This window comes from Halichoerus grypus, chromosome 5 (assembly GCF_964656455.1).
Source record: "Halichoerus grypus chromosome 5, mHalGry1.hap1.1, whole genome shotgun sequence".
Lineage (NCBI taxonomy): Eukaryota > Metazoa > Chordata > Mammalia > Carnivora > Phocidae > Halichoerus > Halichoerus grypus.
In genome coordinates, this window is record NC_135716.1 from 26,448,859 (window position 1) to 26,520,947 (window position 72,089).

Below are 72,089 nucleotides of genomic sequence, written 5' to 3' on the forward strand. Positions count from 1 at the left end.
ATTAGGGACATTTTCAGCTATAATTTCCTCAAATAAACCTTCTGCCCCTTCTTCCCTCTCTTCTTCTTTTGGAACTCCTATGATACAAATGTCATTACACTTTATGAGGTTGCTGTGTTCCCTAAGTCTATTTTCATGATCCAATATTTTTCTTTCCCCTCTTCTTTTCGGCTTCATTATTTTCCATAATTTTATCTTCGATATCACTTATTCATTCATCTACTTTTTCCATTCTTGACGTCATTACATTTAGTTGATTATGCATCTCAGTTATAGCATTTTTTATTTCAGCCTGACTGGTTTTCTGTAATAAGGGATTCCCTGGTGTCTTCTATGTTTTTCCTCAAGCCCAACTAATATCTTTATGATTATTGTTTTAAATTCTGGCTCAAGTACTTATTAATTATGGTACTTTTACTGTTTTGGTTAGATCCCTGGCCATGACCTTTTCTTGTTCTTTCTTTTGGGATGAATTTCTCTGTCTCGGTATTTTGTCTAGGTCTCTATCTTCTTCTCTGTATTAGGAAAGGCTGTTTTGTTTCCTGCTCCTGAGAGTAATGGCTTTATTAAGAAGAGGTCATATACTGTCCAAGGCCTGGTGCTTCAGGAAGTGTTTCTTGTGTAGGCTGTGTGCACTCTGCTACTATGTTTTGGTTGTTCTTTCCCTCAGGTCAGTCCTCTTTAAAGTTTCTCCTTACCTACAGTGGGGAGTGTTTGGACCTTTGCCAGAGTATGGTGAGTTTTAACTAGGTGTGCTCTGGTCTGCTTGTTAAAAGAGACTGATGTTGTTTCCACTAGAGCTGACATTTTGCAGCAGTCTGTGGTCAATAGGCTAGGTGTGTGCAGGGGTTGTGCTGGTCTTCTGTGGGAGGGGCCTGCTGCTCTGGTTCTCAGGCACACTTTTCCTAGTGAAGAGCATCTGCAGAGCATGGTTGGGGGGGTGTGGTAGGAGACTTGGTGTAAGTGGTTTATGCTGCCACTGTTGGCCTTGTGCTGCTTACTGAAGTTAGCTTATACCGGGGGATGAGGGAGGGAAATGGCACCAGCCCTCTCCCTCATCCCGGAGAGGGGAGTTCCCACCTTCGGTTGTCTGAGAAGCCCTCAGAGAAGAGCAAACAATCTCCCCTCATGTGTCCCAGGCATACCTCAGATCCCTGCCTTCAGCCTGTCTGTGTCGTGGCTGTCTTCCCACCCGGCAATGCAGTGCACCTGTGTTTTATCTCAGGCAGGCTGGATGAGTTTTATGACTCCAAACTCTAGGGACCTGGCATAGGGCAGACCTGCACTGGTCCTCTCCGGGAGAGTCTTGCCATGCTGGGGCTGATGCAGGTTTGTCCCAGGGGGACAGTTGCACCAATACACAGGAACTTTGAGTTTGGAGTAAAGCATAGCAGAAAGCCAGTGCCCAGGTTAGCTGCCCTTAGCTGGTGTCTCTGCAACTATGCTAAGGAGCAGGAGAGCATAATGGTACTCACCAGCTCTTTTGTCTCTAGAGAGGCAATGCCACTGCTCCCAGATGTGCTCTAGGAAGGGAGAACTGTCTCTACCAGTGCATCCCAGGAGACCCTCAGATCATGCTATCTGCCCCAGGCTTCTGTTTCCTTCTCCACAGGAGCACTGCAGTGCCCGCCGGGCTCCACACCTGACACTGCTTGGACCTCTAAAACCAGTCTTTTAGCTCCACTGGTTGTAAAAACTCATGATAATCAGTCCCTCTCATTTTCCCAGCAATGATTTTGGGTGTTTTCCTTGTGCTATCCTCTATGTGCTCCTCTCTATCTTTCTCTCTTTCTCCCACCTCACCTCTCTCGTGATCAGGGCTCCCTCACCTCCACAGCATCTGTGATCCTTTTGTCCCCCAAATCACATCTCCACACCTCCTACCTTCTACATTGTGACTTCTTCTCTCCCTTTAGTTGTGCAGTTTGTTCTGTCAGTCCTCACATCAATTTCTTGGGTATTCAGAATGATTTGATATTTATCTAGCTGTGTCAAGGGATAAGGAAAGTCTAGGGTCCTCATACTTCTCCACCATCTTAGTGCCCCCCCTTATCATATCCTAATGGTTGTTATCATATCCTAATGTGTAGCCACATATTTCATTGAGGAACCCATCATGATTACCTCCTAAAAGAATCAGTGAGTCTCCTTTCATTCTAAGTATACATAGGATCTTTCTTTAATTATTGTGTATATATTATTATTAGATGCATGTCTGATCAAAAATTGCAGCTGTTTTTTTATTTAGAGATATAGTTTAACTGTTAGGCATTTAAGTGTTATGTCTATAATATTTCAAAAGTCTCCCAAGAGCAAAATTAAACAGATTTTCAGTTTCCCTTTAACAAAAAAAGACCAATCTCAGCAGTATTAAAATTTCATAATACCTGGGTGGTTTTCACTAAAGATACTTTAGGGGGATGGGTAGATATGACATTGAGGGAAAATGTTGCATGTGGGGAAAATAGATCATTTGGATTTAGTAAACCTTACAAATAGGACCTATTAATTTCCCTTTTACAGCCATATGACTGCTTAATCATCTATATTGACTACTATGTACAATAAATGACAGTTAAGAATTCACTTTCTTCCTCTCCTTTTTCCCTTTCATTTGCTCCTGCTTATGCTCAGTATGGCAAATGTAGCTACTGTTGTGCCAGTCATCTTCCCTGTCCTGAATCATCCTCCTTGTTTTAAATGACACATTCTACCTATCTGTTAATCATTTATTATACTTTTATAAAATACCACTAGGCTGCTGTTAGTTTATACACTGTAGATTGCTTTGTCAAAGCAAACAAGTGGGGTCAGTAGCTATTTTTACAATCCTCTAGACTCCAGGAACTAAGAACTAAATGGCCTCCAAGATTAAACATTGACTAATATTTTCCAAATGAGAAATATTTTTTAAAACACGATAACCTTTTTGGATTTTTATTTCAAATTGTATGTTTTTTTACTATTTTAAGGTCTGTGTGAGATACTTCACAAATTATGATGTCACCCCACAAAAACTCTGTTGTAGAGGCTTGTATTTTCAACAGTACCATATATCATCCTCTAGATCCCACTGGCAGTGATCTCCAGCATTTATTTTTTCTTGACTTCTGAAAATAGATGGACCCAGCTCCTTGGGAAGGTATTGGAATGACTGTTCATTTTCTTATGTTTAGAACCAAAACCTTTTATTTTCTTTGAGACAGTTGTTGGCAAAGATAAATTGTATCAAAGTTCTCACCTTTAAACTGAGTATTTTTCCTTCTTCTTAGCATGTCTGCCAACCACATATAGCCTTAGAATCTAACTAAAAGGGTGCCTGGGTGGCTCAGTCAGAAGCAGCTGCCTTCAGCTCAGGTCATTATCCCAGTGTCCTGGGTTGGAGCCCCACGTCAGGCTCCCTGCTCAGCCGGAAGCCTGCTTCTCCCTCTCCTCCCCCCCGCTCATGCTCTCTTTCACTATCCCTCTCCCTTAGATAAATAAATAAAATCTTTTTTTTTTAAAGAATCTAAAAGTATATAAAATCTTTCATGGAGAACATCGTACATATTATCTCTCTGAGTTCAATTCAGTGAAATAAGTTGGAAAAACTCTACCTTAAGGATGATATTTTACTTGCCTTGATTTATAAGAAAAATTGATCCTACTGCTTAGTCATATGCAGTAAGCCATAAATAAATACAATAAAAAACAGGCCCATTTGCACAAAGATGTAATACAGAATCCAAAAAAACAGGCTCCTATGGAGAAACTTATAAAATATATTAGAACTTTTTGGAAATAGCTATCATTACCCTAGAGAAAAATTACCTATCATCAGAAGAGCATTTTAAGAACTCTCTTAAAAAAATCATTGAAAGTATGATTTTAACACCCTGATTTCCACATTCCCTAGTTAACATAATGACTAATTAGAAGAAAGATATTCATTTCTTTCCAGCAACAACTCCCCTAGCTCCTTATTTGTTTGGTTATTCATGTAGTCTTAATATCTCTCTTATTGTTATCTTGGGTTTTTATACTTCTACAAGATAAGGATCATAATGAACCTGTGATTTAACTGACTAAAGTAGAACCATGTGCAAATTGGCAGCCCATGAAGGAGTTTAATGCTGATAGCTCTATTTCACTATAGCAAGAGATATATATATAAGACCCTTGTATTTTACATGGAGCCATCTTGACAGATTTTTAAAAATTTCCATTTAATCCAAACCTCAAGTCCTCAAAATGAGTTGGAAAAGTTGGAGTTTTCAAATAATAGAACAAAGCAAGAATGAGAGTAAGCAGTTTTGTTTAGTATCAGTGAACGACTTTAGTCCTGTTTCTCTTTGGCTATGGATAACTGGAACTAGTCATTACCACACCTGTCAAAAGGAAGTAGCAAAATACATAGTTCCACCAGAAATATACATCAATTCAGAGTTTCTATGGATACTCAGGGAGTTTGAGATCCCATAGGAATGAATCAGAGAAGCATGAAGAATTGTCAAACTCAAGGATTTTTTTTTCCTGTGAAACTAAAGGAATAAACAGTATTAGTTTTCATTTCATGAAGCTACCCATATTTCTGTATGTCCTTTTAAAAAATTGAGAATATTTTAAAAATTGAAGGTTCAAATTATAGATCGTTGTCATAAGTTATGATATATTACATACATGCAATAGTCAGTGCAGCTCTAACTCAGATTTGAAAACCATAAAAGTTAATATTAAAGTGACTATAGCAGTTGATTGGATAAAAATTATTGAACAAATCAAAGTTAGTTAAATGAAGAACTGAGCCTGTGTCAGAATACAGATGAATGCACTAGAGGTGCTTACTAAATCCAAGAAATTATTATTTTTTTCAACTTTGAACTGTTTTTATGAAAAAAATTTCATTATCTGGGACAATACTAGTATTTAATCAACAAATAACATGTTACATCACACTTCCATTATAAAGTCTGTTAATTTAGTTACAAAAAGTAGTTGAAGAGGAAGAATAAATAAGGTCAAATCATTTTGTGTCTGTCATTGAAAACATCATGCTTAAGAAAATTATTATACAGCTTAAAAACATATTTAAAATAGTTGTGTAAGTACAGTGTACCTCCTTATAACCCCAAATTTCAAGATTTTGTTACATGTGATTTATATATACCTTTCTTTGCTCTAAAGCATTTAAACAAATTCCACACATCATTTTACAACTGAATCTCTGAAAAAAAGTTTATATTCTTATACAACAGTAAAACCAGTATTATTTCAAGCAAAATTATCAAGTGTTTCCTTGATATGAACTAATACTGGATCAATAATCAAATTTTTCTCATGTCATAAAAAATATACCATTTGTCTATGTGAATCAGGATCCATGAAAGTCCACATATTATATTTGTATTAGGTTGTGTCTCTTAAATTCTTTTTTTTTTTAAAGATTTTATTGGGAAAAGTTTTCTTATTTGACAGAGAGAGACACAGCGAGAGAGGGAACACAAGCAGGGGGAGTGGGAGAGGAAGAAGCAGGCTTCCCACTGAGCAGGGAGCCCGATGAGGGGCTCGATCCCAGGACCCTGGAATTATGACCTGAGCCTAAGGCAGACGCTTAACGACTGAGCCACCCAGGTGCCCCTGTGTCTCTTAAATTCTTGTATTTTAGTTCAACTTTGAACTTTTGAATGAACAAAAAAAAAAAATAGTAACTATAGAACTATCAACTGGATCATATATTTTATATAATAAAGTCACAAGTAATAAATACTACTTATTAAAATATAAAATCACTATTTATTCAGGACTGTTGAGAGGTAAAATAATTAAGGAGCAAAGGAAAGTGAAGACATGTATACCAGTAGAGTGGGAGAAGAAAGAGATACCAGTAGAGTTGGAGAAGAAATATAAAAGAAATTTTTCTGGTGGTTACAGGGAAAGGTGATTCAGTGAAGACCTTTCCAGGAGATCCAAGGTTTAGGAGAAGGAGTTTTGTGTGTGATTGTGGGTACAAGCATTTGTGGGCAAATGTGGGAGTAGAATTATAGAGTTCATTCAGTTCCATAAATTTTTATTAAGTGTTAGGCACTGTGATGTGTAGCAGAAAGATGATAATAGATGCAATATTACTGGAGTTAGAATCAATTTTCTTGATTATTATAATACATAAATGCTTTATTAATATACCAGTTCAATATTTTAGGGTTCAAGTTGAAATATATAAAACAAATTATTTTAAAATATAAGTATATTTATTAATCTGAAAATTTGGAATCCAAAGTGTTCCAAGCCTGGCTAATACAGCAAGATCGGTGATATTAGGGCTCTGGGTTGTCTTCTCTTGGATATTTTTGTCTTTCCCCACAGATCGCTATCACTGTATAAAATACCACATTACATGGTAAAGTACAAGATAATAAGTGATTGGGGAATATTATGGGCTGAATTGTGTCCCCCCAACCCAAATTTAAATGTTGAAGCCCTGAAATTCAGTACTTGAGAATGTGACTATATTTTGGAGATGCGTCATTAGCATGCGTTATTAGAGTGGGTCCTAATTCAACCTGACTGCTCTCCTTAGAAAAGATGGTATTTGGACACACAGACATCAGAGTACACATGCACAGAGGGACAATCATGTGAAATGACAGCAAGAGGGTAGCTATAAGCCTACATGAGAGGCCTCAGAGGACACCAACCCTGCTGGCATCTTGATCTTGAACTTCCAGCCTCCAGAAGAGCAACAAAATAAATTTTTGTTGTTGAAGCTACCCAGTCTTTGTGTATTGTTATGGCAGTACTACCAAACTAATACAGAGAGCATTTGGAGAAAGTGGGCTTTCCCTCTCCTTTTACTGAGAAGTAAAATCTTTTTCAGTTACTCTCAGCAGACATTCTCTCAAGTCCTTACAGCTAATACTAAGTCACATGCCTATTGCCTAGATGTAGCAAAAGAGACTGCATATGTACACATTTGGTATTAGGGCCCATAGAAAGTGAAATGGGATCTTTCTGACAGTTAGAAAGAGGCTAGACTTTGCAGTTGGGTTGACAACTAATTATTTATGTAAGTTAGTGGACTTACATAATTTAGGACATTTACCCAAATTTTAAAGTTTAAGTAGGCCAATTTGTAAGATTTTGTACAAATTAGGGGAAAAGTTATCTTTCTTAATTAAACTTAATTATACTTTTTGACCATCTGCTAACAGTTTGTTGCAACAACAAATCTACTCTAACTACAAGTGAATGTACCTTTTGGAGTTATGGTGGCTTTGGTTTCAGGAAAGCATATGTAGAGTGTAGAAAGCTTGAACAGAGTCATAAGGGATATTTGGGAATTAGATTAAAAGGGAGTGGGGTGTATTATGGCAAAACATACAAAATGAGCAAGGTCACAGAGAATTCAAATTCAAATAATGCAATGCTGAGGACATACAAGCTGTTTCACATTATTAGAGTTTGGAGCACATATTAGAGAGCCGTGGGAGCTGAAGTGGAGGAGATTGACAGAACCTGGTCATTATAGATCTGGAAGAATGCCAAGTTTTATGGCTTGAGTAGATGCAAATGCATCAATCTAATCAACATACACAGGAAGAGACAATACAGGAATAGAAGGTAGAAATGATTTGGACATGATGACTATGACATACTTGGAGAAGCAACTATTATATAGAATCTAGAACACTAACTTTGTTATGCATACATGAGTTCTCATCCTTTTCTGTTCTTTGTTGGCTGTAGGACCATGGGAATATTATCTAACAGCTCTAGGCCTTAGTATCCTCATATATGAGATTTGATATATATATATGTGCTTAAATCAAGGGTTTTGTGAGAAATATGGTAATGCATGTTAGACTAACCATTAAATAAAGCTTTATATGTTAATAAAGTTCAGCTATTTTTCTTTACTCTTCCTTCTATTCAGCCTTCTTTTCATCCTTCTCTTTATTGCAATAAAGATGCCTGCTGGGGTTTTGTGTCTAAAACCCATGAAGTAAGCCAATTTTAGAGATAAATAAGGTAGACATCATCATAAAGTGACTGTTAAAATTTTGAAAGTGGATGAGATTATCTGGAGAGCATATCTGAAAAGTCAGAAGAGCGGTGACATTTTACAGAGTGATGAAGAATACTAACTGCTAATAGGTTTGAGGATGCTCAAAAAGATAGTAGGAAACTCAAGAAAAAGTTCTTATGAGATCCAAAGATGTTAGGAATTTCATGAAGAAGGGAGTAGTTCTAAACACAATAGTTAGGTTCATATAAACCCTATATGTAGCAGAAAATCATATGCTACTCAAAATATTAAGAGAGCAAGAAAGATAGGAGCAAAAATTTTCCATTGAGTTTAACATCATGGAGTTCATTGCCAGAAAATTTTACCTGATAACTGGGGCAGAAGGGAAGTGGAAACTGAGAATGTCTACTCTTTTATACTAAAAAAAAAATAACAACTATGATAGTCATGAAACAGTGATACTGTACCAGACTTTAAAATATTTTTATCTTGTTTGGGAGAGTTTTAACATATTTACAGGGTGAGCAGAAGATGATATAAAAGGGACAGGAAAAGATCAAAGAACAATGGAGAATCACTTACAAAGTTTCAGTGTAAGCAAGATGATAGAATGAAGAGCAGAGTACTTGGCTTTTTACAGAAAATGGACAGTTCTTCAGAATCAACCAAAAAGAATGCCAAGAAGAATTTATAAGTTTATAGGTGAGATCAAATAGGTAAAGGATTATTTCTGTGGATTGCTGAGATAATATCTCACCATGTTGCTTTCATTTGTCACCTACTGGAACACCTCCAATCATAGACAAGATGGTAGAATTTACCATGAAAAGTTTACGTAAGAACCTCTTTATTGTCATTGAAAAAAAAAAGCTAGAAGTTGTAGCATTTTATTAGCATCTTGGGATTCGTATCTGAAGTAAATTATGCCTTCTAGAGGCCAGCAGTATTGTGTGGTAACTCAGCAAAATGGATGGCTCTTCTCCATCACAGTTCTTAACATGGGCTTTATTTGAGGAGGCAATTTGTGTTTTTTCCTCTGAGTATCTATCTATCTATCATCTATCTATCTATCTATCTATCATCTATCTATCTATCTATCATCTATCTAAGTTTTTGACTCATGTAAGTTTGCTATATATCATAGAGTTCATGTTAAAATAATGAAATTAATAATGGTCTCAGCTTCAAGTCATTTCCTATCTTCCACATACTGCTCATTTTCTTTCTCAGTTCTCTGTTTCACACAAGAACATTACTTTGGGACTAATTTTAATTAATTCTGATTAATATTCAAGAAGAATAAAGTTTTTGAGGAAAATAAATTTTGGTAATGAATAGAGACTGGTGTCCTGCTGGGAACCAGTCTGAAAGATTTTGGATGAAATTCATCAACCCAACTTGTGCCTTTGCTCTGTAAACTTACAGAACATTCTTCCTGAAAGGTCAGTCTCTGAAACTCTGAAACTCTATCCATCCCAGCCTTCATTACATTTATTTATAAAAGACAGAGTTTATAATGGCTTTCAAGCTCTATAAGAGCTGACACCTTCTGTCTTGCTGCCTTCACTTTCTACCGCTCTTTTCCCCACTAACTTCACTTCTATTACTGGCTCTCTTGAAGGTTCTGTACCCATCAAACTCACTTCTGACCCAGGCAATTTGCATTTGCAATTTTTCTGCCTCTGATGTTCCTTCTCCAGATATCCTCATGCCTGATTTCTTCACTTCCTTCAGTGCCTGCTTGTATGTCACCTTATGCTCAAGGCCTTCCCTTAAAGTATTCTGTACCTTTCCCCATATTCAGTACAACTTGTCATGTAGTGCTCCCCCTCATCTGTGGTTCCACCATCCATGGTTTCAGCTACCCACAGTCAACCAGGTCTGGAAAGAGATGATCCTCCTTCTGACATATCATCAAAGGGTCAGTAGTAGCCTAACCCTACATCACAATGCCTATGTCATTCACTTCACTTCATCTCATCACATGGGTATTTTATCATCTCACATTATCACTAGAAGAAAAAAAGTCAGCACAATGATTTGAGAGGAGACGATATTCACATAATTCTTATTATAGTATATTGTTATAATTATATTTAATTATTAGTTATTCCTGTTAATCTCTCACTGTGCCTAATTTATAAATTAAACTTTATCATAGGTATTTACATATAAGAAAAAACATGGTATATACAGGAATATATGGTATATATAGGCCTACCTGTGGTTTCAGGCATCCATTAGGAGTCTTGCAACATATCCCTCATGGATAAAGGATGGAGGGCCATTGGATTTGCCTTGATTTATTTTTCTCCATAGCACTTATTACTATTTGATATGTAGTAATGTAGAGAGAGTAAGGTCTTTTCTGTTTGTTTAGCATTATATGCTTAGCACTTAGTACAGACATGGAATGGTAAATTTTTATTGAATGAGTGAATGAAAATAACAATTGATAAATAAAATTATTATCATTTAAATATAAACCAGTTTATATATAAATTCTAATTATTAAGATTATTATTTGTGTCTTTGTAACATGAAAGAGAAGTGAAGGCAATATTTTTCTGCCAAATCACAGATTAGAAATATCCCACCATGAGCCCAAAAGAATTCTTGTGGATATCTGGATAAAACACCCTTTCCTCAAAACAACTGTCATCTGTAGGATGATTGCCATGCTGACTATACAAATCTGTTGCAACTGCATTAGGAAAGGTGTATGTTGCATTTGGGCAAAGCCTCATTACATATATGTGGTGGGGAGAGGGGGCTCTGGTTGAAAACTTTCAGCCACTTCTGAGCTAGACAATGGAAAGATAACATATATTGTCATATCCAAATTTAAGATTCTTGAGGTTTAAAACAAGTTTTGATAGGCAAAACAATGATTACTAGAAATAAACACTCTTTTTTAAATTTGTTTTGGTGTGTATGTGTGTGTTTCTGGGAGGGGAGATTTGTAAAAGAATAATCAAGATTCTGAAAGATGACGCATTTCTTTCTTTGGGAGTAAAGAATATATTTTTTTCCAAAATACAAAATTAAATGTATGCCAAAAATAATAGTTACATATATGTAATGCATGCATTAAAGTATTGTATTAAATAGTGAAGTATTCTAAGTTATTAAGACCATACAGATCTCAATATTCTTAATATGAGTTAAATCATGCCTATCATAGAATTTATTCTGCCTTAGTATTATGTAAAATCTCTGCACTTTCTACAATATGACATGATCTTATAAAATTTTATATTAACTTCTTTCAGAAGGAAATAAATACATATATTTTCAGGTAAAATAGTGGCATGGTAGGACAGGTCCAAAAGTAATGAATAAGTGATTTTAAAACTTGCCTGTATTTCTCACATATTGAGAGTGACAAAGTCCTAAATTTGGAAGAGGTCTCTAGAGACACATATATTCTGCATAGTAACTTGAACTGAGAGTCTCTTAGATCAGAGGAAATTGAAATATCATTAGTAGAGAAAAACATCTTCCAGGAGTATGCATCAATTCAACACTTCAGTTCCCAATCCAGCAATAAAAGCAGATTGCTCCATTTATCACTGATCTTATTATTTAGGGTCTTTCAATCCAAGGGAATGCATGTACTTCTTCTATATTTGTTACTAAAGTAGTTGTTACAGAATTGTTTTGTAAGCTCCAAAATCTCATTTAAACCAAGCAATAGTGTGCAAGGTGTGTAAGTGGATAGATAAGGAAATCTTAGGGGTTCCCAGTGCCATATTAAATTCTGAAATGGGACATGACTCTTGCCACTTACGTGAGAGGAAAAAAGTCATCCAAACTTTTGTATAGTTTTTCAAGGTAAGAGAAATTGACATAAGATACAGAACATTAGAATACCCAGGAACTGATATTAATTTCCTATTAATATTGTTACAACATTAGTCATTTATAATGTAATTATTGTAGCTCTTGATGAATAATAAGATCCAATCTCTCTAATATTTCATGCATTACTTTTTAGTTTATGTAGGATTGCATAGTAGATGTAGAGTTAGAGGACTATGAATTGAAAGATATTCCTGGGAAGTATAAACTTAAGTATAGACTCTCTGGACAATAAAATGAAAAGCAAAACATAAACTGGGTTACATTTTGTGAAATAAGGTAAGTAATTCTTCCAAGATGTATATACACATATATGTAAAATTGTGAGTGTAAGGGAGTGCTTTTTCCAGTTATTTACCAATAAAAATATTTACTTATTTCACCTAGCAAATGCCATATTGGGAGTGCAGCTAACAATGTTATTGAAGACCTAGGCTCTTCTTTTCTTTCTGCTCCAATATCTGAACAGTTTTGGCAATGCCATCTCTATAATATGACCACTAGAGCTCTGTATTAATATTGTTTTTCAAAGAAACAGAACCAATAAGATATAAAAGAGGAATTTATTATATGAATTGACTTACACAGTGAGAGAGGCCAATAAGTTACATGATCAAACTGGAGAACAAGGAGTGCTGGTAATATACTTCAGACCAAGTCCAAAGGCCTGAGAATTGGTGCAGAGGAGGGAAGGCCAATGGTATTAAGTCCCTGTCTGAGCACAGATGTGTAAGTGCAGGAGAAGATGGATATCTCAGTTTAAGCAAAGAGAGTGAATTTATTCTTGCTTTGCCTTTTTGCCCTGTGTAGGTCCTAACAGATTGGATGTTACCCACCCATACTGGTGAGGGGGATCTTCTATACTCAATGTGTTGACTCAAGTGCTAATATCTTCCAGTAACAGCCACTGCCCCCTCACACACACAGCCAAGAAATATCTTACCACCTATATGGGTAACCCTTAGCCCAGCTGAAGGTGACACAAAATTAACCATCACAAGTTCCAAGCACTTTGTTCTTACACAGAAGTGTACCAAGAAAGAGAGAAGTGATGGGCCACTCTGTTATTGAGCAAAAAAAATTTCTCAGACTGACTTATCTCACTTAGCACAATACTCTCTGGCTCCATCAATGTCATTTCAAATGGCAGGATTTCATTCTTTTTTATGGTTGAGTAAGATTCCATTGTCTGTATATGCCACATCTTCTTTATCTGTTCATTAGTGGATGGACATGAGCTGTTTCCATAATTTGACTACTGTAGATAATGCTGTTATAAACATCAGGGTGCATGTATCCCTTTAAATTAGTATTTTTGTATTCTTTGGGTAAATACCTAGTAGGGCAATTTCTGGATCATGGGGTAGTTCTATTTTTAACTTTTTGAGGAACCTCCATACTGTTTCCAGAGCAGCTGCACCAATATCATATGATTTCATTCATATGTGGAATTTAAGAAACAAACTAACGAAGAAAAAGAGAGAGAGAGAGAGAAAGGCAAATCAAGAAGCAGATTGTTAACTCTAGAGAATAAACTGATGGTTACGGAGTGGGGAGTGGGTTAAATAGGTGATGGGGATTAAGGAGTGCACTGGTTGTGTTGAGCACTAGGTGTTGTATGAAGTGTTGAATTACTATATTGTACACCTGAAACTAAAATAACACTGTGTGTTAATTAACTGGAATTTAAATAAAAACTTAAAAAATTTTTCTCAGAAGCTCCCAGTAGGCTCTCCTTTACATTTTATTGCTGAGAACTGAGATAAATGACCACATGTAGACCAATTAACTGAAGAGGGAAGGAATTTCCATGAAAGACTAATCCTTAATTTAGTTGTTCTCTGGGCACATTGACATGCACTCAAAAATGGGGTTCTCCTGGCAAGGAAGAACATGAGGAAAAGGTTGTTGGGTATGCAACCAATAATGCCATGCAGAGAAAGGCTAAAAACAACTGTGTCTGTAATATGCCTTAAATATCACTTTTATTCCTATATATAAAAACAATGTTTATATATTTTTTTCAGGGTTCTATAAGCTAAGTGTATGTCATTGTCATGAGTAAATTAGCTATGACTTTATGCTATTTGGAATGTTCCTATAGTCTAAGAGGTTCTTGATGAACACACACATATATACATATATATATATATACACACAATATATGTATATATCTAACTATCTTTTCATTAGGGTTGGTGAATTGCGAATTATGCATCAGAATGTAGATCTTTACTGACATAAAAAAATATTATAGAAGTGATAAGGGAATGCTAGTCTTAATTTTCACACAGACTATGTACTTGAATAGTATTTTCCCATTATGCTCCTCAAAATATCCTCAAATTTTGCAACAATTATATGGAAATATTTGAAATGTTTTGGTGTTATTGTCCATCAATAAAGTCAGCAGGAAATAGTTATGATATTAAGGTAACTATACAATATCCTTTCTTTTTTTTTTTTTAAAGAATAAAGGCAGATTCACTGAAAGGCTGTTTGTCACAGTATTCTCATTTTTATCTGTTTTCTTTAGGGTTCTCCAACCCAAATGTTACTGACTGTATGCATGATGAAATATATTAAGTAGATATCATAAGGATGTGTTTAGTAAACTTTCCAATCTAAATAGACCAGATCATAGTCACAGAATAATTGTCAACAAGTTTATAAAAATCTATATGTCTTCAAATTTTAACTGAGCCTCATGTTTTCACAGAGGATAACATTTTAAATCGAATTTTCACTATGCCTTCATGAGTATTGCTATTTTAAAATTGTAATCCTATAAAAGCTTAAAATTTTATATAAATTTACTTTGCTTAGATGTACACAATTTTGCAAGTTTCATAAATATAGAAGTGATAAGGGCACATAAAATATTTAATAATGATATCTGGGCAAGTTGCAAAGAAGGACTTCTATTTACCCAACACTTTGCTGCAACTATTAAAGATACTACACTTATTTATATATTTAATATTTATATATTAATTTACTCACTAATTGAACATTTATTGTTAGGGATCAACAATACTGAGGTTGAGTTTATGAGAATTATAAAAACATAAAAAAGTTATTTCTACAGAGTTTTTATTCTGATGGGGGGAGAAAAGCAAGTATACAAATATATGAATATAAAGTATGTGAGTTGTTAATAAGGGTAATGGAAATGCAGAATGTGGACTAAGTTAACAGATATTAATGGGAGTTTTTATTTTACCTTTATCTTTCCTTTTTGCTGTTATCATTTTATTTTGAATCATAGCATTCATAAAACAAAATTTTGGAAATACATATGTATAGTATAGAAGACAATAATAATACAAGCTCATATACCCATTACAACTAGGTGAAAGGTTAATTCAAATTACCCCAGAATCCCCAAACATACCTCTTCTTAAATACATTCCCCTCTGCCCTCTAAAGAGGAAACCATAATCCTGAATTCCCCTAAAGAGTAAAACATACTACTTAAATGTTTTTTCTATAAATGGAACCATACTGCTTGTGGTTTTCTATGAATGACCCTCGTATTTTATTCAATATCATATTTTGGGGCGCCTGGATGGCTCAGTCGTTAAGTGTCTGCCGTTGGCTCAGGTCATGATCCCAGGGTCCTGGGATCGAGTCCCGCATCGGGCTCCCTGCTCCGTGGGAAGCCTTCTTCTCCCTCTCCCACTCCCCCTGCTTGTGTTCCCTCTCTCGCTGTGTCTCTCTGTCAAATAAATAAATAAAACCTTTAAAAAAAATAAATAATTTCTTAAAAAAATATATCATATTTTGAGATTCAGTCATGTTAACGTGTATAGCAGTAGTACATTCATTCTCATAACTGTATAGTATTCCATTACATGACTATTCAATAATTCATTCCTAATGAATCTGGCAGTTTTTAGGTTTTTTTTTTCTTGTATCATAAACAAGACCTGTAATATTCTCTTAGCACTGCTTCTTGTTCATTCATATGTGAAATTTTGAAGAGTATATACATATTTGTACAATGGTACTTGTAGTTCAATATGTTGAATATTTGTAAATAATGCTAAGCTGTTTTCCCAAGGAATTGTACCAATTTATTCTGCCTTTGGTAGTGAGGAACATTTCCGTATGCTTTTTTCACAGATTTTTGGTGTTGAATAACACTTTTAAAAATGTTTTTTTGTGAAATGCTACTCCATGTTGGATATATTTTAAATTTCACTAAATTAGAAAGATAATATTATTTTCATATGTTCGAGTATATGGTTATCATATTATTTATCACCCACACTAGGACACATTTAAGAGTAAAAGGGAATGATAAAATAATAGAAACATAAAAATTATCAGGTATTTACTTATAAGCACATTGATTTATAAAATTGTTCTATTCAAAAACTATTTTCAAAATATTTTTCTAAAAAATATAAAATAAAATTTTAAAATATTCATTTAAATAACATAAAATCTAACTTTTATATTAATGATGTCATGTTACAAAAATAGTATAAACAAAAATAAATATTTTTGTTACATGCATATTTGACTATCAGATTTTAGCCATACAAGGCCCTTGATTATAAAAATAGTAATGCAAGGAGAGTAGAACTGGGAAAAACATTTTTTGCCATCTCTGTAATAAATTGTTTCCATATAAGACTGAATATTTATGAGTTCTCTATTTTACGGTCAATATATCCTTCTCTAAGACAAAAATCATATGTTGGTAATGTTAGCTTTTTGGTAATTCTTGATCATTTGTCAAGTAAGTCAGGGTATGCTATTTTATATATCATGGTCAAGAATGGTTAAAAATGAGGGACGCCTGGGTGGCTCAGTCGGTTAAGCAGCTGCCTTCGGCCCAGGTCATGATCCCAGGGTCCTGGGATCGAGTCCCACATCTGGCTCCTTGCTCAGCAGGGAGCCTGCTTCTCTCTTTCTCTCCCTCTGCTTGTGCTCTCTCTGTCAAATAAATAAAATCTTAAAAAAAAAAGGAAAGATTAAAAATGATAAATGGTCTTTAAAAAGTGGTCTGGATTTCTGCTTCTGACATTTCCAACAGCTTCTGTTAGACCAACCCTCAAAGATAACTGGATGATTTACAAAATACCAATGGCATGAGAACATTGGAGACCAAAAACAAAACAAAACAAAAAAGGTAGTTATTTAGTGGAGGGGAGTGGACACTTAGAACAAGGGAATGACACTGAATACTTTTCTTGTTTTTGCATCTTTTAGTTTGACGGCTGACCCAGGAAGGGCTATGGTGGATAGATAAAACTGTAAGAGAAAGTCTGCAACTTTCTAGTCTAAGATTTAGACAACAGAGTTCAGGACAACCATGGGCACTGACAAAGTGACATGGGGGTGGGGAATCCTGAATAAGAGAAGTCCAGAAAGATGAACTCAAAATTCCTGTGAATAACTTTGCCTAAATCTCTAACGGGTCCCTGAATCATACATGCATGGAACAGAACCCATGGAGAACAGCTAGATTAAAATAAGTGAATGGGGGATGCCTGGGTAGCTCAGTTGATTAAGTGTCTGTCTTCAGCTCAGCTCATGACCCCAGGTCCTGGGATCGAGCACCACATCAGGCTCCTTGTTCAGCAGGGAGCCTGCTTCTCCCTCTGCCTGCCACTACCCCTGCTTGTGCGCTCTCTCTCTCTGACAAATAAATAAATAAAATCTTTAAATAAATTAAATAAATAAATAAATAAATAAAATAAGTGAATGGAAATTCAGCTGCCACATACTACAGAGGAGAGTTCGTAGTTTGAGTCAGTTAAGTTCCTGCTAAATTAAAACAAAAAAGAATCTATATTCTTCACAAGAATATAACAAAACTCAGAATTTCTAATACATGTCACTTACATTGTCCAGGCCCCAATTCAAAATTACTTATTACATGAAAAAACAGGAAAACTACTACTTCTTAAGAGAAAATAAAATCAACAGAATTCCAAGAGGCACCTGGGTGGCTCAGTTGGTTAAGCAACCAACTCTTGATTTCAGCTCAGGTCATGATCTCAGGGTTGTGAGATAAAGCCCGGCATCAAGCTTGCACTGGGTATGGAGGCTGCCTAAGATTCTCTCTCTCCCAACTCTTAACCATAGGAAACAAAAAAAACATCTAAACAAAACTGACGGTTGCTGGAGGGGAGGTAAATAGGGGGATGGGGTAATTGGGTGATGAGAATTAAGGAGGACATGTGATGTGATGAGCACTGAATGTTGTATGCAACTGATGAATTATTGAACTCTATATCTGAAACTAATGAAGTACTATTTTTTGGCTAATTGAATTTAAATAATAAAAAAATTATTCTCTCTCTCCCTTTCCCTCTGACTCACCCCCTCTCCTTCTCTAAAAACAACAACAACAGTAACAACAAAAACAGATATCTGAGATGAATGACCCCAATGTTTGGATTAGCATACCAATATTTAAAAGAAGACAGAGGGGGCACCTGGAAGGCTCAGTCATTAAGCATCTGCCTTCAGCTCAGGTAATGATCCCCAGCTTCTGGAATGGAGCCCCACATCAGGCTCCCTGCTCAGCAGGAAGTCTTCTTCTCCCTCTCCCACTCTCCCTGCTTATGTTCCCTCTCTTGCTGTGTCTCTTTCTGTCAAATAAATAAATAAAATCTTTAAAAAAAATTTTTAAATAAAAGAAGACAGAGACATAAATGGAAAAAAAAAGCATCATGAATTAACAAATAGAAAACTTTTAGCTCAGAAATAAAAACTATAAAATGAACTATTAAAAATTCTAGACTTGTAAAGAAATAATTGACATACAAAATTCACTGGATAAGCTTAAAAAGCAGAATGGTAAAAAAAGATCAATGAAAAAGTGAATGGGATTATAAATACCCATTTTGAAAAAAAAAATTTTTTTAAATGAAGAGCTTTGGGTATCTATGCAACAATAATAAAAAATTCTAACATGTGGGGTGCCTGCATGGCTCAGTCAGTTGAACATCTGACTCTTGATTTTGGATCAGCTCATGATCTCAGGGTTGTGGGACCGAGCCCCACATCAGGTTCTGTGCTCAGCACAGAGTCTGCATTTCCCTTTCCCTCTGCTCTTCCCCCTGCTCACTCTCTATCCCTCTCTCAAATAAATAAATAAAATATTTTTTAAAAGTTCTAACATGCAAGTATTTGGAACACCATAAGATTTGAATAGCTATTTCACAAATTAAGATATACAAACAATATGGACATGAAAAAGAGATTAACATTAGTAGCCATAATGGAAATCCAAATTATTACCTCAATGACTTATCACTTCACACTAAAAAAAATGACTAAAATTAACAAGAGTAATCACACCAAATATTTTGAGAATATGAAGCAAGTAGAGTTCCTAATTTGATCCACATGTAAAAGTGTACAATCCAAATTGTACAACTGATGAGAATTCATAACATTCATAAAATTTGTTCACATAAAGAAAATTCATAGCAGCTTTCTTCAGTATAGCTAAAACTAAAAGGTTTTCAGTTGTTTATCAACAGGAAAATGGAAAAACAAAAGAACTCCACAATACAAAAGAAATAAACCACTGATAGATGCAACCACATAGATTGGTCTCAAAAATATTTTGCTTAGTGAAAAAATACAATAATAAATGAAGAAAATATACTATGATTCAAATTATATGAAGTTTTAGAGAAACAAAACTAATCTGTGGTAGAAAGAAGTCAGTTTGCTGTTTGATTTAAAGGCAATTGTACAGGCAGTATTGACTGGTCAAGCGTTACGTGGGGACTTTCTGCAGTGATGGCAATATACTGTATCTTGATTGATATATGGTTTCCATGGGAGTTGTAGGTGATTATCAAACTCTTGTAATAACCTACTTAGCATATGAACATTTCATTGTATGAAAAATTTATCTCCAAGGAAAAAATAAGCATAAAATAATATTGAATTCTAGTTAATCTTAATGCCTTCTAAACTCTTTAGGAGAAAGTACACTGATATCTACAACTTAATTCAAAATGCAAGTAAAGTAAGATGGATTGATGACTGGATAGTTATCCTGTGGTTTGAAAATCATCCTATGGTTTGAAAATTTTCAGAATAAGATGTTAGAAAAAAAAAGGACTGAATGAATGGAGAAAGTGATGCTTTGTGGCTATTTGTGGGGGAAAAAAACCCAAAAAACAAAAAACATTCAGTTAGAGCAAAGAGAAATCAAAGTCCTTAAGGCTGAAGCATGCATATACTCATATGAGAGCAGACTGAAACTTTTGAAGCCACCTATGGAACTGCTGGAAAGTAATTTATATTCAATATGCTTGATATGGAGAAAAAATGCAGATATGTTAAACAAAATTAACCATTTATACTTAAAGTTATGCATACTATATATTCATTCATTATATAAATGGTGCAGGTCAGACTATTTGCCAGATGCCTAGATGCCTAGGATAAAATAATGAGATGAATTGTTGCTAGCTCTGCCCTCATGAAATTTGTAGCCTCAAGCTCTATTATATTTGGCTCAGTTTCAAGGGACATAACAAAAACATAAATCACATGGCATACTTATTGATAGTCACATGGTATAATACAGCACTTCTCAAAATGTGATTCAATTCTTAATGAAAATTAATATTTATGTCCCCCACCCATACTATGAGTTACAACCTCTGAGTGACCAAGGTAATCTCCATTTTAACAAGCTCTAGGGTGATTTTTATGCACATCAATGTTTGAGAACAACTGCTATGTTATAAACATTTGGAGTCAGGAATTGGGTTGAAAGGCTAATGGCTCTATTCCTAACTACGTAACCTCAGGTAAAAATGTAATGATGTTGCATCTCAATTTAACATCTAAAAAGTGAGGAATAAAATAGTTTCCCTAATTATCTCACAAGGTCATTATGAACACAGGATCATTGGAAATATAAATTATAGATAGCGTTCATCAAGGTATTCATAAAGTTAAAAGAAGTATAAAAAAGTATGGCATTATTTGCCTACAAGACAAATTGACTTCCAAGTTTTTGTTTATGGCTGTGTGAATCTACAAGTATATACTCTAGATAATCTCAAAAAGCCTACACTTACAAACATATAATTAGAGGTCTTTGAACAACAGGTGCAGTTAACATTTGGGTCTTAATCTAGTAAAAATTTATCATTGAAATTTAAACTCTTAAAATTGTTTTGAAATGGGATTATTCCCTCATTTGGCTCATATCATGTCCCCAGGAATAAGTAAGTGGGTTTAAACCTCCTACTCAGCTCTGTTAAAAGAGGAGACAGACACACCTGGATTTTATAAACATGTCATCTAAGACAGCCTTTAGGGAAATATGCTCAGCAATGAGTGCATTTTGTTACAGAAAAGCATTTGGCTTCTCTGGAGTTTTGGAATAGGCAAATGAGAGTATAATAATAAGCCATTTTGAAATCTGCCAAAATTAAATATGCCACTTTTCCTTAGACTAGGTCTTGATTTGATCTTTTTAAATGTAATGAAAATTTTAGGACAATAATTTTCTAATCATTTTGCTCTCTTCCTTCTTGCATTCATTAATTAATGCAACAAATATTCACTGAGTTTCTAATATGTCTTGGGCTTTATTGAGAATATTCAGGAGAACAAAGAAAGCAAGAAAAAACAAATGTAAACACATTTATTTTTTTAGTTTCTACATAGGTCAGCAGCAGGGGATCCCTGGACATTACTGTATGGCTTTTCTCTCTACCTAATGATGGGAATCATTGGTTATCTTCGTGATGCTGAGGTCAGAAATGGCTCAGCTCACTCAGAATTTGCAAGGGATGGGAAATGTTGACTTTTACCTGTAGTAAAAGAGCATAAGTGTTCTGGCTATTTTTATTTCTTTTCTCACAGTGGACATTGTCAGCCACAAATTTCTTGTCTTTTGGAGGACAGCATGGAACATTATATTTTCCCTCTCTATTCTTTTTTTTTTAATTTTCATTTAAATTCAATTTAGTTAACATATAGTGTATTATTAGTTTCAGGGGTAGAATTTGGTGATTCATTAGTTTCATATAAAACCCAGTGTTCATTACATCACATGCCCTCCTTAGGTCCATCACCCAAACCCAATTACCCCACCCCCCACCAACCTCCCCTCCAGCAACCCTCAGTTTGTTTCCTATAGTTGAGTCTCTTTTATGCTTTGCCTCTCTTTTTTCCCCCTATGTTCATCTGTTTGATTTCTTGAATTCCACATGTAAGTGAAATCATACTGTATTTGTCTTTCACTGACTTATTTTACTTATCATAATACCCTCTAGTTCCATCTACATCATTGCAAATGGCAAGATTTCTTTTTTTTGATGGCTGGGTAATATTCCAGTGTGTGTGTGTGTGTGTGTGTGTGTGTGTGTGTGTGTGTACCACTTTTTCTATATCCATTCATCTGTTGAAGGACATCTGGGCTCTTTCCATAGTTTGGCTATTGTTGACATTGCTGCTATAAACATTGGGGTGTATGTGTCCCTTCAAATCACTATTTTTGTATCCTTTGGATAAATACCTAGTAGTGTAATTGCTGGGTCATAGGGTAGTTCTACTTTTAACTTTTTGAGGAACCTCCATACTGTTTTCCAGAGTGGTTGCATCAGTTTGCATTCCCACCAACAGTGTAAGAGTGTTCCCCATTCTCCTCATCCACACCAACATCTTTTGTTTCCTGAGTTAATTCTAGCCATTCAGACCATGTGAGGTGGTATCTCTTGTGGTTTTGATTTGCATTTCCCTGATGCTGAGTGATGTTGAGCATTTTTTGATGTGTCTGTTGGCCATTTGTACGTCTTCTTTGGAGAAATGTCTGTTCATGTCTTCTGCCCATTTCTTGATTATTTTTGTTTGTTTGTTTGTTTGTTTGTTTTATTGGTGTTGAGTTTGATAAGTTCTTTATAGATTTTGGATACTAGCCCTTTATCTGATATGTCATTTATGAATATCTTCTGCAATTCTATAGATTGCCTTTTAGTTTTGTTGTTTCCTTTCCTGTGCAAAAGTTTTTTATCCTGATGAAGTCCCCAATAGTTCATTTTGCTTTTGTTTCCCTTGCCTTTGGAGACGTGTCTAGCAAGAGTTGCTGCAGCTGAGGTCACAAAGGTTGCTGCCTGTGTTCTCCTCTAAGATTTTGATGGATTCCTGTCTCACATTTAGGTCTTTCATCCATCCTGAATTTATTTTTGTGTATGGTATATGAGAGTGGTCCAGTTTCATCTTACTGCATGTTGCTGTCCAGTATTCCCAGCACCATTTGTTGAAGAGACTGTTTTTTTTTTTTTTAATCCATTTGATATTCTTTCCTGCTTTGTTGAAGATTAGTTGACCATATAGTTGTGGGTTCATTTCTGGGATTTCTAATCTGTGTCATTGATCTATGTGTCTGTTTTGTGCCAGTACCATACTGTCTTGATTACTAAAGCTTTGTAATGTAGCATGAAGTCCAGAATTGTGATGCCTCCAAGTTTGCTTTTCTTTTTCAAGATTGCTTTGGCTATTCGGGATCCTTTGTGATTCTATACAAATTTTAGGATTGTGTGTTCTAGCTCTGTGAAAAGTGCTGTTGGTACTTGGATAGGGATTGCATTAAATGTGTATATTGCTTTGGGTACTATGGATGTTTTAATAATATTTGTTCTTCCAATCCATGAGCATGGGATACTTTTCCATTTCTTTGTATCATCTTCAATTTCTTACATTCATTTTCTATAGTTTTCAGAGTACTGGTCTTTCACCTCTTTGGTTAGGTTTATTCTTAGATATCTTATGGGTTTTGGTGCAATTGCAAATGGTATCAATTCCTTGATTTCTTTTTCTGTTGTTTCATTATTGGTGTATAGAAATGCAATAGATTTTTGATTGCTGATTCAATTTCCTCGCTTGTTATGGGTCTGTTTAGGTTTTCAATTGCTTCTTGTTTCAGTTTTGGTAGACTATATGTTTCTAGGAATTTATCCATTTCTTCCAGATAGCCTAATTTGTTGGCATATAATTGTTCATAATATTCTCTTATAATTGTATTTCTTCAGTGTTGGTTGTGATCTCTCCTCTTTTATTCATGATTTTATTTATGTAGGTCTTTTCTCTTTTCTTTTTGATAAGTCTGACTAGGGGTTTATCAATCTTGTTAATTCTTTCAAAGAACCAGCTCCTAGTTTCCTTGATCTGTTCTACTGTTTTTCTTTTATTTCTATATCATTGATATCCACTCTAATCTTTATTGTTTCTCTTCTCCTGCTGGATTTAGGCTTTATTTGCTGTTCTTTTTCTAGTTCCTTTTGGTGAAAGGTTAGGTTGTGTTTTTGAGATTTTTCTCGCTTCCTTTTTTTTTTTTTAAGATTTTTTTTTTAAAGATTTTATTTTATTTATTTGACAGACACAGCGAGAGAGGGAACACAAGCAGGGGGGAGTGAGAGAGGGAGAAGCAGGCTTCCCACCAAGCAGGGAGCCCGATATGGGGCTTGATCCCAGGACCCCGGGATCATGACCCGAGCTGAAGGCAGACGCTTAATGACTGAGCCACCCAGGCGCCCCCCTTTTTTAAGATTTTTATTTATTTATTTGAGTGAGAGAGTGAGAGAACAGAACACAAGTAGGGGGAGGGGCAGAGGGAGAGGGAGAAGCAGACTCCCTGCTGAGAAGGGAGCCCAATGCAGGGCTGGCTCCCAGGACCCTAGGGATTATGACCTGAGCCAAAGGCAGACACCTAACCAACTGAGCCACCCAGACACCCCACTTTTCTTGCTTCTTGCTATATACTTCCCTTTTAGGACTGCCTTTGTTGCATCCCAAAGATTTTGAACTGTCGTGCTTTCATTTTCATTTGCTTCCATGTATTTTTTAAAATTCTTCTTTAATTTCCTGGTTGACTCATTCATTCTTTAGTAGGATGTACTTTAACCTCCATGTATTTGTGGTCCTTCCAAATTTATTCTGTTGTTGACTTCAAGCTTCATAACGTTGTGGTCTGAAAATATGCATGGTATGATCTCAATCTTTTTGTACCATTTGAGAACTGATTTGTATGTGATCTATTCTGGATAATGTTCCGTGTGCACTCAAAAAGAATGTGTATTCTGCTGCTTTAGGATGAAATGTTCTGAATATATCTGTTAGTCTATCTGGTCCAGTGTGTCATTCAAGGCCCTTGTTTCTTGTTGATCTTCTGCTTAGATGATCTGTCCCTTGCTGTGAATGAGGAGTTAAAGTCTCCTACTATTTGTGTTATATTATCAATGAGTTATTTTTATTTTATTATTAATTGATTTATATATTTGGGTGCTCCCAAGTTATGGGTATAAATATTTACAATTATTAGATATTCTTGTTGGATAGCCCCTTTTATTATTATATAGTGTCCTTCATCTCTTATTACAGTCTTTGGTTTAAAATCTAGTTCATCTGATATAAGGATGGCTACTCCAGCTTTCTTTTGATGTCCACTAGCAATGATGAATGGTTCTCCACCCTCTCACTTTCAATCTAGAGATGACTTTGTATCTAAAATGAGTCTCTTGTAAACAGCATATTAATGGGTCTTATATTTTTCTCCATCCTGATATCCTATGTCTTTTCATTAGAGCACTTAGTCCATTTATATTCAGAGTAATTATTGAAAGATATTAATTTAGTGCCATAGTGCCATTATCTGTAAAGTCACTGTTCCTATAGATTGTCTCTGGTCCTTTCTGGTCTTTGCTACTTTTGGTCTCTCTTTCTGCTCAGAGTGTCCCCTTTTTTATTTTATTTTCTCCCCTTTTTAAAAAAAAATTTTAATTTTTTTAATTTAAAAAAATTTTTAATTTAAAAAAATTTTTTAATATTTTTTTAATATTTCTTGCAGGGCTGGTTTAGTGTTCACAAATTCCTTTAGTTTTTGTTTGTTTGGGAAACTTTTTATTTCTCCTAGTCTTTTTTTTAAGATTTTATTTATTTATTTGAGAGAAAGAGAGAGAAAAAGAGAGCATGAGTGGGGGGAGAGGCAGAAGGAGAGGGAGAAGCAGACTCCCTGCTGAGCAGAGAAGCCCAACATGGGGCTTGATCCCAGGACCTGGGATCATGACCTGAGCCAAAGGCAGCAGTTTAACTGACTGAGCCACACAGGCGCCCCCTCCTTCTATTCTGAATGACAGCCTTGCTATATAAAGTATTCTTGGCTGCATATTTTTCTCATTTAGCACATTGAATATATCATGCCAGTCCTTTCTGGCCTGCCAGGTCTCTGTGAACAGGTCTGCTCCTAGCTTTATGCATCTACTCTTGTAGGTTAAGGACCTCTTGTCTTAAGCTGCTTTTAGGATTTTCTCTTTATCTTTGTAATTTGCAAGCTTACTATAATATGTCTAGGTGTTGGCCTATTTTTGTTGATTTTGAGGGGCATTCTCTGTGCCCATTGGATGAATGCCTGTTTCCTTCCCCAGATTAGGGAAGGAAGAAGGAAACATCTATAAGTTGTTCAAATAAGCCTTCTGCCCCTTTTTTCTGATCTTCATCTTCTGGGACTCCTATAATATGGATTTGTTTCACTTTATGGAATCTCTGAGTTCCCTAAGTCTACCTTTGTGATCTAATAGTTTTCTTTCCCTCTTCTTTTCAGCTTCTTTATTTTCCATAATTTTATCTTCTATATCACTGATTCGCTCTTCTGATTTGTTCATCCTTATTTTTATGGCTTCCATTGGGACTGTATCTTGGTAATAGCATTTTTAATTTTAGCCTGAGTAGATTTTAGTTCTTCTATCTCTACAGTAAGGGATTCTCTAGTCTCTTCTATGCTTTTTTTAAGCCCAGCTAGTATCTTTATAATTGTTGTTTTAAAAAATCCCTGGATGTGAGTACTGCCTCCTGTTCTTTCTTTGGGATGAATTTCTCTATCTCATCATTTTGTCAAGTAAAGAAAAGAAGAAAGAAAAAGGAAAAAAACAACAACAACAGGAAAAACATTAACAACAACAACAGCAACAAACTTAGATCCTTGGTGTGTTTTGATTTGCTTGTTAAAAGAAATAGATCCCAAAATAAGAAAGAAAGAATATATATATTACAATGAAAGAAAACAACAAATACAAAAATATATATAAAGTATATATAAAAATAAAAATTTAAAAAGAATTGAAAAATAAGAAAATAACTGAAAAATAATACTAAAAGACTAAAGAATAAAAATACAAAGAATGCTATATACTGTTTTCCCCAAGAGCTGAAGCTTTACAGCTCTTTATGATCAGTAAACTTGGTGAGAGTAAGTTGTGTGGGTCTTCTGGGGAAGGGGCCTGTTGTGCTGATTCTCAGGTGGACTTGCCCTATTGTAAATATGCTTCCAGTGCACAGGGAGTAGGACTCAGTGTAAGTGGTTTCTGACTCCAGTAGGTGGTGCTGTTTTGCTTGCCGAAGGCTTTCAGCACTGATGGGTGGGATGAATATGGCTGTGCCCAGCTCTCTATCTCCACAGCTGAAAATTCATGCCCTGCCCTCTTCAGTGAGCCCTCACAGAAAAACAGTCAATCACTCTTGTCTCCCAGGTTTACCCACCTGTGACAGAACATTTTTTATCTCAGGCACATGACCGATTTCAAACTCCAAATTTTAGGGACTCCCGCAACATGGACCCAGGCAATTCTGGGGGGTGGGGGGGAGGGCGGGTCTTGACACACTTCTGCTTTTTGCTGGACTCATCCCAGGAAAGCAGTGGCATTACTGTGGAGTGATTCACAGTTTATGTCAACACAGAGCAGAAAGCTGGCACCTAGACTTGCTGTTCTCAGCTGGCTTCCCTGCTCCTATGCCTAGGAACTCTGCTGCAGTTAGGCACCACCTGTTATTCTTGGGACCCCAGGGATCCTCAGACCACACTGTCATACCTGGGATTCCATCCCATTTCACTGCCTGAGCACCTTTAAGCCAGGCATGTCCCCCATTGTAGCAGACTTCAAGAAGGACAAAAAAACTTCATATTAAATTAGGTGAAAAATATGAAATAACTACTTGAGAAATAAAAATTTGTCACACACAGCTATTAGAGTAAATCAAGAATGTATAACTAGGATTATACTGGACTCCAACGAAATAAAGCTAAACCAGTACCATAGGCTTTAAGAAGTAGAAGGTTAGATAAACATGATCTCAATTTAAGTGCAAAAGTATAGGCAAAATGGATTATCTAAGCACCTTCAGCCATTCCCAATGCAATCATATATTATTTAATCAAAATACTAATTCATACTGAGTTATATTATTGTATTTGCTAATTGGAATGGACCTTACTGACTGAAGTAAGATTACTGCTCGTTTTACAACTAGCAAGGTGTTTTATAATTATGTTATTAAAAGCTTTCTGTGATTTGAAAAAGACTAAGTGTGGTCAGTAGTCCAAGGATTGACAAGAATAATAAAGCTGATGTCAGTCTCTCTATATTCTTCATATCCTAAAAAATTGGTAGCAGTGAAGGTTGAGCAGAAATATATTAGCGTTATAAAGTGACTTCATCCAAATAATACAAGTTTTTTGTTTGTTTGTTTTTTGTTTTTTGTGTTTTTGTTTTTGTTTTTAAGAGGGAGAACCTCATCCAAAGCATCTGAGAAAAATATTACAAAAAGGCAGATTGCCAGTCTAGGCTATTCACCCATAGAAGGTGGGAATTTGTCTTAAAGTCAAATCCTATTTTTAAGGGGTGGGGGGTTCCCTCGGAACCTGTTTATCAGTGATAATTGTTTAGTCTTACTAATAACAGCACAGCAACCACCAATGTAATTCACATTTTTTCAAATTAACAATTTAGCTCCTAAACTAGGAGAGTAATTGTAGGAAGACTACCATGTTTATTGCAGCACTATTCACAATAACCAAGATACACAACCTAAGTGTCCATTAGCAGATGAATGGATAAAGGAGATGTGGACTATATACATACAATGCAATATTATTCAGCCATGAGAAAAAAGGAAATCCTGCCATTTGTGACAACATAGATAGACCCTGAGGGCATTATGCTAAGTGAGCTAAGTCAGACAAAGAAAGACAAAACCCATTCTAACAGAATTTGCTGATGGTTTGGGTAAGGGTTGTAAAATAAATATAATTTAAGGACATCACAAAATTTTTGGCCTCAGAAATTAGATAAACATATGCTGAGAGGATGAACACTAATGATGAGAAAGTTTGAGGGAAAACGCAAGAGACTATTAGTTGTGGTCACACTTACATTCAGGTAAATATCCATGAAAGCTGGACACTTTCTTAAATATTAAATACACTGCTACACAGGCTGTTTATGAAACAGAATTTGTTGGTTAACAAAACATGTAAAAAATATTTTGCCAGCGATGGTCAAAAATTTTTTCTCTATAAGATACTAATTCTATCATTACTTTATTTTTTGGTATCATGACAGAAATGAGGGAAAGAAAATCATGCTTGGGGATGATTGAAATTATGATATAATGTGTCTTTATGAGAAAAATAAAACACAGGCTATTCATCTTCTCACTTGGCAATACACTAAAAATCTTTATAGTTTAAAAACTGCAGAAAATACAAAGGACCAAAAGTTTATCCATTTGCTCTTACATTAAGGAAAACATTAACTATACATATACATCTCGGGATGATCTCTTGAGTAGGTGAATGAGGTAAAGGAGAATTACGTTTGACTATGCCAAATATAAAATAAAATAAAATAAAATAAAATGACATTTTTATTCTATTGTGTGCTTGTTGCTTTTCAGGAAAAGAAATCCAAAATTTATCTATTAATGAAATTTTAAAGTTCAAATACTTCAATCCACTTGTGGAAAAAGAGAATGCAATCTTTCTCAAATGAAATTTAAAGAATGAGACTTAAAAACCCTCTGGAATTATCCATAAACATTTTTCTGGAACTTATCTTAAGGAATTTGTGATTGGTAGCTACAAGTATTTTTGCCACAGCACATTTTTGGGAAATTTTTCAAAGTTCTGTGGGACTTTGAAAATGTTTTATCCACATTACAGATTGATATATATGTAATAAAATTGATTTTGTAGAAATGTATCTAATGTATCATAGAAAGACATGTATTCAACATACATATGATGAAAATATTAAAAAGCAAGCTATTTGATTTCAGAGTTTTATTTTTTTAAAAAGTAAGTATACAAAAGATTCTCTAAGTATATATATTAAAATGTTTTGTATGTAGAGTCTGAGCATGTGGGTTTAGAGCAAATGGGATTTTTGTGGGGTTTTCTGTATATTCAAATATTTCTATGTTATAAATCAATTAAAAATGAAGTTATCTCTTCAGATATATCATCATAGTGATAAGTAGAAAAGAAACTAAACTTAAGGTCAAAGAGCTGGGCTTTATCCAGCTCCACAACTATAATCAGTCTATTTAAACCTCAGTTCCCTCATTGTAAATAATGTGTGTCATATAAATCTACACTAAAGTAAAAGACACATATGGAACACTCTATTAAGAAATATTCATTTTTCTTTTTGGCCTTCTAACAATGTTTGAGGTAGATATCTATATCTCCCTTTTCTAGATGAGGAAGCTAAATTTCATCAAGGTTAATGACCTTGTTCACTTCTATATGACTCCTAAGGTGCAGAAATAGAATTTAAATTCAAGTTAACGTGACTTTAGAGTCTCTGGACTTTACTCTGCAGTTGGAAGAGATAAAGTGGAATAAAACAACAGCCATCCTTATTATAGAGGATGTTCAGAAGTAAAGGAGCAGTTAGAAGAATAGGCATAGGCGAAGAGATTTAAAACAAGTTTATTCTTGAGAACCAAAGGAAGAGAATAATGAGCAAAGGCAAAATAGGAGACTAAGTGTTTTTCAAGAAAATACACTGGGAAGATTTTTGAATCATTGTCATTAAAGAGAATCTAAGGTAGTCTTTCAATTGAAAGACTAGAATAATCTAATAGTGAGCTACTAAAGAATTAATTAAAATATACAGGTATGAGTTATGGGTTTAGGTTGCACACACCATTGTATTTTATTTAGTTAGATTCCAAATTAATATAGTGCAAGTGGCATAAGCCAGAGGTAGACAAGAAGTTCCTTCCCTAAATCTTTACTTCATTTCCACCCTTACTTCAAAGGCTTGGTACTAATTCTCACCTTAGCCTGCTCTCTTTGTCCAAGAAAGTTCCCTCATTTTTCTTGTTTTCCAAATAAGGAAATACTTTTCTTAAAAATTAAGCACCAAGAATATTTTGGATCTATCTTAATGTATGCAACCTGAATGAATCACTTGCATGAAAACAACTTGCTTACAGGAGTAGCAATAAAATATACATTTAGGATTTGCAAAGAGTTACATTAACCAATAAAAACCATAGGAAGTTAAATTTGGGACAATCCATTGTAATGAGTAGTTAAGCCTCTAACAAATACGAGGACTCGTGAATCTGAAAATTTTATATTCTTTTTCTCTGCACTCACTTCTGACCTCTTGGGAGGGCCTCACCTCACATTCACTGATTAAAAGACATGCAGTAAAACATCTCCTTGGTGTAGCCTATAAAACAGAATGAGTAATGCTGTTTTAAATTAGTGATAGGTGAATCACAAAGCTTTGGGAGGTTGAGTTTCTTTTCCTCTTCTGAACTTTCTTTGATGAGGAAATAAGGCTAGGAAACATGTGAGAATGTATTATCTCATGAGAGATCCAGCACTTCTGTTTCAGCCTCTAGCTTTGAAATGTTTAAAAATATGAAAGATTTTCATTCATGTAGTTCTAATCACTGCATTTGTTCTTAAAAATGAATTGGAAAAATAGAAACAAACAAAAAAAACCACCAAAAATATTTTGTTTTCCCCTTTCACAAAGTTACCTATTCTTTATAACTTTTAGGATGTATAGGAAAAAGGCAATCTTATATTCTGACTCTGGATAGGACAATAATAACATCTGATAACATCTGATTCTCTGCTAAATGAACACTGAATAGACACATGAATAAAGAATAAAGTTAATCAGCTAATTAAAGAGTAAAATTAAAAAAGAAAGAAAAGGTATAAGCAAGGGAGGAAGAAGGGAGGGAGGTAGAGAAAGAGGGAGGGAGGGAGGAAGGAAGGAAGGAAAGAAGGAAAGGAGGAAGGCAGGCAGGCACTTTTGCTGTCACTTGTTTGAGTTATGGGTCTCTTAAATTTTCTCTCCCTACCTTGGAGAAGCATGTCTTTCTTAGCCCAATTTCTAAACACATAGGGATGGAAATAAACCCTCTTGGTATAATAGAAGTTCTTCTATATCATTTACTAATCCATCAATTAATGTCTCAAGCATTCTGCTAGTAATCCTGAGAGAACTTTTCTTAAATCAAGTATCTGGTGTTAGTCTGTAAAATTTGTAAGTCATATGGCAAGGAAAACCATCATAAATAAAAAAACATTCTTAACTTACAAAGCAACAGATCATTTTAGTACATTGGACATAAATTTTGAAAGGATGTCTGTAGCAGAGAAGAAGTTTTATGGAATTAAAGACACCTCCTCAGGGGCGCCTGGGTGGCTCAGTCATTAAGCATCTGCCTTCGGCTCAGGTCATGATCCCAGGGTCCTAGGATCCAGGCCCTGCATTGGGCTCCCTGCTAGGCGGGAAGCCTGCTTCTCGCTCTCCCACTCCCCCTCTCTCGCTGTCTCTCTCTCTGTCAAATAAACAAATAAAATCTTTAAACAAAAAAAAAAAGACACTTCTTTATATGTGTAATATCATGGAGAGAAGAATGTCATATTAATTATAACATCAACTCTATATCCAATTCCTTCTTCTTTTATTTATTAGATATTTATTATCTGTATAATAATAGACTAAGCCAAACCCCATTTAACTCAAATCCTCTTATTCTTATGATCTGAAATGTATTAGGCCTTCTAAGAAGTGTCAGTAAATCTGTAGTTATGGGGGTAGAACAAAAAGACAACAGTCAGTTCTCAACCTTTTAAAATCAGACCAACATTTTCAATTGGTTATGATAAAGAAAACCTGATGTAAGATTTCCTTTGTGGATACTTTAATATTTAAATTCTTTCAATATCAAATAGAATAACATAATATCACAAAAAAATGGAGGCTGGCGTTTCTATAATACATTCTGATTTATGCTTTTTTTGTGAAAAATGTAAGCTGAGTCTTAAAATGACAATATATTCTATAATCAGTTAAGTATTCTATCTCCTATACTGATTTTGAATAATTTTGAAAATGATCTCAGCTTGTTGACAAACTATATATCAGTATGGTAGAATAAGAAAAAATAAGAAATACCAAGTGAAATTATAACAGAGTGGTACTGAAACAAAAACTTTCTGTTTTATTTATTTATTTTTAAATAATGCATCTAAGCTTAGAGGAAAAAGGAAGTAATCATGAAACTATATATGATGAACACTTGAAATTTGTACTTTTTAAATTGATTTCAGGGGAAAAAATAAGACAGAGCTGCAATGTTTTGTTTAATTTTTGTTGCACTTTTGCCTCTAGATTTCTTTTCATGCATTCAAAAGATTTTCTTCCCTCTCCCTTTAGGACCTATGCATATAAAATTGCCTGTCTTTTACGTGATTTTAGATGTTCTCCAACAAGAAAACTTTTGTAAAATTCCATCTTACACTATCTTCAAAGATAGCTTAAAAGTTACCTCTTCATGGATACCAGGCCTAACTTCTCTAAATAGGGTTCTTTGTTTCCTCTTAGTTTCCAATACCTGCTTTTCACAGCACTTAACATAATTTTAATTAAATTACTAAGTTTATAATTAATCGCATAATGTCTCCTTCCCTAAAAAATTAAATCCTCAAGAACACTGCTATATCTCCCACACTTAGTAGCTTGTCAATAAATGATTATTACTGAGTCTCAGAGAACTTAAATCATTTTCCAATAGAATATGATTAGCATGTGACAGAGTCAGGATGTAGTGCTCATTTTCATGTATTTTTTTTTTTTTCCCTGCTCAGCCATTACTGCTTTTTATTACCTGGAGAGAGGAAAAGTGATAATTGATGTTAAGTTCTAGGTAGGTACATTAAGGCTTTCAACAAATAAACGAACCTCCATATATGGCTTGTGTTCCATCTCCTCTATGTATTTATTTTTTGTTTAAAAAAATAATTATTTTCCCTCTTCACAGAGACCAGGAAAAGTCAGCAACTCATCTAACTACTTAATCTGAGTATTAAACAATTATTTCAAAACTATAGACAGGTTTGACTATTCAAAAGCAGCTCTGAATAGAAACATAAATCAATAATTCCATTGTAAGAGAACTAACTTTGATAATTATGGGCTCTGAATATATCCCAGGTGAAAAAAATGCTTACTTTTCTCCTTGTGGTTTAGACTGTACTATCTTAAAGAAATAATGGTTTTCCTCATGTGGGTGTTTGTATGTATGTGTGTATGACCATGGGTGAGTGTGCATACTTGCCCATGCGTACATGTGATGTATGCTATAGTTACCTACGGGCAAGTGGATGAATATGGAAGTATATCTGGTGGGGAGACCTCCAAGTGGTCTCTACTTGGAGTGCCTGCATGCCCCATGCACATTTCTGCTGCAGTCCTCTCTGTGCTATTTCAGGAATATTAATTCTGACTGAGAAATATACTTGTGGGAACAGAGGAGGAATCATATGATAAGAACAAATTGTGTAAGTTCAAGGAGTATGGTTTGAAAAATATATATTCTTAGATATGAGTGAAACTATGAATAGGTAAATAATTTTTATTTGTAAAAAAGTTGAGGGTACTGACAAAAGGAAATCCTTGTGAAGGGGTTTATGTAAGGTTTCCATCAAAAACTTGGAAGCAGGGGTGCCCGGGTGGCTCAGTCGGTTGAGTGGCTGCCTTCGGCTCAGGTCATGATCCCAGGATCCTGGGATCGAGCCCCACATCGGGCTCCCTGCTCAGCGGGAAGCCTGCTTTTCTTTCTCCCTCTGCCTACCGCTCCCTCTGCTTGTGCTCTCTCTCTCTGGCAAATAAATAAAATCTTTAAAAAAAAAAAAAGAACTTGGAAGCAATCATATTTACACATGATCTCATTTTCCTATTCTATAGTATAATACCCTTAACTACTCAAACCCATTAATAAGGACTACCATCTATAATATTACTCTCTCTAAATATCTAGAGGATAGCTATCATTTATCCTTTTATATCTAGGTTCTACCTTCTTTATCCTTCTTCACCACACTCTGAGTCCCCTTGGGTCTGACCCGTGGGACATCAAGAAAATCCCTTATTCTCTGCCTTCAGGTTTGATATAGCTTGTGGAGAAGCCCAGCAAAAGAATGGATAACAGAGAAGAGCAAGGCTGGAGTATTTATTCACCCTGTTCCTTCCCTTGGGGTTGCCTTGTATTGGCTAAATCCCTCAATCTAAACTTCTGTCTAGGTCACCTTTGCATGTAACTATCGTGTGGGTTCTGAGAATTGCTCTTTTCCCTTGCTTCTGTAGACCTAGGGATGCTTGTTCTTGTAAACACCTGCTTCTAGAATGAGAACCACAGTATAATACCCTGCCTACAGTTTAGGAATTAATCCATTAAATAAACTTTCTTCATGTTACCCAAAATATGCTGTTTCCTGCCATGACTCTGACTGATACAGGCGGGATAGGAAAATATGTCCTTGTTGTGGCCCATGAAATGGTAACAACATTGTATTGAAAAGACTGAACCCCAGAGTTCCTTGCAATCACACATGGTAAAGTCAGAAGGGGTTTTTAATAGAACAGGATGAAGCATGTAAGAAGAGACAGATTGGAAAAAAATTACAAGTGACAAAATGAAAACATATATTGAACTCCATCCTTTAAAATAGATACTAAAAGAAGTTGGTCCTTGACAGAGGGGGTGATATTTGAATTATAATTTGTAATCTTGAATCATGTCTCTTGGTGTCCCAGGAATATTGTCTAGTATTATGACTTTTCAAAATATGACAATACACATTTCACCCTGGATTCTTCCATATCCTTTTCCTCTGTATCTTTAAAGATGATTTTCTTTCCTGGTTCTCTGATTCTGGAGCATGTGGACTTTGGGATCTCTATTATGAGGAGTGGACGTCTTCCCTGCTTAATGTGCTCAATATTTGTTATATGTTTACTTTGGTTGTTGTGTACACTTAACATCCCAATTCAATTTGAGAGTAAGAGCCAATGCAAGCTTCCTTTGTTTAGTGTTATTTACCAGAAGTTCTGCCACATTCATGTGATATATTCATTTGGAAAAGACTCCAGGCAATATTCTTTTTCCAGATAAATTTGGTCTTTCTTTATAAATTGTCAACAGAATGCTCTGGCAGCTGACCATTACTTTTTAATCAAATACGTGCTCTTGACTACTATTGAAAGTCAAGAGGAAAACCATAACATAGTAAGAATCTTTGTACTTTTCTTGAAATAAAAGTAAAATTTGGCTTTGAGCTAGAGATAATAAGCCCTTAGTTATTACTTTAACTGAATAAACATGAGAAGGACTTGACCAACTTTTACTCTCCTGTGAAATTAGGGAATATGATTTAAATATCAATGTAACCAAATCTTTGAATATCTATCATTTATAATAGGATTTTTCTCTACCTTGTTTTTTTACAGTGGAAAAAAATCTGTGTATTGTTTACATTGCATCATGTATGCATACAGTATTAGAATTGAAAAAAGAAATCCTTATAATTGGAAGGAGTCATCTTAGTTTAAATTCTCAGCAATTGCTGATGTCTCATTATTATTTGCATGTGATTATCTTCCATTGCCTGCTGGAAATTTTCCACTGATAGAATGATCCATTTAGTCAGGTACAAAGTTACTCTTTATGTTGAGTAAAAATCTAACTCATCATTGGATTAAATTCTACCCTCAGGGATATTGCAATACTTTAAAAATCTATGATTTCTCTTCCAAATCATCTTCTTTTTATCAAGCATTTGATATTTCCTCTTTAGATGTTATTCACTCTTCTGCTTTCCATGAATGAACCTGACATCTTCCTATTGTTTCTCTTCCAAATATCACTCATATGAGATTTTATATATATAATATATTTAAATATATATGTTAAAATATATATAATAGCTATGTAAAAATATATAGATAGATATATATATGTATATATAGCTGAAAATACTACAGTAAAATTACCTACTTAAGTCATCTGTTAATATTTTTAGTCGTTTCTTCAAATTATAATGTGATGTTATAAACAGGTTTTATATTTTCTTTAACATGTTGACTTGTTCAAGGAAAAAAAATTTTGAAGGTCTTATCAGATTCCTCAATTGCAAAATTATTAAAATTAAATTTTCAGATTGAAAACAAATGAAAAAATTAAACTATTGAAATATGTATTCCATTTTTAAATATAAGACTCTCCTCAATAATATATAATTCTTGACAACATTTTAAATCTCAATTCTCCCTTATAACTTCATCTATTTACACAAATAGGACAAAATAAATTTCCTAAATCTCATCAGAACTTTCAAGTGCATACATTCTAATTTTTAATTTATCATTTTTCATGGCTGCAAAACATGTTATATACTTACATCTCATTTTTATATGACTCAAGGCAATATAATTATGTTAATTAACTTAGATAATAGTGAGTGAGACAAAGAGTGCTCTGTCATCATCAAAAGAATGCTCTGCTTTTTAATTTGCAAACAGATTGGTGAATGAATTGTCAGTTTTAAACTCCATGGTCACTCTACATAGCTTTCATAATAGGCATCAGAAAACAGTTTTGTGCATATTAATGTGATTGTATTGTTTCGATTGTATTGGCTTGATATTTTAAGTAAATGCTTATTGAATATAAGTTAAACACATTTTTTTTTTCTTTTTTGGGATCAGATTCATTAAGTTATAATTTACACATAGTGAAATTCACCAACTTATATATATAGTTCTAAGAGTTTACCAACTGTATATAGTCATATAGCCACCAACACAATCAAGCTATAAAGTATTTCCATCATGCCCCCAAAGTTCTTAGTATCCCTTTGGATGGAATCTCTTTCTCTACCCCTACTTCGTGGCAACCACTGATCTGATTTCTGTTGCTGTGACTTGTCCTTCCTTAGAACATCGCATAAATGAAATCATAGAGTAAGTAGCATTGGCATCTGGTTTCTTTTATTAAGGCCAATGCTTACAAAATTCACACATAGTTTTGCATTTATGAGTAGTTTGTTCCTTTTGTTGCTGTATGGTATCTTATTAATGGTTATACCATAATTTGTTTATGTATTCACCAGTTAGTGGATTTTTGGAATCTTTATAGTTTCAGGGTACTGTGCATAAGGCTGCTATAAATATTCTTATACAGATCTTTATCTGAATAGTTCTCTTGGATGAATATTTAGAAGTGGGATTGCTAGGTTTTTTGGTAAATTTATGTTTAACTTAATTAGACACTGGCCAAAGGTTTTCCAAAATATCTGTACTACTTTGCATTATTCCCACCAGCAATGTATTAGAGTTTCATGTGTTCTACATCTTCACATATGTAATATGTAGTTTTTATATGAAGATATGTATACTCTGTATACTTCCTCCATAACTTGACCAGAAAAGTAACCCACAGAACTGAAGAAAATATCTGTAAACTGTATATCTGATAAGGGGTTAATATCCAAAATACATAAGAAATTTGTACAACTCAATAGCAAAACAACAACAACAACACCAACAAAAACTGATTTTTAAAAGGATAAAGTTTCTGAATAAGCATTTCTCAAAAAAACACAAACAAAAACATACAAATGGTGAACAGGTACATGAAAAAGTGCTCAACATCACTAATCAGGGAAATGTAAATCAAAACCACAGTAAAATATTACCTCACACGTGTTAGGATGACTACTACCCAAAGACAAGAAATAACAAATGCTGGCAAGGATGTACTGTTGGTGGGAATGAAAACTGCCTCAGCCACTATGGAAAACAGTATGGCAGTTCCACAAGAAATTAAAAATAGAACTACTGGGGGCGGAGCAAGATGGTGGAGGAGTAGGAGACCTGGATTTCATCTCCTCTCAGGAATTCAGCTGGATAGGGATCAAACCATTCTGAACACCTACAAACTCAACAGGAGATAGAAGAAAAGAATAGCAACAACTCCCTGAACAGAAAAGCGACCACTTTCCGGAAGGTAGGACGTGTGGAGAAGTGAATCTGAGGCGATATTCGGGAGAATAGACAGCGGGGGAGGGGGGCCTCCATCGGCCACTTCTGGCAAGTGATAGAGCCACGGAGCACAAAATCGGAACTTTTAGAAGTCTGCTCCGCTGAGGGACGTCACTCTGGTGGCTAAGTGGGGGGTGGAACCCTCGCGGGACAGTGTGGTCTCAGGACCCTCGGGGTCACAGAAAGACCGGGGGTGCCTGAGTGTGGCAGAGCTCCCAGGTATCGGAGCAGGGAAGCCGGCTGCAGAGACAGAGCCCAGGCGTGGGCTCTCACCCCGGGGTTGCCATAAACCGTGATCCGCGGCACAGTCGGGCCACTGCTCCTCCAGCAGGGACCCAACAAGCGGCAGATCTGGGGAGACTCACCTTCTTCCCCCGGGAGGAGAGGTGCGGGAGCGCACTGTGGGGATCTGCTGGGTTTGGAGACTCCACCCGGGGTCGGGTGCCAGAGATAGAAACGCGTGGTCACAGGCCGGGTGAGCACGGAGTGAGGCCGGAGACCAGGGAGACGGGAGTGACTGACTGCTTTTCTCTGGGGCACACTGAGGAGCGGGGCCCCGAGTTCTCGGCTCCTCCGGGGCGGAGACTGGGAGGCCGCCATTTTCACTCTCCGCCTCCAAAGCTGTACAGAAAGCTTGCAGGGAACAAAAGCTGCAGGGAACAAAAGCTCCCGAGAGCAAACCCAAGCAGATTACTTAGCCCGGACCGGCAAGGGCGGGGCAATTCCGCCTCTGGCAAAGACATTTGGGAACCACGGCAACAGGCCCCTCCCCCAGAAGATCAGCGAGAACAGCCAGCCAAGACCAGGTTTACCGATCCAGTGAGAACGGCAGAACTCCAGCGCTAGGGGAATACTGCACATAGAATTCATGGCTTTTTTACCATGATTCTTTAGTCTTTCAAAGTAAATTATTTTTTTTAACTGTCTTTTTTTTTTTCTTTCTTTTTTTTTTTTTGAATTTTTCTTTTTCCCTTTTTCAACCAACATCTTATCAATCCCTTTTTTAAAAAAACATTTTTATTTTTCATTTTTAGAGTCATGTTCTATCCCTTCATAGTAGTTACCCGTATTTTTGGCATATATATATATAAGTTGTTCTCTCTTTAAAATTTTGAGATAGTTTCTTCTAACAGATCAAAATATACTCTAAATCTCTAGTGTATGGTTTTTTTCTACTCCCCTGCCTGATCACATTCTCTCCCTTTTTTCTTTTTTTTTTTAAATCCTCTTCTTTCTTTTTTCAAACAACTTATCAATTCCTTTTTTAAAATTTTTTATAATTTCCATCTTTACAGTCATATTCCATCCCTTCATCATATCAACCCTTATTTTTGTACATATATAAGTTTTTCTTTCTTTAAAATTTTGGGAGGCACTTTCTTTTAACAGACCAAAATACACCCAAAATCTAGTGTGTGGCACTGATCTATATACCAGCCTGATCATATTTGATCACATTCTGTTTTTGTTTTGTTTTGTTTTGTTCTGTTTTTGTTTGTTTTTATCTTTATCTTTATCTTTTTCTTTTTTCTTTTTTTCTTTCTTTTTCTTTTTTCTCTCTTTCCCTTTCTTTTCCCGCTGCTTCAGGTCCTTTCTGATTTGTTTAGAGTATATTTTCTGGGGACGTTGTTACCCTGCTAGCATTTTGTTCTCTCATTAATCTATTCTCCTCTGCACAAAATGACAAGATGGAAAAAATCACCTCAACAAAAAGAACAAGAGGTAGTACTGACTGCCAGGGACCTACTCAATACAGACATTAGTACGATGTCAGATCTAGAGTTCAGAATCATCACTTTAAAGATACTAGCTGGGCTTGAAAAAAGCATGGAAGTTATTAGAGAAACCCTTTCTGGAGAAGTAAAAGAACTAAAATCTAACCAAGTAGAAATCAAAAAGGCTATCAATGAGGTGCAATCAAATATGGGGGCGCTAACTGCTAGGATAAATGAGGCAGAAGAAAGAATCAGTGAGATAGAAGACCAAATGATGGAAAATAAAGAAGCTGAGAAAAAGAGAGATAAACAACTACTGGATCACGAGGGCAGAATTCGAGAGATAAACGATACCATAAGATGAAACAACATTAGAATAATTGGGATCCCAGAAGAAGAAGAAAGAGAGAGAGGGGCAGAAGGTATAATGGAGCAAATTATAGCAGAGAACTTCCCTAATTTGGGGAAGGAAACAGGCATCAAAATCCAGGAAGCACAGAGAACCCCTCTCAAAATCAATAAAAATAGGTCAACACCCCGACATCTAATAGTAAAACTTACGAGTCTCAGAGACAAAGAGAAAATCCTGAAAGCAGCTCGGGAGAAGAGATATGTAACCTACAATGGTAGAAACATTAGATTGGCAACAGACTTATCCACAGAGACCTGGCAGACCAGAAAGGACTGGCAGGACATATTCAGAGCACTAAATGAGAAAAATATGCAGCCAAGAATACTATATCCAGCTAGGCTGTCATTGAAAATTGAAGGAGAGATAAAAAGCTTCCAGGACAAACAAAAACTAAAGGAATTTGCAAACACGAAACCAGCCCTACAACAAATATTGAAAGGGGTCCTCTAAGCAAAGAGAGAGCCTAAAAGCAACATAGACCAGAAAGGAACACAAACAATATACAGTAACAGTCACTTTACAGGCAATACAATGGCACTGAACTCCTATCTTTCAATAGTTACCCTGAATGTAAATGGGCTAAATGGCCCAATCAAAAGACACAGGCTATCAGACTGGATGAAAAAACAAGACCCATCGATATGCTGTCTGCAAGAGACTCATTTTAGACCCAGAGACACCCCCAGATTGAAAGTGAGGGGGTGGAAAACCATTTACCATGCTAATGGACACCAAAAGAAAGCTGGGGTGGCAATCCTTCTATCAGACAAATTAGATTTTAAACCAAAGACTGTAATAAGAGATGAGGAAGGACACTATATCCTACTTAAAGGGTCTATCCAACAAGAAGATCTAACAATTGTAAATATCTATGCTCCTAACATGGGAGCAGCCAATTATATAAGGCAATTAATAACAAAAGCAAAGAAACACATCGACAACAATACAATAATAGTGGGGGACTTTAACACCCCCCTCACTGAAATGGACAGATCGTCTAAGCAAAAGATCAACAAGGAAATAAAGACTTTAAATGACACACTGGACCAAATGGACTTCACAGACATATTCAGAACATTGCATCCCAAAGCAACGGAATACACATTCTTCTCTAGTGCCCATGGAACATTCTCCAGAATAGATCACATCCTAGGTCATAAATCAGGTCTCAACCAGTACCAAAAGATTGGGATCATTCCCTGCATATTTTCAGACCACAATGCTTTGAAACTAGAACTCAATCACAAGAGGAAAGTCGGAAAGAACTCAAATACATGGAGGCTAAAGAGCATCCTACTGAAGAATGAATGGGTCAACCAGGAAATTAAAGAAGAATTAAAAAAATTCATGGAAACCAATGAAAATGAAAACACAACTATTCAAAATCTTTGGGATACAGCAAAGGCAGTCCTGAGAGGAAAGTATATAGCAATACAAGCCTTTCTCAAGAAACAAGAAAGTCTCAAGTACACAACCTAACCCTACACCTAAAAGAGCTGGAGAAAGAACAGCAAATAAAGCCTAAACCCAGCAGGAGAAGAGAAATAATAAAGATCAGAGCAGAAATCAATGAAATAGAAACCAAAAGAACAGTAGAACAGATCAACGAAACTAGGAGCTGGTTCTTTGAAAGAATTAACAAGATTGATAAACCCCTGGCCAGACTTATCAAAAAGAAAAGAGAAATGACCCAAATCAACAAAATCATGAATGAAAGAGGAGAAATCACAACCAATACCAAAGAAATACAAACAATTATAAGAACATATTATGAGCAACTCTATGCCAGCAAATTAGATAACCTGGAAGAAATGGATGCATTCCTAGAGATGTATCAACTACCAAAACTGAACCAGGAAGAAATAGAAAACCTGAACAGACCTATAACCACTAAGGAAATTGAAGCAGTCATCAAAAATCTCCCAAAACACAAAAGCCCAGGGCCAGATGGCTTCCCAGGGGAATTCTACCAACATTTCAAGAAGAATTAATACCTATCCTTCTGAAACTGTTCCAAAAAATAGAAATGGAAGGAAAACTTCCAAACTCATTTTATGAGGCCAGCATTACCTTGATCCCAAAACCAGACAAAGACCCCATCAAAAAGGAGAATTACAGACCAATATCCCTGATGAACATGGATGCAAAAATTCTCACCAAAATACTAGCCAATAGGATCCAACAGTACATTAAAAGGATTATTCACCACGACCAAGTCGGATTTATCCCTGGGCTGCAAGGTTGGTTCAACATCCGCAAATCAATCAACGTGATACAATACATTAACAAAAGAAAGAACAAGAATCATATGATCCTCTCAATAGATGCAGAAAAAGCATTTGACAAAGTACAGCATCCTTTCTTGATCAAAACTCTTCAGAGTATAGGGATAGAGGGTACATACCTCAATATCATAAAAGCCATCTATGAAAAACCTACAGCAAATATCATTCTCAATGGGGAAAAACTGAGAGCTTTCCCCCTAAGGTCAGGAACGCGGCAGGGATGTCCACTATCACCACTGCTATTCAACATAGTATTGGAAGTCCTAGCCACAGCAATCAGACAACAAAAAGAAATCAAAGGCATCCAAATTGGCAAAGAAGAAGTCAAACTCTCACTCTTTGCAGATGATATGATACTTTATGTGGAAAATCCCAAAGACTCCACCCCAAAACTGCTAGAACTCATACAGGAATTCAGTCAAGTGGCAGGATATAAAATCAATGCACAGAAGTCAGTGGCATTCCTATACACCAACAACAAGTCAGAAGAAAGAGAAATTAAGGAGTCGATCCCATTTACAATTGCACCCAAAACCATAAGATACCTAGGAATAAATCTAACCAAAGAGGCAAAGGATCTATATTCAGAAAACTATAAAATACTCATGAAAGAAATTGAGGAAGACACAAAAAAATGGAAAAACGTTCCATGCTCATGGATTGAAAGAATAAATATTGTGAAGATGTCAATCTTACCTAGAGCAATCTACACATTCAATGCAATCCCCATCAAAATACCATCCACTTTTTTCAAAGAAATGGAACAAATAATCCTAAAATTTGTATGGAACCAGAAAAGACCCCGCATAGCCAGAGGAATGTTGAAAAAGAAAGCAAAGCTGGCGGCATCACAATTCCGGACTTCCAGCTCTACTACAAAGCTGTCATCATCAAGACAGTATGGTACTGGCACAAAAACAGGCACATAGATCAATGGAACAGAATAGAGAGCCCAGAAATGGACCCTCAACTATATGGTCAACTAATCTTTGACAAAGCAGGAAAGAATGTCCAATGGCAAAAAGACAGTCTCTTCAACAAATGGTGTTGGGAAAATTGGACAGCCACATGCAGAAGAATGAAACTGGACCATTTCCTTACACCACACACAAAAATAGACTCCAAATGGTTGAAAGACCTCAATGTGAGACAGGAGTCCATCAAAATCCTAAAGGAGAACACAGGCAGCAACCTCTTCGACCTCAGCTGCAGCAACTTCTTCCTAGAAACATCACCAAAGGCAAGGGAAGCAAGGGCAAAAATGAACTATTGGGACTTCATCAAGATAAAAAGCTTTTGCAAAGCAAAGGAAATAGTCAACAAAACCAAAAGACAACTGACAGAATGGGAGAAGATATTTGCAAATGACATATCAGATAAAGGGCTAGTATCCAAAATCTATAAAGAACTCATCAAACTCAACACCAAAAGAACAAAGAATCCAATGAAGAAATGGGCAGAAGACATGAACAGACATTTTTCCAAAGAAGACATCCAAATGGCCAACAGACACATGAAAAAGTGTTCAATATCGCTCAGCATCAGGGAAATCCAAATCAAAACCTCAATGAGATACCACCTCACACCAGTCAGAATGGCTAAAATTAACAAGTCAGGAAATGACAGATGTTGGCAGGGATGCGGAGAAAGGGGAACCCTCCTACACTGTTGGTGGGAATGCAAGCTGGTGCAGCCACTCTGGAAAACGTATGGAGGTTCCTCAAAAAGTTGAAAATAGAGCTACCATATGATCCAGCAATTGCACTACTGGGTATTTACCCCAAAGATACAAAAGTAGGGACCCGAAAGGGTACATGCACCCTGGTGTTTATAGCAGCAATGTCCACAATAGCCAAACTGTGGAAAGAGCCAAGATGTCCATCAACAGATGAATGGATAAAGAAGAGGTGGTATATATATACAATGGAATATTATGCAGCCATCAAAAGGAATGAGATCTTGCCATTTGCAACGACATGGATGGAACTGGAGGGTATTATGCTGAGCGAAATAAGTCAAACAGAGAAAGACATGTATCATATGACCTCACTGATATGAGGAATTCTTAATCTCAGGAAACAAACTGAGGGTTGCTGGAGTGGGGGGTGGGGTGGGAAGGATGGGGTGACTGGGTGATGGACACTGGGGAGGGTATGTGCTCTGGTAAGCGCTGTGAATTGTGCAGGACTGTTGAATCTCAGATCTGTCCCTCTGAAACAAATAATGCAATATATGTTAAGAAAGAAAAAAAGAAGAAGAAGAATGTAGCAGGAGGGGAAGAATGAAGGGGGGGAAATCAGAGGGGGAGAAGAACCATGAGAGATGATGGACTCTGAAAAACAAACTGAGGGTTCTAGAGGGGAGGGGGGTGGGAGGATGGGTTAGCCTGGTGATGGGTATTGAGGAGGGCACGTTCTGCATGGAGCACTGGGTGTTATGCACAAACAATGAATCATGGAACACTATATCTAAAACTAATGATGTAATGTATGGGGATTAACATAACAATAAAAAAAAATTTAAAAAAAATAGAACTACTGTATGATCCAGCAACCCTACTTCTGGGTATATATCTAAAGGAAATAAAATCTGGATTTCAAAGAGATATCTGCACTTCTGTGTTCATTACATCATTATTCACAATAGTCAAATATGGAAACAACTTAATTACTCCTTGATAGATAAACAGATAAAGAACATGTGGTGAACAAATGAATAAAGAAATATTATTTAATTCTAAAATAGAAAGAAATTCTGCCATTTGCAACCACATGGATAAACCTGGAGCACATTATACTATCTAAATAAGCCAGACACAGAAAGACAAATGCTGCATGATCTCAGTTCTATGTGGAATCTAACATAGTTAAACTCAGAGAAGCAGAGAGTAGAATGGTGGTTGACATGGCATGGGGGAGAGGGAAATTGAGAGATGTTGCTCAAAGGATACAAAGATTCAGTTATGTGAGATGGATAAGTTCTGGAGATCTAATATACAGTATGGTGACAATAGTTAATAATGCTGTATTATATAGCTGAAATTTGCTAAGAAGATAGATTGTGAATTAAATCTCTCAGGATATACATAAACACACAATGATAGGTATGTAGAAGTGATGTATAAGTTATTTAGCTTGATTGTGGTCATCTTTTCACAACATGTGCATATATCAAAGCATCAAGTTGAATACCTTAAACATTATAATTTTTAGATGTCAAAGATGTCTCAAAGTTGTTTTATAAAAGCAGGCTCAAGGCAGGGTGTAGTGCTTATAAAAATTATTAAGGCTTATACATAGAAGGAAAAAAGTTATTGTACTTATAAATAAAATAAGAACTGGAAAGATACTTAAAATTATTAACATTTTTAAAAATATCAATATACCTACATATAGGGCTCTACCCAATATTTCTAGTATTATCAGATAAGCAATATACAATAAGTTGAAAGTGGTAATGTAATAACGCACTAATAATTGAAAAATTGGGAATAGTTTATATGTCTAAAAATGAGAGAATTATTAAGATATTGGTATAATGTGATAGATGGGCATCCAGTAGAAAAGTAGAAAAATTAATCTGAAAGTTTTGATACATGGTATAATTCCAGTTATGTAATAAGTATAACATCACAGTGTGTTGGAAAGGGTAGACTATAATGTTAACAACCATTATCAATGTCCAGTGTAATGTATGCAAGTTAAAAGAAAGATTAAGCAGGCATTCCATCTTACACTACTTTTTTTTTTCCTGATACTTCCAGGAAGTTGTTTTTTTTTAAATTTAGATTCAATTAGCCAACATCATTGGTTTCAGAGGTAGAGTTCAGTAATTCATCAGTTGCGTATAACACCCAGTGCTCATCACATCACAGGCCCTCCTTAATGCCCATCACCCAATTACCCCATCTCCCCACCCACCTCCCCTCCAGCAACCCTTGGTTTGTTTCCTACAGTAAAGAGTCTCTTGTGGTTTTTCTCCCTCTCTGATGACTTGTACTACTTCTAAAGGGCAGTCTTAGGGAGAGTGAAGTGAAGAGACAGTTTGAGTCCTTGAGGGAATTATGATGTTGTTAAACCAATCTTGGGTCTGTCTTCTGTTAAACAGTTTGTTATATGAAGTAAACTCTCCTTATATAGACCAGTCTTACTTGGATTTTATATCACTTGCTCAAATGCAGAATAAACTACAAGCAAAAGAAGAGTGCTTACAATGAATATGAAACCTTTTTTTTTTTAAATGTTATTTTGTTTACTTGACTACTTTACTCCCTTTCCCATTACCCTCATTCTCTCAATCTTCTGGACACTGTGTAGAAGCATAAGAATTCCTTCTAGCATGATTGAAATGATCACTGATAGGGGTGCCTAGGTGGCTCAGTCTGACTCTTGATCTCAGCTCAGGTCTTGATCTCAGGGTTGTGAATTAAAGCCCCATGTTGAGCTCCACGCTGGGCATGGAAACTACTTTTTTAAAAAAAGAAATTATCAATGATAAAGCAGTTATCTCGAATAGGTATTCTAGAAATATGCTCAGTGATCTCTCTGTGCACTCCATTTGCTGTTGTGGAGAATAATTTGTGCAACACTATTTAGGAAAAATCATGCCAAACTAATTTCATTAAAGTTCTGATGAAAGTTTTTAGATCTAGGTAATACCTTAGAAATACACACTCATCCAACAAAGCATTTAACAATATTGTCAGTTGCACTTGAGAAGAGGTAGAAAAACTTGTTTTCCACGTGCGGTATAAGAACATGCAATGTTATGATTCCTTGTTCACATAGAGGGAAGTTTATAAGGGCTTAATATAGTTCTGTTTTCTCAACTATTTCTTCCAAAACCTTTTAACATTACTTTTAAAGAAGAAATTGAACTTAACCTTATGCAATTCACAACTGCCCAAATAAACAAATACAAAAATAGTAAAAAAAAACCACAAAAAACAAAACAAAAAAAACATGTAAGCCTTGAGGAAATACTGAAGTCTGTTTTAACTGATAGAATATTTTAAAGGGATAACATATAAATTGAAACCACACACAAAAAGATATTTTTAAGCAAATAATAAAATTTCTTATATGTTGTTCCCAAATACCAATTATTCAAATAATAAATGTAAAAACCTAGTTTGAGGAAATTTCCAGGAAAGGAAATTTTTTAAGACTTTAATTTATTCTAAGTCTATGTTATGGCATAACTTCTAAAAATAATGTAAAATTTGCTTTATACATAGAAATACATTTTCCATATTGTTGTATGAGATTAACCACAAAGGTGAAGTGGTTTTATAGATATAATTAGGATTCCTAATAAGTTGTCTTTAGTTAATCAAAAGGGAAATTGGATGGGCCTAACTTAATAAGTTGAACACTTGTTATGAATTTATCAAATTAACACTTATTCAATGGAGCACAAAGTGCCGGATAGTGAGCTTTGGTTCAAAAACAGACCAAACGAGAGACTGAAATAAAGGAGTTTATTACTCACAGGTCCTGGATGAAATAGCCAGTATGCCTCAAGGGGTCACACGGGGAGGTCAAGGAAGAGTACAGACAGAGAGAAACAGGACCTGGGGCACATTCCTTTATTAGGGTCCATGGATGGAGTGTTTTGGGGTTCCTAGGCTAATGTTGGTTTTGTTAATTCAAATCAAAAGAGTTATGTTTTGGTAAGCCACACAAGGGTCTTATCTAGAGACACAGAAGGGGAAGGCACTGGGAGGCAGAAGGTACTGTTGCTCACAAGGGCTGTTGGGGAAGTTATATCAGGAACTTATTTTTGCTTGTGACTCTGCTGGCTGCTATCTTAGGCATGTGCTTGCTGAAGAGACTGGTGCCAATGTGAGGTCACTGCAGGCTACTTGACCAAACAAAATAGGTCCCAAAGCAGCAATACCATGAAGTAGCTTAGCTAAACTCTGATCAACCCTTTAAAAGAGAATCTGGAGGTCAGAGACAAAAGAAGTATCAGAGACACTTTCCTGTTGGTCTTGAAGAAGTTAACTGCTGTGCAGTAGAAAGGGCGATACGGTGGAGAAAGGTGGACAGCCTCTAGAAGCTACAAACTACAAGGAACTAGATTCTGTCAAATATAAATGACTCAAAAGATGACACCAAGCCTTACATGAGATTGGAGACCTGGTTGACACCTTGCTTGCAGACAAGTTCCAAAATGATTGTAACCCAGCTAAGTCATGTCCAGACTTCTGATCCATGGAAACTGTGATATAAATATATGGTGTTTAAGCCTCTAATTTTGCAGTAGTTTGTTACACAGCAATAAATCATTAATATAGTTGGGGCACCTGGGTGCCTGTTGGTTAAGCGTCCGACTTTTGATTTTGACTCAGGTCATGATCTCAGGGTCGTGAGATTGAGCCCCTTGTCCGACTCCACGCTGGGCGTGGAGCTTGCTTAAGATTCTCGCTTTCTCTCTGCCTCTGTCCCTCCCCCCTGCTCTCTCGCTCTCTCTCTAAAAAAAAAAAAGTAAATAAATCAGTAATATAGTTATAATGTGGTGAAAAAGTAGGACCGATACCAAGCAAAAAAAGTGTACAGTCCAGTCTCTAAATCTCATGAGGCTTAGAGTGTAACAGAGGACAGAGATGAATTATATAGCCACAATTATAACACTGAAATATGGGCTCAAAAATAACAACACATGACTTTTCCACTGCACATAACAAAGGACTGCTCCTAGGTTCAAGGGTCATGCAGTGATGTTTAATGAGAGATTCAAAGGATTAACTGGAAAGAACCACAAAGGAAAGAAGGTGTGGTTACACAACTACCTCATTAGAACAAGAGCCTATTCTAGCCTTTTCCCATTAGGCAATAAATAAATTGCTTTCAAGGCAGATATTGTATCTTGTTTTGTTTTATTCATAGAGTCCAGGGCATAATAAGGTGCTCATTATGCACTGGATAAGTAAATGAATGAATCATTGGTATCATAAGGAAGTAGGCTTTGGCTGTGCATAAGAAGAACATTCCTCATCTCAGAAGTGCCCTTAATGGAGTAGATGGATCCCAGTTAGTGGAAGTCTAAGCAGACACAGCATGATTACCCCTCCAGAGTACTGCAAATATAGTGCAGAGTCTGTTGAAGCAATTCTAGTTTTCAGCCTTTGCTCATTCCTCGGAGTAATAAACTGAAATCATGATAGACATAGTGGGGTATCTTTATGCAATTCAGGAATAGCAACTGGAGAAAGGAACCATTGGAAGATGAGAGACTCAGGACCAAATAAGATGCATTATCAAGTAAGGATACCATATAATTATAAAACAGTGCTTTTGACATAGAAAGAAACAATCAGGGTATTAGACCTTAGAGCTCAAATGAAATAATGCATATTAATAAATGAGGAATTATACAAGGAATTCTGTTTCAAAGGGTTATCAGACTTTCTGAGCCCCTTTCTCAACCAAGAAATATATAAGAAAAAGGGCTTTCAAGATTACAAATCCTGACAAGTGTGTATGTGCCTACTCCATTAAGGTGAAAGGAATAGTCTTTAGAATGCAAAGAACCTTCTTCAGTGCCTCACTTTGAAAACACACCATTCTCCCTGTTTAAACTGGAATCTCAAACTGGAAGTGGAGAAGTTGGGTGTTTAAGTCCTGCAAACATAAGCAATGGTGGGTCAGCCTTTGAGGCCAAAACTCTAACAGACTTTTTCTTCTTTTTTTGTTCAATCTCCAGTGCAGATAGTTATATGTAGGTATTAAAAAACTCAGCCAAGCCAATATAATTTGTTTGGCTACAATGTATGATCAAAATCAGTCATCACTCATTATTTAACAATCTTATTTTGGATTTGTTCAAAAGTTTGGTTACGCCAGTAGACAATAAGAAACTAAACACAAGTTTTGACTATTATTTATATTTTATCATGGATAGTTCACATTACAATTTGGGTTAACAATTATGTAAATATAAAAGACACCATGAAGGTCAAAATGGAAAAAAAGTTTGACTTACATGAAATTTAATCAATAACTTCTCTGATAAAAATCTATCTTTGATGATAAAAGGAGTTGTTAGCTCTTTGAGGGAGGGGATTTGGCTTTCAGTTGCTCTTACTATATCAAACTCTAGCATAATGCCTGACAAATAGAATTTAAAATATTTGTTGAATATATTAGTGACAGCATTAATGCTTGTTTGTAATTAAACTAATCAAAATAGTCATGTTTCTTTAGAATTTTATATTTTAAAATATTCAGCTAGATTATTTTTATTATTGAAAATGCTCTGAATACAATTCCTTTATCACTGTTATAAATAAAAATTATGTTGATTTTATCCTTTTAATGTATCTTCTCATATTTTATGGAAAAATGCTGCTATGTTATAATTGTGAGTACTAATAAAATTATCCTGACAACTAGTTTTGAAAAAAATAGAGAAGCAAAATGATAAATTACTGTTAAATGATTTCTAATCCTATAAATGTTAACACAAATTAATCAGCTTCATTTTAGATAAGTAAAGAATCTGATAAAAATAAGAATTATTTAAATTAGCTTTCAGTATAGAAAAGCTGATTACAAAATGTTAATTAATGTAACTGTTGTGATGACACTGTCCAGAGAAGTGGATATGTTCTCATAATTTTTAAGTTATATGAAAGGAATGGCATAGGCTATTTTAAAATATTTTATTACTGACAATTATAGAACTTTATGTCTACACAGAATAATGTGAAGACAAAATAACCTGTGAATAAATTCCAATAAAACTGAATAGATGGTCAACATATCTTATTAATTAAAATAATTAGTTTAATTATTACTTAAAGTGAATTGATGACTGAAAATTGTATTTTGTAAGCATCAAGTATGCCAAATTATTTGTCATGAAATTGATAATCATTAATAATTATTTTTAGATGATTACAAGTATTTTATGCATATTTTATTTGGTATAGTTATATAAAAAATCCTTCTGAGAAATTACCTCTACAGCATTGTGTTACACTAATAAATATATTCAAAGATAGATCTCTAAAATAATATTTATAGTAATTAAAAGAAAACTAGACAATTATAATAGAAAAGCTTCAAGTGTTTTTTTAAGAATATGATTCTTCCTGTTTATACAGTTTACTCCATTGCTATACTAAATATCTGACTTTTTACTTTTTCTTAGTTAAGGTTAGATAAAAAGAAAAAAATTAAGGAATAAAATGCATAAGGGTAACTTAAAATGTTTGTTACAATTGGCTGTAGAAAATCATTGTGTAATGAATATACCACACACAATGTAACTCTCACAAAGAGTAGTTACAATGGGAGAGAAGAGATACCACCATTAGAGAAAAAGTTGATGGTGCTTAGTCAAGTACAGTCAGGATAATAACTCAATGTGATCAATCTAAGTTCCTCAAGGATAAAATACTGGTTTGGTTAGGGGTTCATTTCTATAAGTTCCTATACTTAATTTTTTTTTCTAGTATACCCTGTATTGAGTAGTCGGGAGCATTTACAGACACTACACAAACTCAAAAGATACAAATGATTGCGAATCCATTTGCATAGAATTAAAACCATAGATAAAACTTAGGAATCAGATTTTATATTTGCTGTTTATTTCCTCTTTCCTTATAGCAATATATGCATGAAAAACCAAGTAAAACAAAATTGTTAATACTAATCTTTATAACAGTTTCCATTTTTTAAAAATACGTTATTTAATTGTTTGAGAGAGAGCGCAATAGCGAGAGAGAGAGAGCGCACGAGCACGAGTGCAGGAGCAGGGGTGGGGTGGAGAGGGGAGGAACAGAGTGAGAGGAAGAAGCAGACTCAAGCAGACTCCTGGCTGAGCAGGGAGTCTGATGGAGGGCTTGATCCCAGGACCCTGGGATCATGAACTGAGCCGAAAGCAGAGACTTGCACTGAGCCACCCAGGCACCCCGCCCCGCCCCCGTCTCCATTTTTTTTGAGTACCAGATATAAGTTCTTAGTTGCATACATGACAGGATTAGTAAGGTGACATGATCTTTACATCAAGTTTGTAGGTTAAATATCAGTGCCTTCATTTTATGGATGAGGAATTTGGATAAGAGGAATTAAGTACATTTCTAATGATTATAGGATAGCAGGTAATAGAACCAGGATTTGAACTCAAGGCTGTGTGTCTCTAAAGGCCAGGATACTTTACCAAAGTCCTCAGCATTTTCAGATAGGTTGAAATAAATCCATGTACAGGAAAATAAACATTTCCTTAAAGAAGTCATAAACCCTGCAGAGTAATAGTTTTGATAATGCATTCACCTAATTTTCCCAACACTATGTTACACTTAATTCAGAATTTTTCATTTTGTTCAATTTTCTCCAAGAACTGTAAGTTTTCTTGAATGATGTTTGCATTACAAATATACAATTGTTGGAAGTTTCCTTAACAAACTGACAATCATTTCAAGGATATGTTTTTTTGTGAGGAATAAAACAATTCGAAATTTTAAACATTCTAAATATGTCCAAAAATATTCTAATGCCTACTGTTAGTTTGGGTCACTTTTTACATAGGATACACAGTTTTGTTTTGTTTTTTTAAGTAAGCTTTAGGTGTGAAACAGGAATAAAAACTTCTCTTTTTGACTTGCTAGCAATGAGATTCCTGAGAGGGTCCTATGTAAATGTTAGCCAGAAGGAATTGGATATAAGGATTAAGTTTAGCAAAGAAGTCTGAATAGAAGACACTGAATTGGGGATCATTAGAGCAGTGGGGGCAACTGAAGCCATCTATGTGGTACAATCATCCTGCAAGAGTTGTAGACTGAGGAGAGAACATGCCTGCAATACAACACTAACATTTAAAGGACTGGTAGGAGAGAGTAAATCTGAAAGAGACGCTGAGTAGGAATCACCAGGGGAAAGTCAATAAGGAGAAAGGGGTAAGAGAAGCAAAGAAAATAGTATTTTTAAAAGGTTTAAAGCTGCTGAGATGTCTACTGGTTTTATGACATGGAGGCCAATGGTGACCTGGGGAAGAATGTTTTGGTACATGATGGGGACATAAGCCCAATTTCAGTGTCATGAGGAGTCAATAATCAGTGAGCAAAGCAGAGTGGAAAGTTTGGCCAACTTTGTCAATGTTTTTGGCTATAAATGTAGGTAAGAAACAAAAAAAAATAATAATTGTGGGGGAGGTGCAGTAAGGGAAGGTCATCCATGATTCTTTTTCTTTTCTTTTTTTTTTTTTTAAGATTTATTTATTAATTTGAGAGAGAGAAGGAACTCTCATGCATGCACACCTGGTGGGGAGGAGCAGAGGGAGAGAAGCCAACTTCTCACTGAGCACCGAGGCAGGTATGGGCTGGATCTCATGACCCTGAGATCATGACCCCAGTGGAAATCAAGAGTCTGGAGCTCAACCGACTGAGCCACCGAGGGGCCCCTGTGATTTTCTTTATTTTCTTTAATTATTTTCATATAAAAGATACTGAGCAAACTTACATGCCAGTGGAAAATTCAGTGAAGATGTTCAAGTTACAGGTGAAAGATGCACTAAACAATTGAAGATCCCTAACAATTTGCAACATAATAGGATGTAAATATTAGGCAGAAAAGTTAGATTCTAAAGTATATACGGATAATGTGACTGTCTTTTCTCCATACTAGCCTCAGCATCCAAAGGAAAACTGAGTATAATAACATACTTTCCTCTTGTCCTTATTAGAACGAAAATAGCAGGGCCCTTTCCTGTGGTAATCAAGGAGAAACCTAATAAGAGGTAATTTATTACATTTGCTACTCTGATAAGAGACTTCATAGGGATGAAAACAAACCAAACAATATTTTACACAGAAATGGGAATTAGTCTCTTCACAGGAATTGGTAGACAACTCGCCAAATTAGGAAAATTTTCCTTCTTCCATATGGATTTAGATTAAACCTTGTCTCCTTTACCTGAGTTTCTGTCCTTGTATTATGTATGCTTGAACTAACCGGTGCACTGATCAATGAAATATCATGTTTTAAGCTCTTACAGGTGAGAATAACAGTGAATATGGATTCATAGCTATTTCAATGGTAATGTCCCAGAATTCATTCTACCACTACCACTACCTTCTCCTCCACTACCACCCTAAACCCTATTCTCCACCTGACACTAACTGACAGGACTTCAGTAACAAAGGGCATCACTACTTGGAAAGCATGAGAAGTAGAAGAAGATTTTACTTGTGAAGACTTTTACTTGCAAAAAGTAATGCCTTCAGAAAAAAAGCTAGGTTTCGGTTTAGCTAGAGCCTAAGGGAATGGTCCCAAAAAATTGATGATACAGGTGTGGCAGGCAGAATAATGGCCCCAAATGAAGGCCACAACTTAATCCTTAGAACCTGTAAATATGTTGGCTTACATAGCAAAAGGGACTTTGAGGATGCAGTTAGCTTAAAGGCCTGCAGATGGGGAAAGAGCAGCCTGGACTATCCAGGTGGGCCCAAGCTAATCATGGCTCCTTAAAAGCAGAAAACCGTTCTGGCTCGTGGTCGGAGGGAGACATGACGGGAAGACTGGTCAGAGAGAAAACATGAAGAAATAGATTCTTCCCTAGAGAGGGTGTGAAGCCTGCCAACACCTTAATATTGGGACCTCTGACCTTCAGAAACTATAAGATACTGAATTTGTGTTCTTTTAAGAGGCTAAGTTTGTGGTACTTGGTCATGACAGCTTTAGAAAGCTAATACATAGAATTAATTTATCATGGAATGAAGGAGCACATGGAGTAGAAGGTAATCTGGGAGTAATGGTACCTATTTTACTAAGCTGTTGTAAGAATTAATGAGATGGAATATATAAACTGCTTAACATGCTTTTTGGAACATAGGTTTTCAGGATGAGTAATTATTACTTAATTTATTTTCACTGTTAAGAATTAAGAAACGTGGTTGGCATTGCTGATAAAATGCTGAAAATTTTATATATGGAGCTACTTCCATGTAGCTCATACTTAGATTTTGGAAAACCAAGTCATTATTTCTCAGTAATTAGTTTTGTGTTGAAATTAAAGCTGAATTGTGAGCCCCCCCTCCAAAGGAAAATATATACATATTTACTCTTTGGGCCTTAGTTTTATTTATAAAATGACATTTTCTTATCTACTTTCCAAACTGCTTATGAGGACCAAATCCTTCATGTCAAAGTAATAGAACAAGGACAAAACTTTTTAAAAGCATGGGTTTAATATTTTAATGTGTGTGTATTTATAAAGGATTGAGTGTACTTTTTGGTGAAAAATATAGCAACTATTCTTGTCTTTATCACTCTATTTTTGGCTCCATCCAGAGTGGTAATAGAGATGTTGGAAGCAGCATTAGGTAATGTGAGCTTTTCACATTATTAGCCATGGAGTCTGTTAAGCTACCCATTTATTTGTGGAGCTGCCATGGCTTCACAATTAAGGGGAAACGCTAAAATCAAGGAAGTGTTTCTTAGTAATTTGTTGAGGATCAATTTAATTGTCCTTTGGCACTCAGTGCTGCTGAAACTCAATAAATAGTTCACTTGGAGGAAATGTGATGATGAGTAAAACCGATAGGAAAACAAGATCTCACTGTTAGTCACTATTCAGCTTTTGTCCCAAAGATAATGCTATCATGTTGTGCCTAAATTACATGTTGCAACTTGGGAAAAGTTCAAATATAAAAATAAGAATTCCAATCACCTATTTAAGTACACCTCAGACATATTTATTGAGCAAAAAACCATGTTGTATGCACCACTGGTGTCATACAAAGATGGATTAGGAAAAATTCCTACATTAAAGCATAATAAATAATGGTAACTAATTTTTATAATGTCCTGTAGTTTACAAAACTTCTCATGTATTTTATTCAAAAAGTCTAAAATCTAGTGAGATATAGGAATACATGTGCAAAATTGACTTACAAGTGTAAGGAAACTAAGAATTACAAAAGAGAGATCAGTGATTTGGGCTGGACAGTTATTAAATGACTTACCATTTCATCTTTAGATGACAGATCTGAGTTATGCTATAAATTAGGACTAGAAATTAAATAGTAAATTTTGTTATTCTGTAAAGGAATTGGGTGTGGTCACTGCAAAACACCAAGTTGTGGTTGGCTTATTTTTTTAATCAGTGTTTTCAATGTATAACGTGCATGTAAAAAAAAAAAAAAAGATTTTTAAAAGTATACAACTCTGAGCTTGAAAAGCATGATAGAAAATATTTCCACCACTGCCCAATGTTGCATCATGCCCTTTTGCAGTCAAACCATTTTATTGCCCATCACTTCCTCCTGGCAGCCACTGCTTTGCTTTCTGATGCTATAATTTTCTCTCTTCCAAAACATCACGTAAATTAACCATAGAGTTGATAGTCTTGTGTCTGACTGCTTTCACTAAGCATGATTCTTTTAAGTTTCATCCATGTTGTTAGGTGTATCAGGAGTTAATCAGGGGTCAATTGCTTTTATTTCTGTAGATTTACATTGTAAGGATTGACTACAATTTCTTCATCAGTTCATAAATTGATGGATATGAGGTTTGTTTCCAGCATCTGGATATTATGCATAAGTTGTTAGAAATATTTAGAAATAAATCTTTGTGGGGAAAAAACATTTTTTTCATTTACCTGGAGTAGTTTTTAGGAAAGGATTTTCAAGGATTTTTTTTCCATTTTTTAAAATATCATTATCTTATGTTAGTCACCATACAGTACCTTATTAGTTTTTGATGTAGTGTTCCATGATTCATTTTTCGCATATAACACCCAGGATTTTCAAAGATCTTATAAGAAACTGCCCTAAAATGTTCTACAAAGTGTCTAAGCTATTTTGTATTCTCACTAGCAAAATGTGAATTCTACTTTTATTATACCATCACCAATACTTGAAGTTGGTGTTAGGTACTACTAAATATCAATGAAGATGGCTCATTGTGGTTTTACTTAGCATTTCCAAAATGACTAATGGACATCCTTTAAGGTGCTTATTTCTAATCTTAGTTCCTCTTTGTACAAGTGTCTATTCAAATTTTTGCAGATGTTTATTTTTATTAAGGTTTTGGTTTTCTTGTTGAGTTGAAAAGCATTCTATTCACTGGATGGGAGTCCTCTATCAGATATGTTTGTGAATTTGTTCTGCGAGTCTGGCTTGCATTTTTTTAACGGAGTTTGATATTTTTTAAATGCTCTCTTAATCCAGTTTCAAGGCCCTGGCTTGAGGCAGGTCAGTTCCCCTATTCGAACAGCTGATTAGGTACCATGGCAACCACTTTCCTCATCAGGTTCTCTAGTGTGAGACACACTAGGCACCTGTTCTAATTACCCCAAGACCAGGTGCCAAACAACTAGGGACAGCCCCTAAGTCCTGAGCCTGTGAAATTATTCCAATTAAACAATCCACAGGAGGCCCGCCAGCAAAACCTTGGCATGCGTAAACTGCACCCTACAGCTCCAGTTTGCTGTTAGCCTGTCTCAGGCTGCAAACCACTGTGCGGGCCTCCATGGCCGCGTACTCTTTTTTGGAGCTGTAACAAGGAGCTGTTCCTTCCAGGTATTCAATGCCCAAGTGTATTGTGTCCCACCATCCAAAGAATCTTTAAATCTTAGAAAACACCCTTTTAGTCTCTTAACAGTGTTTGACAAGTAATAGACCTAGTTTTCATTTATTAAATTCTTTTAGTAGGACAATTTTTTAAAAGAGTTTTAAGTTCACAGCAATTTTGAGGCAAAGGAATAGAGACTTCTCATAGTCTCCCTTCACCTTCACATGGGGAACCTCTCCCATTATCAGTATCTCCTACCAGAGTGGTAGATTTGTTTCAATAGATAATAATGACACATCATATGGACACCCAGAGTCCATACTTTACATTACTATTAACTCTTGGTATTTACCTTCCACGGGTTTGGACAAATATATAATGATGTGCACCCATTATTATGGTATCACACAGAGTATTTTCACTTCCCTAAAAACCATCCATGTTCTACCTATTCATCCCCCCACCTCCTCAACCCTTGGCAACTACTGGGGTTTTTTTCTACATTTCCCTGACAATTAGTAATGTTGAGTACCTTTACCTTTGGCCATTTGTATGTCTTCTTTGGAAAAATGTTCACTCAGACCTTTTCATTTTTCATTCGACTTTTTCCTATTGAGTTATGTGAGGTCATTATATATCTTGGATACTAATGCCTTGAAAGGTACATGATTGCAAATATTTTCTCCGATTCTGGCCTTTTCATTTTGTTGGTGGATTCCTTTGCTATACAGAAGCTTCTTAGTTTGATAAAGTCCCATTTCTTTATATTTGCTTTTTTGCTTTTGGTTTTGGTATAAAATCCAAAAAAAAAAAAAAAAGAAAGAAATCATTGCTAAAACCAACATCTAGTAGCTTACCCTCTGTTTTATTTGATGAATTTTATGGATATAGGTCTTACATTTAAGATTTAAATTCATTTGAGTTTATTCTTGTGTGTGTTGTAAGATGGTCCCAGTTTCATTCTTTTGCATGTGGCTATCGAATTTTACCAACACTATGCATTTATTTATTGTATATTCTTGGCTTCTTTGTAAATTAATTGACCATATGTGTGTGGGTTTATGTCTGGGCTCTCTATTCTGTTCCATTGGTTTATATATCTGTTCTTATGCCAACACCATGCTGATGTGATTACTGTAGGTTTGTAATATAGTTTGAAATCGGGAAGTGTAATGTCTCCAGCTTTGTTCTTATACCTCAAAATTGCTTTGGCTAATTGGGGCCTTTTATAGTTCCACACAAATTTTAGGATTTTTTTGGTTCCATTTCTGTGAAAAATGCCATTGGAATTTTGATAGGAATTGCATTCAATCTGTAGATTGCTTTGGTAGTATGGATATTGAATACAGAATATTTTTCCATTTATTTGAGTCTTTTTCAATACCTTACAGTTTTCAATGTCCAGCTGTTTCACCTTTTTAGTTAAATTTGTTCCTATGTATTTTCTTTTTGATAAATTTGTAAATTGGATTATTTTCTTAATTTCTCATAGTTCATTATTAATACATAGAAATGCAACTGATTTTTTTAATCTATTGATCTTTTTTATCTTGCACCTTTACTGAATTTGTTTATTCTAACAGTTTTTGGGTGGAGTCTTTAGGGTTTTCTATGTATAATACCAAGCCATCTGTAAATGGAGATAGTTTGTTTCTTCTCTTCCAACCTAGATGTAATTTATTTTTCTTGTGTAATTCCTCTAGCCAGAACTTCCCATGCTATATTGAATAAAAGCGGTAAGAATGGAAATCCTTGTCTTGTTCCTAATCTTAGAAGAAAAACTTTCATCCTGGCATATAATATTAGTTGTAGGGTTGTCAGATATGGCCTTGATTATGTTGAGATATTTTCCCTCTATATCACTTTATTGAGAGTTTTTATCATAAATTGGTTACATTTTGTCAAATACTTTTTCTGCATGTGATCATATGATTTCTTTCTTTTCTTCATGTGATGTATTACATTGATTTTTCGGATGTTGAACTATCCTTGCATCCCTGGATAAATTCCATTTGATCATGTTGTATGGTCCTTTCAATGTATTATTGAATTCTGTTTATTAATATTTTGTTGGATTTTACATCTATATTCCTCAGGAATATCAGTCTGTAAATTTCTTTTCCTATAATGTTCTTCTGGTTTTGATATCAGGGTAATGCTGTCTTTGTAAAATGAATTCAAAAGTGTTCCCTCCTCTTCTTATTTTTTTGGAGAGTTTGAGAAGGATTGGTATTCTTTAAATTTTTGGTAGAATTTACCATCAGAACCATCTGGGCCTGGACTTTTGTTTGTCGGGAGATTTTTGATTATTGATTCAATCTTCTTAATAATAATTGGTCTGTTCAGATTTTCTTTTTCTGCATGATTCAGTCTTGTTAGGTTCTATGTTTCTAGGAATTTATCCATTTGTACATTGTCCAATTTGTTGGTATATAATTGTTTATAGTAGTCTTTTATGATCCTTTGTATTTCTGTGTATTGTCCTCTTTCATTTCTGATTTTATTTATTTAAACCCCCCTTTTTAATCCTTGTGAGTCTCAAAGTTTGTTTGCAGAAAAGAAAATTCTAGTTTCATTCATCTTTTGTCTTTTTTTAGTCTTTATTTCCACTCTGATCTTTGCCATTTCCTTCCCTCTAACTTTGGTCTTTTTGTTCTTTTTCTATTTGCTGGAGGTGTAAAGTTAGGTTGTTTGAGATTTCTTGTTTCTTAATGTAGATGTTTATCACTGTGAACTGCCCTTTGAGAACTGCTTTCACTGCATTCCATAAGTTTTAATATCTTGTATTTCCATTTTCATTTGTTGGAAGATTTTTAAAAATTTCTCTTTGGATATCTTCTTTGACCCATTGGTTGTTCGGCTGTAATTTGTTTAATCTCCACATTATGAGAATGTTCCTGCATTCTTGTAACTGCTTTTTAGTTTCCCGCCATGGTGGTCAGAAAAGATAGTTATAATTCCATTCTTCTTAAATTTATTGACCTGTTCTATGGTCTACCCTACAATCCAGCCTGGAGAACGTTCATTGTGAGCTCTGAAGATTGTGTCTGCTTCTGTTTTTAGGTACAAGGTTTTGTAAATGTTTAATTCTGCCTGGGCTAATGTGTTAAGTCCAATATTTCCATACTGGTTTTTCTGTCTGGATGACCTATCCATTGATGAAAGTGGGTATTAAAGCCTCCTACTGTTTTATTGCTGTGTATTTCTCCCTTTAATGTTTACTTTATATACTTAGGTACTTGTAAGGTGGATACATAAACATTTACAAATCTTTATATTCTCTAGTTTGGTTCATCACTTTATCATTATATAATAACCTTCTTTGTGTCTAATAACATTCTTTATCTTATGGTCTCTTTTTCTGAAAAGGTATGGTTACTCTAGCTTTCTTTAGGTTTCCATTTACATGGAATCTTTTTCTATCCTTTCACTTTCAGGCTGTGTGTCTCCTTAAAGCTGAAGTGAGTCTCTTACAGACAGCATAATATTGGGTCTTTTTTTTTTTTTTTTAAATCCACTCAGCTTCTTATGCCTTTTAGTTACTAACTTAGTCCATTTATGTTTAATTATTGAAAAGTATGAACTCTTGTCATTTTATGAATTGTTTTATTAATTTTCTTTCCTGAGAAGACTGTTGCATCTGCATGGTGTATCTGCACTGCACCCTGGTAGATAGCTAGTTAAGAACTTTTTTTTCCTTTTGTTACAGTTGTGGGGTCTAAAATATAAGCCCTGCTGGCCACCAGCGCCTGGCAATCAAAGGGTGTTCCCTGGGTGGCAGTCATAAAAAATGGGACAGCAGATATGTGTACAAATTTCTTCTCAGGAAATACTATTGACCTGGAGTGAAGCAGAGGGAGATGGTAAAGATGGTGCCCACCAGCCTCCCCAGTCCCAGGAGAGTATTCTAGTCAGCCCCTGGTCATATGTTAAATGAGAAACCTGCCCCTCAGGCTGAGAGCTTTTAAGATAAGCAAATAGTTCTCTTTCACAAAAAGACTGGCCCTGTTTTAGATTGCTGCCTCTATGCTAGACCCTGGGGGGCTAGCTATGAGTCCCTGTGAGCCCTTTAAGAACTATCTCTGAGTTTGCTGTAGCCTTGAGAGTCTCATGGATGCATTTCCCCATTGGCTTTCAAAGCCTGATGTTTTGTGGTCTTATGTCTCAGGAGGGAGTCTCAAAAGTTGGGGTGCCAGGTGAGGTGGTCCAAATACCTGACTCCTCAAGAGAAGCTGGGAGTTGTAAGTTCCTTCTTGATGTGTGTGTCATCATGCTGGGGGTGGAGTTTAATGTGAGGGTGTGTCTCAGCTTCTACCTGTTTTGATGTGGGCTTTTGCTCATTCTCCTGATACATAGGAGCTGTTCAGCTAATTTCTAGAATTTTCTTTTTCTCCCCAGAGGGTATTCTTCCATATGTAGCTATACATTCAGTGTGTCTATGGAAGGCAGTGAGTTCCGGAAACTCCTACGTCACCACCTTGAACCAAAAACTTTTATTATTTTAATTTGCATTTCCCTAATGACATAGAATGAGGAATATGTTTTCTATGTATATTTGCTATCTGCGTATCTTTTTTGGTGAGGGGTCTATTAAAGTCTTTGAGCCATTTTTAATTGAGTTCTTTGTTTTCCTATAATTTTAAGAGTTTTTTGTATCTTTTGGATAACAGTTCTTTATCAGTTGTCCTTTGCAAATATTTTCTACCATCTGTTGCTTGTCTCCTCATTCTCTTCAGATTTTTTCTTCAGAGCAGAAGTTTTGAATTTTAATGAAGTCCAGCTTATCAATTATTTCTTTCATGGGTCATATCTTTGAGGTTTTATCTAAAAAGTCATTGCCATACCCAAGATTATCTAAGTTTTCTCTGTTATCTTTTCTGAGCTTATAATGTACATTTAGGTTTATATCCACTTTTGAGTTAATTTTTTTAAGGATACAAGGTTTGTGTCTCAACTCTTTTTTTTTTTTTTTTTTTTTTTATGTAGAAGATCAGTTGAGTGTATCTATGAGGTCTATTTCTTGGCTCTCTATTCTGTTCCACTAATATATTTATCTATTGTTTGCCAGTACTACATTATTGTTAGTACCATAACTTTATACTAAGTCTTGAAGTTGGGTAGTGTCAGTCTTCCAATTTTCTTCTTCAATATTATGTTGACTGTTCTGCAACTTTTTCTCTCTCCCTATAAACTTTGGAATCTGTGTGTGTGTGTGTGTGTGTGTGTGTGTGTTTTAATATATCCACAAAATGATTTACTGGGAGTTTTATTTGGGATTGCATTAAATATATAGACTAAGTTGGGAAGAATTGACATCTTGGTAATATTGAGTTTTCATGGACATGAAAACAGACCTGAGTTTTATTTCACCTAACAGTACAAACTTCTTTTGGGAAAGCACACCCTCTCCATTTGCTTTATGTATTTTAGGTGGGCATTAAAAAAAGGGGCAGGGATATGTTCTGATTGGGTAAGCAAATCTTAATATTCTGTATCTCCATGTGGAATACAGAAATGGTAAAGTAATACTATTAGAACCCCAGAAATGAAAGAATATGTTTTAGGAATTTGACCAAAAGAAATACTGGCTTTCTACTTAGAGGAGATATCAGATAAGATTTCTTTTCTCTGCATGTTCTTTCATTCTATTTCTCAAATTCTTCCATATTTACAAGTATATTTTTATACTGCATGTGTGTGACTTGTTGACTATATTCTACTATTTTCTAACTTGCAGTATTAGCATTAAAAGGTCTCATGTAACAGATTCTTTTTACTTTGTAACTAAGTAGTTATTTATTCTTGAAGCATGCAAAAATTTTTTCTCTAAAGAATTATATCCCAATATACCTAAGTGTTTCCCTTTTATTCATTTATCCTGTTTGGAATTCAGTGAAGCCTTTTAATCTATAGAATCTGATCTTATTCCAGCCGAAGGATGTTTTCTCCTATTTATTTAATTCTTGTCTCTTCTATCTGTTGTTTCTTGCTCTTCCTGTAATTCTATTTGCTGTGTGCTTTGAAATTTTTCTTTAATTTGAATGAATTCCTAATTTGAGCGTCATTTCATAATTTAACTCAGTGACCATTTTCCTGGTTTAATTCAAATAAAACATATAGCACATATACTTAGCTAATCTCACTATCTACCTACCTATATATTCTAAAAAACATGTTGTACTATAACTGAATCATCCTAAATGCTCTTATTTATTTTGCTTCACATTATTCTCTCGCATAGCTGTTCCAGCTCACTATATACTATGAGTGTTCTTTTTTTCTTCTTCTTCTTCTTCCTTCTGTTTGCTGGGCTCTCTTGGGTTATATTGCCTACTTACATACCACTCTCGGTATGTAAGAACCTGCAGATCCTTAATAGGTGAGTCTCCTGAGTAATGAGAGGGAACAAAACTCTGTCCTGTGGATTGGCAGAATCCATTCATGAAGTTCATTGTATCCCTTTATGCTCCTGGATACAGTCTTTCTATTTTCATCTGCGAAGTCTGGTGCTACTTCTGACTCAGTAGTAGAAATAACTCAGACTACCAGTCCTTCCCAGCAGCTATCTAGGGGTCTAGGACACCAGAAAATCCTTTCATGGACATGCTTAGAGATGAGCACTGGCCTTTCTCATCCAAGCTTTGTCTTAAGAAGTCGTGTTATTCTGACCCTCATCTTACGGTTTTTCCTGTCTGGCCTTTACTTCATAGGGAAAAATATACATATATATATAATTTTTGTCAGTTCTCTCTTTCCAGGATCTTGCAGAGTCTGTCGTGTTTGTGTTATGTTTCCAGGTGCCATGTTCTTACTAATCTCACAGCCACAAACCTCAGGAAAGCTGGTTGCTGGTTGGACTGAAATCAAGAGTAGAAGGTAGAAGGGATCTCCTTAGATGTGAAGTCTTCTTAGTATCCAGACAGAATTCCTAATGTTGATAGCCTTCCTCCTATCCACATAAACAATCATCACAGTGAATAGGATGGCATGGGTAAGATTTAAAGTAGCATGACATGTGCAGAAGTCACAAAGTAGATGTCTTGTGTTATCATTTGGACCAGTTTGCAAAGTGGAACCAGAATATGGAGATTTTTATAAATCAGGATATGGAGTTTAGTTTCACCCTAGTTAGTAGTAATAGGTTGTTAATGAAGGCACTTTTGAGAAATGAGAATTTTAAAGAAAATATATAGATTAGAATTGGAGGAGAAAATTGCCAGTCATGAAGATTAAAACAAAGCTATCTTAGTTAGATAGAAACGAGTAAAGATAGAGTGGAAGAAAAGGTTAGTGAAACTACTATCCATGTGCGTCTCTATAGTTCGCCACCTACATAGGATTTCTATCTGCCATATGATTAGTACAGGCCAAGGCAAATGAGTGGAAGGAAAGTGTCCCTTCTAAGAGGGTAACGTAGTCTCTGTACTACCACTCCCCCATTCTCCTCTCCCCGTCTTCTGGATGGATGATACCACAGTGATCTGAAGCTCTGTGTCCCTGACTTGTGGCTTAGAAGAGAAATGCTCTACCCTCAGCATGCCACACATGAGGGAGAAATTATGTTTGGGTGTGTTCAGCCCCTAAACTGTGATTCTTCTTATTTCAGAAAAGTCTATCTTCTTCTGAGTAATACAGAGGAACCTGTTACCAAGGGTAACAGTGGAAACAGAAAAGAGAATAATCCAGAAAGAATATTTCTGAAGAGTCATACTGGACAAGATGACTTGCTGAATATAAAATATGAAGGGAACTTTTTTGTTCCCTTCTGCTTTCACCCTCAGACTCCAGATAGTCTTTCCTCCTATACTCACTTCCATTCCTATGCTGCATTTTTGGTTCTTACTGCTCTCTTTTAATTCTTCATATGTATCCAAGTAATGACAGTAGTTCTTCATGTGTTATTTTTTTTTTTAAGATTTTATTTGTCAGAGAATACAAGCAGGGGGAGCAGAAGGCAGAGGGAGAAGCAGGCTCCCCACTGAGCAGGGAGCCCAATGTGGGACTCGACCTCAGGACCCTGAGATCATGACCTGAGCCAAAGGTAGATGCTTAACCGAATGAGCCACCCAGGCATCCCTCTTCATGTGTTATTTTAATCTCTCTCCTTCCTGTTCACTGATGAGCCTCAGAGACTAGATTTGCTTCAGCTCTAACTGTCCTTCTTGGACAAAATAAATTACTCTCAGTCCATGATAAAAATTTATATTGTATTTTGATATAATGATAAAGTTTACATTGTATTTTCCCCCAAAATATTGCTATACATATTTTATAATCATTATAATAAATTTTATTTTTTTAATTAAATACAAAACCTGTTAACTGTTTACATTTTAAAAACTTAAACTCTGAAATTATATTGAAGATTAATCTCTAAGTTCAGAATTTTAGAATGAAAAATAACTGTTTTTGGCTTGATTTCTTAACTTTAATTTTTCTACTTAAGATTGTACTGCCAATAATTATCACCACAGTGAAAATATTTTTTATGGACCTCAAATTAAAAAAGAAACTAATATTTTTAAGGTTTACTAAGTGCCAGAACTTGATAAGCATATCCCTTATAGTCCTCTCATATCTCAACAGTTTAAAGTAGATGTTATTGTCACACTCCACTTTTTTTTCAGATGAAAAATGTGAAGCATAAGAAATAGAATTTTGGCTCAGGTCTACTTCATGGAAGTTCCTGAACCCACCATGTGGTTATTTCCTTAATTCTAGAATGTATAGTTTGAATAAACATATTCAAAACTTATAAAATCCCTGCATCGGTTCCCTGACTCATGGAATGTAGATTATAATGACAAGAAAAACCAAGTGGAAGCTACCAGCACCAACTCTATCAAAACAACAAAGCAAATTCCATACTGCATTCCAAAACGTACTACAGAGATTACTGTTAAAAAAATGATGAAAGAATGTTGACTCCCACCCTATCTCTTCACCTCACTTATTTGACCTCTGATGAAGAAAGGTGGTCCTTGGAGAATGACCGTGGATTATCATAAATGTATTCAGTTGATACAATTGCAGTTTTTGTTTCAAATGTGGTTTCATTGCTGGAGCAAATCAGCGCACTCCTCAATACCTGCAATGCAGTTATGCAGTTATTAATCTCATGAACAATTTTTTTCTCTATGCCTGTTAAAAAAAAAACAACAACATGGAGAACCATTTCCTTTCAGCAGGGACGGCAACCCACATCCACTCTATTATTTTAAAACCGTACCAACGCACCAGTTCTAAGTCCTAATGTAGTACACAGGGATCTTGACCATCTCTCTATTCTATAGGGTATCATGCTAATCCATTACCCTGATGATAACATATTCGTTGTATTTGAAGAGTAGGAAGTTGGGACTACTTTAGATAAATTAAGAAAAAAGCATACCAGAAAGTAGGAAATCCCAAAAATCTAGAGGTCTAAAACCTTAGTGAAATTTGTAGGTGTCCAGTTATCTCAGGAAGGTTGAATTATCTATTTCAGGGGAAGGACAATTTGCTGCATCTGCTTCCCTACCATGAAGAAAGCAGTAACAATGCTTAATGGAGCTCTTTGGATTTTGGAAGCAACATATTTCCTCATTTGAGTGTGCAACTCCAAACCAATTACCAAATAATATACAAGGTTGCCTGTTTTGAGTGAGACTCAAAATAAGAAAAGATTGCAACAAATACAAATTCCCATACAAACTGTTCAATCATTGCGCCAAAAGATCAGCAAATCTGGTGGTGCTTGGAGTGTTTGTGGCAGTTAGGAATGCTATATGGAATTTCTGGCAAACTTGTAAAGGTGAATCCTATCCTAGTCCTTTGAGATTTTGAGGCAAAGCCATGCCATCTTTCCAGATAACTTTTCTCCTTTTGAGATGCAGTAGACTTCTAGCTTGCTACTAGGGCTACTAGAGAATAAACCTTGACCATAATGAATTGGGTATTTTCTGACACACCCAAGACATAGGGTTGGGTGTGCACAGCAGCACTCCAATGTCAAATGGGAGTGGTATATTTGAGATTAGGCTCAAATAAGCCCCTGATAGCACAAATAAGTTACATAAGTAAGTTGCCTAGACGCCTGTTCTTGTCAAATTGTTTTTTGTTTGTTTGTTTGTATGTTTTCCTCATGACATCATTTGTGTCTTCATGGTGAATTCCCTATGACCAACTGACTTAGGAAGAAAATAAAGATAGGAGTATTTTTAAGATATTTTTGCACATTATGCTGGCAATTCCCCAAATTGGATTAAGCCAGTACTAATATAGCTGCACTCTAGGGTGGTTTTGAAGGACAGAAGTAAATGGGGAAACTCCTCCCTGAAGAGCGTTTTGAGTAGTATACATGGTAAACATTTTGCCTGGAAGTAGTTATGGCCAGAAATAGGATCTTCACTAACCCAGTAACAGTGGTCAGTGGCTTGGCCTGATGCTCCAGGACTTGGGACAAACACAGTACTGAGAAACTGAATATATAAATGAAGAATGGTCAGACCATGGATAAAAATAGAACTCTGATGTACAATCTGAAGAAATCTGCCTAGGAAACCAGCCCTGTTATCTACGATAAACAGCTCAGGAAACCAGCCTGCTGTAAATCAGATTTATAGGGAGGCAGATTGTTATCTTTGGTAACAATCCAGGCAGTTAAACAATAATTTCTGTAACAACTGAACCAACATGGCCAGGACTTGATTAATAATGGACAGCTCTCCTGTTGTTTGTCCCTGCTTCCAACTTAGTACCAAACAGAGAAAGCCAAGTATGCACCCCTGATCAATCACATGGGCTAACTAGAAGGGGGGCACCCTATCTACAGCTTCTCTGTACCAACAACTTCCACTCAGTGCATACGTGAAGCCTTTCCTTATTTCCACTATGCAGCTTTCTCACTCTTAGGCCTGTCTTTGAGACTGACAAAATGCCAGTCATATTGGCTGACTCCCTTGCTGTATAACAAGGTCAAAAAAAGCCTCTGCTTTTTCCTTTGGTTGGTCTTTATTTCCATGTTTCAAATTTGAGAACAAGAAGTCTGAGGAAGAGGTATGTGGATAGACTTCTCCGAATGGGTGCAGTGCGGGAAGATACTAGAATCTCACGTGAACGCTCACCAAAGAGCAACTTCAGCAGAGTAGGCTTTTAATAATTGATGACCTACTCTGTGTCTATGAGTCCTTCTCTTTTCCCTAGAATCCCTAGGGTGAAACTCTTTTATCTGAACACGGAGACTTTTTTTTTCTTTTTTTTTTTCAAGCTATTTTCAATTTAATCTGGCTAGTGCTTTTTTCAGATGGTTCTTTCATCATTAGATCATTCTTCCATCTGTTATATTTATTACTTTTCATTTTCACCTTGGGAGAACTTCTTATATAAATTTACACTTTATCACTTCTATTCTTGTTTCCTGTGTGTCTCAATTCTGTCATTACATTTTTAATTTGTGCATGTTGATGTTTCTTTTTTCTTTCTTTTTCTTTTTTTTTTTTTGATTTGTTGGATTTTGTATATTTGTTGAATTATCTTTAAATAGTTTGGCCTATAGTTTCCATAGATCTTCCTCCTTTTTCATCTTGTTTAATAAGATCCTTACTTGCTAAAGAGAATTATAATTTCTATTTAGTTTTTTGTTGTACTTGAAATGTACAGTTTTGTTTATGGCATCTCTAGACTTATATAATTTTCAAATATTATATAACAAATATATTTTCTTTTACAGCTTTTGGATTTTATATCTTGCCCAGGAATAAATCTCCACCCCTAGATTATTTTTGTATCATACCTTAATTTACTTCTCATGTTTTTATAGTTTTGTTCTTTATTTGTAAATCTTTCATCAGTTAGGAACTTATTTGGTGCAACCATATTTATGAATTTAACTTAATTTCCCCATCCTAATTATTATGTAATTGTGTGAATGTTTTTGGAATTGTATATCATTTACTCACTGGAAAAAAATAGTAAAATATTAACATTAATTATTAAAATAATAAGCCATCCTATAACTTCACTGGAACTATGAGTCAATTTAGCTTCAGTTAAAAGAATAATTCTGTAGCACAAGAAAAATAATTAAATTCTGCAGATAAATGACTTTCAAAACATGAAAATAAAGCAATTTACAATATAGTCTAAAATGTTTGACAATTCTCCATACCTTCTGCTCAATATTACGGTCAACCTAAAACTGCTCTAAAAAATAGAGTCTATTAAATTTTGACAATAATTTTAGCTGAATTTCCAAAATGAATTGATCATTAGTACCTAGGATGACTTTCCTAGGACAAGTTATACCAAACTAACTTCATTTCTCTTTTCAGTTGCACCTATTGAGTTTAATATCGGTCTCAAGATATTATTCTGAGGTCTTTTTTCTAAGTATTTGCATTTTTAATATTTAGTATAATATCTGAGGTGGAATGAGCATTCAATAGCTATTAAACTGCTGAATTTATGAATCATAGTTTAATTGAACTACATTTACTACCTCTTAGGTGACTAATAACCAATCTAAACATCATTGTTAACTAATTAAAATTCAGAAAACTCAGCAATTCTTTTTTTCACAATAGCTAAAATCTCTAGTATCATGTTTAATTCTGGTGTAAGTATGTAAATATTGCCCATAAGTAAGATTATATTTAATGCCATATCACAAAAGATGTTTCTTATTAAGCTGTGAGTTCTGTGTGCATGTGTTACATGCCTCAATGTTTGTTATTCCAATCACATGGTACTTGTGCTGTTTTCTTTCAAATGACATCTGTTTGAAGGCAGTGGAAATCCCTTTCCCAAACTCTATTATCTCTTCTTCATCTAATTCAAAGCCGTAACTTTAATCAAAATGTTTTAAATGCCTCTGATTTTAGTAGTGGATGATAATAGTAAAATTCATGCATAGACAAATATTTACTAACTAGATAATTGGTTCACTAAGTTAAAATAGGTTTATTAAAGTATCTTATGTTCTAAATTGTACTGTTGAATCTTAAAAACGTCTGTTAATGTTTCATTTTTACTTACATTTATGAGGTTCTGAAAATGAACAAGATAAATTTTCTTCAAATATGAGTCAATAATCAAGATCTATTTAAATAAAAGGCAAATATGCAAGCATATC